Raw genomic sequence first — 72,089 nt, 5'->3', positions numbered from 1 at the left:
ATGTAGAATTAGCACATATATATGGGATCTAGAAAATGGTACTGATGAGCCTGTTGGCAGGGCAGGAATAGTGACGCAGACAGACAATGAATGTGTGGACACAGCCGGGGAAGGAGAAGTGGGGGGAATTGGGAGATTAGCATTGACACACACTACCTGTGTCAAACAGCTAGAGGGAGGGTGCAGTACAGTAGAGGGTCCGCTCGGGGATGACCCAGAGGGGTAGGATGAGCAGGGGGTGGGAGAGAGGCTCCAGAGGGCAGGGATACATGTATACCTAGAGCTGATTCAGGTTGGTGTACAGCAGAAAGCTAACACAACACTGCATGTCAACTATACTCCAATAAATAGTGAGTCCGAATTGCAGATAAAATCAGTTTGCTATCACTGATAGCAAATAAAGAGTTTCTTTCTTCCTGTGGTCAGTATTTCCCACGTTGATGCTGCTGCATTCAGGCAGTTCACAGCTGAGAAGATAATGAGTTGCCTGCATTGTCATCAGCCTTGTTTTAGATAAGTGACTCAAATGACGTATGTATACAGAGCTAGGGTCAGCGTGTGTTTATATTGTTGTCTGTCATAAACAGAGCATCCCAGGAGACTCGTGATCGTGACAAAGAAACAATAACTTCTGATCCAAAACAGAGATTACATGTACCCCGAACCAGGGCCTTTCCCAGTGTGCGGTGTATGGCGGTGTATGTGCGGTGTATGGCGCCCTAAGGCCAGGCAACTGGGTGATTGCTGTCACTGCCTTGGGCTCTCAGCTCTATCCAGAGGAGACTTCTCTTTCTCCGTGATTTTATCATAGTCACTATTCCGGAAACTACCAAGCCTTATCATCCACACACAACTAAGCAATTACTGATTCCACCTGCTCCCCTCCAAGTCTGAGAATGACTATTTAATACACAACAGAGTTGAAACGGTCATTAAAGCTGAACCAACAGTAAACACTGACATGAGAGGTGACTTCAGGATCTGCTAGACATGGTCACTCAGCTACGGCTGGGCTTCGTTATCACCAACTTTTATAAGCACGTGGAGGGACATGACTCAAGCTGTCGTCACTGGAGCTCAATGGGGAAGGTAGGGCAAAGACCATCATCTACAGGGTCAGTTCATAGGGGATTCACATGTTCACCAGCCCTTTAGAGTGAAATTACAGAGTCAAAATCCTACAGAGAAAATCCGCAGCTCTGAGGTAGAAACAGATCTTTTAGTTCTGCTTGCAGAATTACCTGGTGAAATCACGGCTCAAAATTATAGAGCTAGGAATGGAATGGAAACCCGGAAAGTAAGGCTTCAGAGTGTCTGCAGCTAACTTCTATTTTACTTCAAAATAACAAATGTATATTGTATGTTCCTCACGTGAAACATACAATGCCTATTTGAATTTCTGGTGGTTAAGATGGTAAAGAATCTGCCTGCATTGCAGGAGGTGTGGGTTCGATCTCTGGGTTGGGAACTTCCCCTGGAGAAGGGAATGGCTACCCACTCCAGTATTCTGGCCTGGAGAATTCCGTGGACAGAGGAGCCTGGTGGGCTGTAGTCCATGGGATTGAAAAGAGTCAGACATGACTGAGCGACTGACACTTTCACACATTCTGTGTCAGATCCTACGAGGCAGGCACTGATGACAGAGCAAGAAGCAAGGTTGTAACCCAGGTATGCAGGTATTCAGTTATTTCTAACCCACTGCAATTCTGATGGCTCTCTGGGGAAAAAGAAGAGGATGCTGACAAAAATGCAGCCCTAAGTCCTGACATAGGTCAGAAGAAGCAAATTTCCAGGTGTGTCTTTGAGGATAAGTTGGAGTTTCCTGGCAGGCTGGGAGGAGGGAGATGCAGAGGCATCAGTCAGCGTGAACACATGTGACATAAATAATCGTGGAAGATACACATTCTCCCAGAATTCAGACTCTACCACACACTCTTCCTGGTTCCCGATCCAGTCACTCTGTCGGGTACTGTACGAAGTGCTTTAGTGTTACAGACCCAGTTAATGCTCCCAGAAGTACTATGAGCTAAGTATTACAGGTTCACTTTATGGCTAAGAAGCAAAGGAGCAAAATTTGCCTTGTCACTGGTCATGACTAGCTGTTGACAGTGCACTGTTCTGAGCTCTTTCTGCTGCTCTGCTGAGTCTTTATTCTTTGCATGAGGCCCTGTTTGTGTCCTCATCCGTCTTCACCAGGCACTGACCCCAGGGTTTGTGCAGCTCAAGGTGAGATGAATGCTTCTCTGTCATTCTGCTCTGGGGCCACAATCCTTGGACGTTCACATACTCCAGCCAACTCCTGTTTTCAAATAAGAAGCGGGAGCATCCATTGAACAGGAATACAAAAGTACTCCCTAGCCTGTGAAGCAGTTTTAAAAATTGTACATGGAATGATTATTCTGAATATACGCATGGCTATCCTAAAAGGGGGGGCTTTCCTGGTGGCTCAGTTGATAAAGAACCCACCTGCACTGCAGCAGAACCAGGTTTGATCCCTGGGTCGGGAAGATCCCCTGGAGGAGGGTATGGTAACCCACTCCCGTATTCTGGCCTGGGAAATCCCAGGGACAGAGGAGGCTTGTGGGCTCCAGTCCATGGAGTTGCAAAGAGTGGGACACAACTTGGTGACTTATCCACTGCCACATCCTAAAAGGCTATTTCTTTTTTTTTTTCTTTTTTTCTTTTTAGTTGGCATTTTTCTATATATCTTTTATTGTTCTTTTGCTTCTTAATATAAGCATAACATTAATAGTGGACAGTTTCTTGTACAAGGGAAACCACTCCTCTATTTGAGGCTGAATTCTGTTGTAAATGTCATTGGTGTGTATCTCAGTGTATTTGACTCATTTCTGGAGGTGTGTAAAGCTCAAGCTTCAGGAATCAGATGTTAAAAAAATGTATATGCCAGTAAAATTGAAGCTCTGGGAAAAAATGCAGGAAAAAAAGTGTCAGTCCATTTGAGTGACGTTCTACAAGCGGTGTAAATCCAGTTGAATAAACCCCTGCATGTTTTGGAGAGAAATGAGATTCCTACACCTACGAGGTGGTTCTGCAGATGAAATGGAGTTTGCCCGGTTCACTGTGACCTTGGGAAGTCACCAGGCAGAACTGAAACTTCCTTCTCCCACCCAATCCATTAAGATTTCTGTTCTAATTCCTTTATCAAAGCTTCCTTTCCCATGGTGCAGATACAGTGCAAAAAGCTTTGAAGATAGACTTTGTTTAATCTGTATTTCCTGTTACCCTTGAGATTAGGGGCTGTGCTAAGGTACAGCAGAGAAGGGGAATCAGGTTCACAATTATTCTAATGGGCCTCAGAGACAGGTTTAATCTTTACTTCAATCAAGTTAATCATGAAAATCATACTAAAGTTCTTTTCATTCTTTTTTTTTTTTTTCCCCTTGAGGAAAAGAGTAAGAAATAATGTCCCACAGCACTGGAAAACATACAAAAGTCCTCTTGGGATAACAAACATATTTCATTCTCACTTGGGCAACTGCTGAGATCACTTCCTGGTAGTTGGGCTTATAGGTTATTGAAACCACTGGGATTTTGTTAAAAATAGCCATCCAATAAATCTGGCCCTTCTTTTAATTAGAATCCTGGTAATAACTTTTTTGTGGGTTGTTTTCTCCCTTTCAGGACAACTTAAAAAATAATCCCTCATAATGCATGAGTGGAAATTAAAAAAAAAAAAACCAAACCCTGACATATTGATTTCTGTGGATTGCTGGGAGAAGGTTCTAAGTAATTTAAGGGCTAAGTCAAGACAATGCACTGTTTCCTTTGAGAGGATTTAAACTTTTCTAAGGGGCTTCTCTGGTGGCTCAAGAGGTAAAGAATCTGGCTGTGAGTATAGGAGACATGGGTTCGAATCCTGGGTCAGGAAAATCCCCTGGAGAAGAAATGACAACCCCCCCAGTATTCTTGCCTGGGAAGCCCATGGACAGAGGAGCCTAGTGGGCTGCAAAGATGTGACTGAGTGACTAAGCACACACATGCTCTTATTCACCAAACCTTATTGGAATGATCATTAATCATATCTATCAGGTAATCCTATTCAGTAGTTCACTGTTGATTTGCAAATGGCCCCATACAGAGAGGGCAGAGAGAGGCCCAGGGGAGAGGCAGCCACTCCAGATCAGTAGATGGCATGTTTAAGAAGGAAAGAACCTTCCATACAAGGTTTGTCTTGGTTGCTGCAAGACAGGGAGATCTCCACACCTACCCCCAAATCGTAGAAGTTTATATAGAGGCCTTGACTGGGTCCAGTCATGTATATCAGGGGTCCCCAAACTCTGGGATCTAATACCTGATGATCTGAGTTGGATCTGATCTAATAATATGAGAAATAAGATGCACAGTAAACGTAATGCCCTTGAATCACCCAGAAACCATCCCCTTCCACCTGAGGGGGGGTAAACTGTCTTCCATGAAAGCAGTCCCTGGTGCCAAAAAAGCTGGGGACCACTGGTGTATACCATCCAGATGGTCTCAACAACCCCTACTATTCCAAGGTTGTGTCCTTAGAACAGCTTCCACTATAGGAACAGTGGGCAGAATGGACATTCCAAGGATGGGGGTGTGGTGAGGAGCCTCTGAATGCCTGGGTCCAGCCCACAGGTCAGTCACTAGTGAGGCCGTCTTGATGACTTTATCTGATCGTCCTTCCTCCTTTGTTGCTGCTGTTTGGTCTCTCAGTTCAGGTCCGTTGCTCAGTCATGTCTGACTCTTTGCGATCCCGTGGACTGCAGCACACCAGGCTCCCCTGTCCTCCACGATCTCCCAGAGTTTGCTGTAATTCATGTCCATCGAGTCAGTGATGCCATCCAGCCATCTCATCCTCTGTCGTCCCCTTCTCCTCCTGCTCTCAATCTTTCCCAGCATCGGGGTGTTTTCCAGCAAGTCTGATCTTTGCATCAGGTGGCCAAAGTGTTGGTGCTTCAGCTTAAGCTCTTCCAGTGAGTATGCAGGGTTGATTTCCTTTAGGATTGACTAGTTTGATCTCCTTGCAGTCCAAGGGACTCTCAAGAGTCCTCTCCAGCACCACAGTTTGAAAGCTTACAGAAATTGATGGGGTTTCACTTTCCTGCCTGGTGGAGGCTGGTGGACCCCATCGCTTGCTTGGCCCAGTGAAGGGAAGTGACCTGACTCAGTTCTGGGTCGAAACTTCAGGAGCCTCTCATCACTGGCAGTGATGACAAAAGGCCAGGTCAAGGTGATGCCTCTGTCAGCCCAAGGGTCGCCTGGACAGACCGCATTGAGTAAAGTCGTCCTGCCTGGTGCATGTCATGTGGCCTAAATATACACTTTGGTTGTTAAGACACGAAGACGTGGAGGATGCTTGTAACCACAGCCCAGTCTCTCCTGAGACAGTCGGGCTGCTGCCAAATATATCGTAAGCTGTCAGCATCCTGCCAGTAGAGCATCCCCAGCGGGGGAGGCAGCCTTCGTCTGCAACACTGGGCGGCACTGATGGTGCAAATACTCCCGCTGGGACTGGTTTCAAGCTGCTGACATGATCACCCCGAACGTAGATTTGGGACAAGAGGGACAAATCCAGATCTGACAAGCCAGGAGGAGGCCGACTCCAGGGTACCACTGCCTCAGGATGCAGTCACCAGGGAAAGAGAGGACTTAGAATTCCCTTGAGCTTGCAGCCTGGAGAAGCAAGCCCTAAATGGGATAATAGAGAAGATTGTGGAGGTGCCCTATCCTGTCCAAAACACGGTGACTAAAATTAGGATCTCTTCTGTCATTAAGTACAAATCTTGCTTAACCTGGCACCCACCAAGAGGAAGATGCTGAGACTGCTGCCGTATGACCTACTGACAACAACATCAATTCGAGACCCTAAGGTTCACTCCTGGGATAAGCGCCAAACCCAGTTTTAGCTAGTTGCACTAGAAATAGACAGTGTCCAGATGCATACTGAAGCGCTCATGTTTTCATGACACCAAATTCTCTTTTGGATTCAGTTAACCTCCCCTAGACACACTTTTCCAAATAACATGTTGAAATCACAGTATTAGGACAGACAGAGAATACGTCAGCACTTACACACATACGATGACTGTATTGTCCTCTGCAGTGGAGACTGGAGAGATAAACACGTATTCATTTTATTTCATTTCTCTGGACGCACTAGGAGACTGCACTTTCCAACCTCTCTCGCACTAAGTCCGAGGTGAGGAAAGAAGAGGTGCACACCGTGGCTGGATGTGGCCACACTCCACTTGCTCTCTGTTTGCTGGTCGCCCGGCTGAAGGTGGGAGGTCCAGGAAAGGACTGCAAGGAGACCCTGGAAAGGAATGTCAGCCGCAGAAGAGAAGAGCCTGGACTCTTGGGTCATTGGTGCAAAGCCCAGTAGCTAAGTTCTAGTTGGACTTTCCATTGAGTTATTTTGTATTACTGTTGTAGTTAGTATTTATTACCCAGAGTGATATGTCTCTTATCTGGGAATCTTATTTGGCTGGAACTAAAAAGTTAGCATGTCATTTTGGAATTTTATATGGATGAAGAACCTAGAGCACAGACAATTACATTCAAACAAGTTGGGTAAGTCCTGACACCATTAAATTATTTAAGGAGAAACAGAGGTAACTCAGAAAGGGTTAAGAATGTAACCTGGCTTTACTCAGAGAATTCATCATTACTGTGGGTAGAAATAAATAATTGCTTCATGCATTTTCCAAGTCAAAGAGTTGAGTTCTTTCACCCTCTTCATTAACTTTTAAAAGGTAGCTGTGGAGCTTTAGAAGATGAAGTTAATTTTAGAAATATTTATTTTGTCAATGGTTAGAAGAACATGATGGCCTGTTGTTGAGACCAGCAAATGTTGAGATTAATCAAAATGCTCCAGTTTCTAAATGAAGTTACTGCTTAAAGACTCTTGATCAGTTCCTTGCAGGCTCACAAGAAAAAGCAATTACTTGCTAAATCTTTGTAATAGAAAGGATTCTTGTGCATCAAATAAGTAAGAGCCAATGGTAGACAGTGTTTTACCACCCAGATGGCCCTTCAAGGAAGGACCTGCTGACCAGCCATAGACAATGTGGTCAGCCAAGTCCTCCAGCCATGGGTCCCTGCAGCACCAGCTGAAGACAGCTGCCTCGCCCGTGGCTGGGCAATGCCTGAATGCCACCCATCCAATGACCCACAGTGGCTGAAGTGACCCAGAGCTCCCAGGGGGCTTGACTGAGGTTGTGCCCAGCCACATCCCACCTGTCTTCTCCCTCTGCCAAGTCTGCCTTCTGCCTCTTTGAAAGAGGTGGACCCCTAACAGACATCATTCACCCCAAATTCCATCTTGGCATTACCTTCTGGAGAACCCAACCTTTGACACAGACTATGAGGAACTAGAGAACTGACCAGAAAATGTATACTTAAAAATCCGAAGGAGAGGGTGGGAGAAATTAGGAGAGGAGCATTGATATAAATGTGTGTCTGTGCCTTCAGGTGCTAAGCCGTGTCCGACTCTTTGTGACCCCAAGCAGCCAAGCCTCCCTGTCCTCCACTATCTTCCGGGGTTTGCTTGGATTCATGTCCAATGAGCCAGTGATGCTATCTAACCATCTCCTTCTGTGCCGCTGTCTTCTCACTTTGCCTTCAATCTTTCCCAGCAACAGGGTCTTTCCCAATGAGTTGGCTACCGTACGTGACATAGACAGCAAGTGGGAGGCTGCTGTGGAACACTGGGAGCTCAGTGATGCTCTGTGATACTCGGTGATGCTCTGTGATGCTCTTTGATGCTCTGTGATGCTCAGTGATGCTCTGTGATGACCTCGGCGGTGGGATGGGGGACGGGAGGGGCCTCCAAGAGACGGGCTGTGTGTGTACGTATAGTTGATTCATGCTGCTGTCCAGCAGAAGTTAACAAGACACTGTAAAGCCATTACACTCAATACAAAAATAAAAGGATAAGCAACAAGGAAACAAAATTGAAATTTAAACATAACTCTGGCTCCACAGAGGAGACAGACCAGTCTCAGGCCTCCATTGCTTACTCTGGTCAACAGAGGATGAGAGGGCTGGATGGCATCAAGAACTCAATGGGCATGAGTCTGAGCAAACTCCTGGAGAGAGTGGAGGACAGAGGAGCCTGGTGAGCTGCAGTCTGTGGGGTTGCAAAGAGTTGGGCATGAATTAACAACTGAACAACTGGAAAACACGCTGGAGATTCTTAGTCCTGTTTCAATATTTGAATGACTTTTTCCTGATACACTTCACAAACCAAGGTATTGGAACATGTTTTGAAGAGGTTTCTAGCAAAGGATACTATTTTCTCCTCCTGTTGCAATGGAGGGAAGGACAGTAGTTGACTGATTGACTGATTCAGCCCCAGGCCAGAGTCTATAGCTATAAACGGTATATTGGCATCTCATTTCTTTTTAACTAAAAAGACTTGAGCTCATAGATGTTGATGAGAGTCATTTTCACTTAGATCTATGCTTTGGTTTAATTCTTTCTCCTTGTAATGATTGTACATAAAAATATAAGGCAGAAGAGATCTATATATCTTTAAGTATTTGTCTTTACCATGATTTTAAGCCTTTACTTGTATAATGTCATATGATGGTTGCTCTTGGAATTATGGCCACTGAAGCCCGACTTGGTTGGTTGTTCAAATAATCTTGTTTATCCCAGTTTGTTACTACTATGGATTTCTGGAGATTATAGCTGAGACCATTCTTCTACAGAGCTGAGAAATTTATCATAACTTATGAAATGGAGAAAACTGTGAACTATCCCCTTTGCAAAAATAGTCTCTGAATTGTCAGTCATCAGCTCAGCTCAGTCACTCAGTCGTGTCCGAGTCTTTGTGACCCCATGGACTGCAGGATGCCAGGCTTCCGTGTCCATGACCAACTCCCAGAGCTTGCTCAAACTCATGTGCGTAGAGTCAGTGAGCCAACCATCTCATCCTCTGTTGTCCCCTTCTCCTCCCACCTTCAATCTTTCCCAGCATCAGGGTCTTTTCTAATGAGTCAGATCTTTGCATCAGGTGGCCAAAATATTGGAGCTCTAGTATCAGTCCTTCCAATGAATATTCAGGACTGATCTCCTTTAGGATGGACTGGTTGGAACTCCTTGCAGTCCTAGGGACTCTCAAGAGTCTGCTCCAACACCACAGTTCAAAAGCATCAATTCTTTTGTGCTCAGCTTTCTTTGTAATCCAACTCTCACATACATACATGACTACTGGAAAAACCATAGCTTTGACTCAATGGAACTTTGTTGGCAAAATAATGTCTCTGCTTTTTAATATGCTGTCTAGGTTGGTAATAACTTGTCTTCCAAGGAGTGTCTTTTAATTTCATGGCTGCAGTCACCATCTGCAGTGATTTTGGAGCCCAAAAAAATAAAGTCTGTCACTGTTTCCATTGTTTCCCCATCTATTTGCCAGGAAGTAATGGGACTGGATGCCATGATCTTAGTTTTTTGAATGCTGAGTTTGTAAGCCAACTTTTTCTCCCTCCTCTTTCACTTTCATCAAGAGGCTCTTCAGTTCCTCTTCACTTTCTGCCATAAGGGTGGTGTCTGTGTACCTGAGGTTACTGATATTTGTCCTGGCAATCTTGATTCCAGCTGCTTCATCCAGCCCGGCATTTCACATGATATACTAATAGAGACCAGCATTAATGACCTAGTTCTTCAGATTATAAAGATTAATTAATATTTAGTGTATTTTAGTTAACCATGTATATTGTTTAGTGTATATTTTATGTTAGTTATAATGTATATTTATGGAAACCCACTCTAGTACTCTTGCCTGGAAAATCCCATGGATGGAGGAGCCTTGTAGGCTGCAGTCCACGGGGTTGTGAAGAGTCAGACACGACTGAGGGACTTCACTTTCACTTTTCACTTTCATGCACTGGAGAAGGAAATGGCAACCCACTCCAGTGTTCTTGCCTGGAGAATCCCAGGGACGGGGGAGCCTGGTGGGCTGCCGTCTATGGGGTCGCACAGAGTCGGACACGACTGAAGTGACTTAGCAGCAGCAGCATGGTCACTTCCTATGATAAATATCTTACGTGAGTTATTTCCATGAAGCAGCCCTTTATGATGGGCATTCTATGGCCATCTGATTTCACTGATGAGGAAACTGAAATCCAGAGAGATGCAGTAATGCCTCAAAGTCATGCAGTTAACACCACAGAACCAGGATTCATACCAAGCAGCCTCTTATTCATTAGATTGTATATCTAATACATAAGGTCCTGGTTGCTAAGGGTCCTCAAGTAAGAGTAAATACCAATTAAAAAGACAGCTCACTATATTATTAGCTGAACAAAAGAAATGCTTGGTAACTATTTTCATGCTAAGAAATCGATACACAGATTCAGTTCAGTCACTTAGTTGTGTCCAACTCTTTGCGACCCCATGAACCACAGCACACCAGGCCTCCCTGTCCATCACCAACTCCCAGAGTTTACCCAAACCCATGTCCTTTGAGTCAGTGATGCCATCCAACCATCTCATCTTCTGTCGTCCCCTTCTCCTCCTGCCCCCAATCCCTCCCAGCATCAGGGTCTTTTCAAATGAGCCAGCCCTTCACATCAGGTGGCCAAAGTATTGGAGTTTCAGCTTCAACATCACTCCTTCAAATGAACACCCAGGGCTGATCTCCTTTAGGATGGACTGGTTGGATCTCCTTGCAGTCCAAGGGACTCTCAAGAATCTTCTCCAACACCACATTCAAAAGCATCAGTTCTTCAGTGTTAAGCTTTCTTTATAGTCCAACTCTCACATCCATACATGACCACTGGAAAAATCATAGCCTTGACTAGATGGACCTTTGTTGACAAAATAATATCACTGCTTTTTAATAATATCTAGGTTGGTCATAACTTTCTTTCCAAGGAGTAAGGGTCTTTTAATTTCATGGCTGCAATCACCATCTGCAGTGATTTTGGAGCTCCCCAAAATAGTCAGCCACTAGAATTATCAAATTACCTAGTGTTGCCTTGGGAGGCTGGGAGATGGTAAAATAGGATTTAATTTGGATGGGGAGGAAAGAAAAGAGGGCAGGATGGATCTAGAATATAAACATCTCTCTGGAAAAGGGAGCTTGAATAGGTTTGATTATGGAACTTGAATAGGAACCACACTGAACGGGTTTCTTGGAGCCAGGAGAGAAAAATCATAAAAGATAATGAATATCTCGTGATGGAGGTGTGGGATTCATTCAAGGCACAGAAGGGAAAAGCACTCTGCCTAGAAATGATTTTCATCCTGGCTGCTGTTTTCCAACCCGGTTTCCATTTCTTTCTGTAGCACTGAAGCACAGTAACAATAAGATGCGTCACCTCGGGTTTAAATATATTTGAAATTCTGAATCTACAAAGTAATGTTATTTTAAAACAACAAAATCTAAAAGTATTTACTTTCCCTACATGCCTACTAGAACTTGGGCATGCAAGTGACTTTTACTAGTTAGGTAATGGGAGGTTATTTACATAAAGTTTGAATGGAGTTTGAGTCTACATTAGAGTGTCGTTTCTAAACAAATTCAAGATGCAAGTCCTATGGAGTTTGGTGTTTTCTTGTTCAGTATACAGTCCTTTACAAGTCCTTTCTGTAATTCTTTGAGTTTCAACACTAGATGAATCACATATTACTGAGATAGTGTTAACTTTTCAGCACACTAGATCCTGGGAAACTGAAAGTATGCCTTTTTCATTTGTTGTCAAAGAGAACCAAATCTCAAGACTATCAGATGGGTTTCTATATCTCAGATCATCACTTATCTAAGGTATTCAGTTCCGCTTTCCTCACAACATTTTTATGATTGAGCAAGTGCTTTAGTAACTAGCTTTGCAGAGGGGGGTGCTTTTCGTAGGGGGCGATTACACTGTTGATGTAAATTACTTTGAAGTTTGGCAGCTCTCTCTAGAGACAGGGACTCTTCCTGTTGTTGTTTTGCCAAAACTTGCCTGACTCTCTGATCTTTGTATTATAAAAACAAAATGCCTGTGCTGAATCCTGACACGTCATAAGCTTGACAGTGTTAGATTACCTTTCAAAAGCTGCAAACGTTTCAGCCTGTCTTCTTTAGAAAAAAGAAATCTGTTCTAATTTCTTAACTGCTGAAAAAGAGCAGAGCTCACATCAAGTGTGACTCATGATAACGAATCTGATGGCTTTCTTCCTCCTCTCCCTGTCCCTTGAACATTGATCAAGTACCCAGTCACTTTCTGACTAGAGAGACATTGTACAAAATTCTTGAGCAGGAGGGAAGGAATGTTTGGCTCAATTTTCATGATAATTCAGCCAATCAATCCAAGAATGGAGTGGGGGAAGGGTATGCATAATCACTAAGTGTAATGATATTTCAAGGTGTATTCTGGTCATCTCCCATCAACTAATTGCTAAACAACCAGTTAGCTCTGAGGTGGGTGTAAAGCCCGTCTAAACTGTGGTTTCATTTACCACAGTTCCTGCTTTAAACTCAAGTCTCCAGGATAGGAATACACACATGTGGCAACGAGTCAAACCAACTTCTCTCCCTCCCCTCCAGATTCTGTCCAGAAACACTAACAGCTGTTCAGATGGACAGCTGCTCTTCTCTGAATCATGGGAACTGGTACGATGGTTTGGGAATAACATTGTGTGTATGCCTCCCACAGCTCTGGGATGGGTAATTCTGACAGGTAACCAAAGCTACTTAAGAGGTCTGCCTCTCCTGCACAGAGGAATCTGTGTTTTAACTGACCTTTGATCAGGAAGCTTGGTATGGTAGATAAATATGCTCCTTCCATTTTAATGTCAACTTATCCACACCTTCATTCTGATGTATACTTAATACAATTCCTATATTAAAAATGTAGCCAAGACTTAGTATTTACAGTATGACAGTTACTGGGCTGGACTCTGTTGTTGTTGTTCAGTTGCTAAGTTGTGTCTGACTCTTTGCAACTCCCTGGCCTGCAGTTCAAACTCTATTGATAAATGCATAAATGACAGGGATGGACTGACTCATAGATGAGTCAGCTGCATCCTCAGCTTGAAGAATGTCCATGGATGTCCCTTCCAAAACCTACTGGATCTATCCAAGGGGCCGTGAACAAGGAGAGGACTTTGCCTGTGGTGTGGAGGGCAGCGTTTATCAGTGTCTAGGGGCATTTTGGACCTTTTGTCACAGCTGGGGCAGGGGTTGGTACCATGGACGTCTAGCAGGTCCAGGCCATGGATATGGCTAAACACCCTGCAATGCACAGGCCTGTCCTCCCTAATATGGAATGATCTGGCCCCAAATGTCAGTAACAATGCGCTTGAGGAAACATGTCATAAAACTTCATAAACAGTAGGGGTGGTGTAGAAAAGAACATCTGGCATTTCTCTAAATAAAGTTCTTTTGAGATAAGGAAATAGTGATTGTTGACGGACAAAGGAGTTGACAAATGTGCAGAGAAGCCCTGACTTTCTCAGGTGTCTCAGTGTCAAAGAATCTGCCTGTGCCAGTGCAGGAGACACGGGTTTGATCCCTGGTCCAGGAAGATCCCCTGGAGGAGGAAAGGGCAACCCACGTCAGTATTCTTGCCTGGGAAATGCAATGGATGGAGGAGCCTGGAGGGCTATAGTCCACAGGGCGACAACTTAGCAGCTGAACAACAACACCTTGATCATCAGTTCAGTCAGTTCAGTCACTCAGTCATGTCCAACTCTTTGTGACCCCATGAATTGCAGCACGCCTGGCTTCCCTGTCCATCACCAACTCCCGGAGTTTACTCAAACTCATGTCCATCGAGTCAGTGATGCCATCTAACCATCTCATTCTCTGTCGTCCCCTTCTCCTCCTGCCTTCAGTCTTTCCCAGCATCAGGGTCTTTTCCGATGAGTCAGCTCTTCGCATCAGGTGGCCAAAGTATTGGAGTTTCAGCTTCAGCATCAGTCCTTCCAATGAACACCCAGGACTGATCTCCTTTAGGATGGACTGCTTGGATCTCCTTGCAGTCCAAGGGACTCTCAAGAGTCTTCTCCAACACCACAGTTCAAAAGCATCAATTCTTCAGCCTCAGCTTTCTTCACAGTCCAGCTCTCACATCCATACATGACCACTGGAAAAAGTATAGCTTTGACTAGACAGACCTTTGTTGGCAAAGGAACGTCTCTGCTTTTTAATATGCTGCCTAGGTTGGTCATAACTTTTCTTCCAAGAAGTAAGCGTCTTTTAAATTCATGGGTGCAATCACCATCTGCAGTGATTTTGGAGCCCAGAAAAATAAAGTCAGTCACTGTTTCCTCATCTATTTGCCCTGCAGTGATGGGACTGGATGCCATGATCTTAGTTTTCTGAATGTTGAGCTTTAAGCCAAGTTTTTCACTCTCCTCTTTCACTTTCATCAAGAGGCTCTTTAGTTCATCTTCACTTTCTGCCATAAGGGTGGTATCATCTGCGTATCTGAGATTATTGATATTTCTCTTGGCAATCTTGATTCTAGCTTGTGTTTCCTCCAGCTCAGCGTTTCTCATGATGTACTCTGCATATAAGTTAAATAATCAGGGTGACAATATACAGCCTGACGTATTCCTTTTCCTATTTGGAACCAGTCTATTGTTCCATGTCCAGTTCTAACTGTTGCTTCCTGACCTGCATATAAGTTTCTCAAGAGGCAGGTCAGGTGGTCTGGTATTCCCATCACTTTCAGAATTTTCCACAGTTTATTGTGATCCACATAGTCAAAGCCTTGATTATAGCTGGCAAGATTCTCGGTATTTTCGCCATTTACATGCATTAACCCCTGGTCCCATCACTATTTCTCCATCAGCCCATTCACCTTACTCTCCTTCTCAAACAGCTTAGCTTGCAGATCTCAAAACTCTTTCAACTTTCTCCCCAGGCAAAACCTTCCTACATCTCCCCTGCAAATTCTAACCCTGGTGAAACTTATTTATGCCTATTCTGGGCCTGGACCCAAGAAGTCATACACGGCTGGAAAAACAAAGATCCAGGCTACCTGTTTCCACTTTAAATATATGATTTAAAAAAAAATTCTCAAGGGAGCTTTTAGCACAACTGTAATGCAGTTCTCTGTTTTGGCAGCTCGGAATTAGGTAAGAGTTGAAAAGGATACTCAAAATCTCAGAAGGAGGCAGAATAAAATAATGGTAGCCAGATGGGCTTCTGGAGTCGAATATCTCTGAGTCTACACCTGTCTCTGACTTTTACTAATTGAGTGACCTGGAGCAAGATATCTCCTCTTCTTGTTGTTTTGTTGCCTTATCAAGAAAATGGTAACAAAATAAGAATTTATACCATTTTTTTGGAGGTGTGAGGAATAAATGATATAAAACATATCAAGCACTTAGCATACTCAGATTTGGCCTCTAAGTCAGGAAGATTCCACAGAGTAGGAAATGGCAGCCCACGCCAGTATTCTTGGCTGAGAAATGCCGTGGACAGAGGAGCCTGGTGGGCTACAGTCCATGGGGTCACAGAGAGTCAGCACATAGACTCAATCAATCAAATAAGCACTTGGTAAATACAAGCTATCATTGTCAGTTATGTCATCGAACTTGGAACCTGTACTTTGGGACTTCCCTGGGGGTCCAGTGGCTAAAATTCTGTGCTTCCCCTGCAGTGGGCATGGTTTTGACCCCGTCAGGGAAGTTCCATATGCTCTGCTGTGTGGCCAGAAAAAAAGGCAAGAATCCCCATCTTAATTTCTTACCAGGGCAGATTCATTTTTGGAACTTTAATGCATTCACTAATTAACATTCTTCCTTATTTCTCATTTTCCAATATTGATTCCTGTAGATAGTGTCTGAGTGTTTATTGGTATTGTCCCAGCACAAATCTCATTGGCTAAACAGAAGGATTCAGGTGCTTGAATGTTCTATTGTTTGGAATCAGTTTTACAAGTTGGGTTTTGTAGAGTCAGTGTCTCAGCATGTCTATGAATGCTTTTCCTGGAATAGTTAAATATTTCTCAAGCTCAACAATGCCTCCCCCACCATCTCCTAACCGAGCAAAATGACAACAATTTAGAGGAAGCAGTGATGTGCAATAGGTCTTTCTTTACGTGGCAGTAAATTCTGGTTTCCTTAACAACCAGTAAGTGCTCCATTCATGAAATGTAGTCACATCTTTAAGGAAAGAGATGACAACAGGTGCAAACTATTTCCAGAATTCAGTTCATCATGCACATAATCAGATGATTTAAGTCAGTTCACAGTGACGTATGAAAAAGGGGCAGGGGAGGATTAGGGACCACTAAGAGTGGACAGAAGTCTGGCAAGAATATTTTAAAAAACTGATCAGTTAATTTCCCATTTCATACTTATTAGCATTTACCTTCAGAATGGGAGAAAATAATAGCAAATGAAGAAACAAACAAAGGATTAATCTCAAAAATATACAAGCAACTCCTGCAGCTCAATTCCAGAAAAATAAATGACCCAGTCAAAAAATGGGCCAAAGGTCTAAACAGACATTTCTCCAAAGAAGACATACAGATGGCTAACAAACACATGAAAAGATGCTCAACATCACTCATTATTAGAGAAATGCAAATCAAAACCTCAATGAGGTCCCATTACATGCCAGTCAGGATGGCTGCTATCCAAAAGTCTACAAGCAATAAATGCTGGAGAGGGTGTGGAGAAAAGGGAACCCTCTTACACTGTTGGTGGGAATGCAAACTAGTACAGCCACTATGGGGAACAGTGTGGAGATTCCTTAAAAAACTGGAAATAGAACTGCCATATGACCCAGCAAACCCACTGCTGGGCATACACACCGAGGAAACCAGAATTGAATAAGACACGTGCACCCCAATGTTCATCGCAGCACTGTTTATAATAGCCAGGACATGGAAGCAACCTAGATGTCCATCAGCAGACGAATGGATAAGGAAGCTATGGTACATATACACCATGGAATATTACTCAGCCATTAAAAAGAATTCATTTGAATCAGTTCTAATGAGATGGATGAAACTGGAGCCCATTATACAGAGTGAAGTAAGCCAGAAAGATAAACACCGATACAGTATACTAACGCATATATATGGAATTTTAAAAGATGGTAACGATAACCCTATATGTAAAACAGAAAAAGAGACACAGATGTACAGAACAGACTTTTGGACTCTATGGGAGAAGGCAAGGGTGGGATGTTCAGAGAGAATAGCATTGAAACAAGTATACTATCAAGGGTGAAACAGATCACCAGCCCAGGCTGGATGCATGAGACAAATGCTCGGGCCTGGTGCACTGGGAAGACCCAGAGGGATGGGATGGAGAGAGAGGCAGGAGGGGGGATCGGGATGGGGAACACATGTAAATCCATGGCTGATTCTTGTCAATGTATGGCAAAAAACCACTACAATATTGTAAAGTAATTAGCCTCCAACTAATAAAAATAAATGGAAAAAAATAATAAAAAAATGGTCAGGACCTGACATTTATACACTGCTTTATTGAAAATGGATCTCCAACAAGGTCGTACCTCATAGAACAGGGAACTCTGCCCAGTACATTGTGGCAGCCTGGATTGGTGGGCGTTTGGGGGAGAGTGGACACATGTCCATATGACTGAGTCCCCTGCCGTCCACCTGAAGCTGTCACAACACTGGTAACTGGCTGTACTCCAGTAAGCATGTGAGCAGTAAGTTAAAAAAGAATAAATGTAAAAAGTGATCAGGAGAAAAAGAACACGGAAGGGCACTGCGCAGGTAAAATTACGAAGGGTCACCACTGGGGAATTCCCATTACTGATGGCAAGAGAAAGATGAGGAGGTAATGATTAGTGATAATGGCCATGGATTTACTAATGGCTTTTCTCCCATCTGTCCTCAATGCCAGGGAGCCACAATCATCTAATTATACTAAATTTAATGCCTTGATTAAAAGCCCTTGTTTATTCCTTTGTACTTTCAGAGAGCAAACATTTCACTTGGGCAAAGGTTATTATATAACAGAGACACCGTGGCTTGCTTTGTTAAGCAATAGGTTTTCTCGATAGAACTTGGGGAGTGGAGGAGGGGAAACAGCTGACAATTTTAATGAGGTTTAGAACATGACCATATCGTAATCTATAGCTACAACATGAAAAATCCCTGTAACTTATAAATGCTTTCTCTGTCACAAGACGAAAGAGAAATTGATATACCCAGGAAGATATAAAGAGGATAGCAAGAGAAAAATAAATTAAGGAACTCCTGTATTCAGGGGAAAGCATTGTTAAATTGACTGTAGAATAAAAAAATTAAAAGGGGTTTCAGAAAACAACTTTTACATTGGTAAAATCATTTTTGTGATAGAAATGCATTTCTTACTTAGTGTTCTACATCATTTTTTTATATTTTTCAAATGTCCTAAATACATTAAATCAATACAAAACTATGTAAAAAAAAATAACCAAATCAAAAAATGGGCAGAAAAGCTAAATAGACATTTCTCCAAAGAAGACATACAGATGGCCAAACAGCACATGAAAAGATACTCAACATCACTAATTAACAGAGAAATGCAAATCACATCTATAATGAGTTATCACCTCACACGGGCCAGAATGACTATCATCAAAAAATCTACAAACAGTACATGCTAGAGAGGGTGTGGAGAAAAGGGAATCCTCCTACACTGTTTGTGGGAATGTAAATGTAAATGTTCTACTAGGGCGAACGATATGGAGGTTCCTTAAATACCTAAAAATCGAACTCCCATATGACTCAGCAATCCCACTCCTTGGCATGTGCCCGGAGGAAACCATGATTCAAAAGGAGACTTGCACCCCAGTGTTCATTTTAGCACTGTTTACAGTAGCCAGGACATGGAAGTAACCTAAATATGCATTGAAATATGAATGGATAAAGAAGACGTGCTGGCATATATACACAATGGAATATTACTCAGCCATAAGAAAGAACAGAATAATGTAATCTGCAACCACATGGATAGAGCTAGAGACTGTCATCCTGAGTGAAGTCAGTCAGACACGGAAAGACAGATATCGTATGATATCATTTATACATGGAATCTTAAAAAAGGGTGTAAAAATGAATTTATTCATAAAACAGAAGCAGAGTCATGGATATAGAAAACTTGTGATTACCAGAGGGTAAGTGGGTGGGAGGAGGTATAAATTAGAGATGGGAACTGACACGTAGGCACTGCTATGTATAAGAGAGGTAAGTAATAAGGACCTACTGTAGGGCACAGGGAACCCTGCTCAGTACACGGATCATGGCCTTCATGGGAAAAGAGTCTAAAAGAAATAGTGGATGTGTGTATATGTGTAGCTGATTCACCTTGCTGTACCCCTGAAACTGACTCCACACTGTAAATCAACTGTCTCCTCTGTTCAGTCGCTCAGTCATGTCTGACTCTTGGCAATCCATCCCATGGCTGCAGCGAGCCAGGCTTCCCTGTCCGTCACCAGCGCCTGGAGTCTGCTCAAACTCATGTCCATTGAGTTGGTGATGCCATCCGACCATCTCATTCTCTGTCATCCCCTTCTCCTGAATCAACTCCAGTCCAATACAAATTAAAAAACAAAACTAGCAAGTAGCAGGACCACTGACATCTTTCCAAGCATGTTCTTATGTCATTGGATGGTTGCAAGGATAACAAGTTAATATATGAAGGTGATTTGAACACTTGTATTATAAACTACCAGTGAACCAGTGAAGTTGCTCAGTCGTGTCTGATTCTTTGCGGCCCCATGGACTGTAGCCTACCAGGCTCCTCCATCCATGGAATTTTCCAGGCAAGAGTACTGGAGTGGGTAGCCATTTCCTTCTCCAGGGGATCTTCCCGACCCAGGGATTGAACCTAGGTCTCCCACATTACAGGCAGACGCTTTACCATCTGAGCCACCAGGGAAGCCCAATATATACTAAGTGCTCGATAAGTTATTTTTTTAACAGGTTGCTCTCTGATCTTCATGATCATCATCATTCACTGTGAACAATAAATATATCCTAACTTGTCAGATAAACCAAACAATTACCATCTTTTAAAAGATTGTAAATGTATTTTCCCTTATGATGACAGTTTTTAAAATTAAAGAGGTATAAGGAGGTTCTGGTCTGCCAGACAATAAAAGGTATTAACAGAACTTGTGTGAGTGATAAGATAAACAAGCAGGAAAAAACAGATTATCCTGCAGAGAGCTACTATCCACAACAGAAATTCTTACTATTTTGAGCAATACTTTGAAGGAATGTAAGGTATTTAGAGATATACCACCAATTTCTTTTCCAGGGAAGTTTCTTGTTTTTAACTGTAGTATAGAGTAGTTGCAGACAATTGCACAAAATCACAAATAAGTTTGATGAAATTTTATAAGATAAGACCATGAAACCATGACTCATATTAAAATATAGAACATACTGGTGCCTCAGAAATTTTCTAAGGACCACTCTGTAATTACTTCTGCACAAAGATAATCACTGTTTTACTTTGTAGCTCACATATTAATTTTACCTTAAAAAAAAATCTTAGACAAATGGGATCTTCTGAGTCAGACAACTTTTCTCAACATTGATCTTTATCATTTTTCATTTCCACTGTTATATAATTTATATTGTGTATGTACCTAAATTGATTATCCATTATCACTGATGGATTACTTCCAGGTTTTCAACGTTATATTTCCAGTTTGGAGCGTTATGTATTTATTTTGGTGCTGTTAAGGTATTGTTGTTCAGTTGCTAAGTTGTGTCCAACTCTTTGCCAACCCACGGCCTGCAGCATGCCAGGTTTCCCTGTCCTTCACTATCTCCCTTCATTATCTCCACTATCCTATAAGGTCCTTCATAATCTCCAATGGACATAAGTTTGTGCAAACTTATGAGTCGGTGATGCCATTCAGCCATCTAATCCTCTAATTGCCCTCTTCTCCTTTTGCCTTCAATTTTTCCCAGCGTCAGAGTCTTTTCCCATGAGTCAGCTCTTCCCGTCAGGTGGCCAAAGTATTAGAGCTTAGCTTCAGCATCAGTCCTTCCAATAGATATTTAGGGTTGCTTTCCTTTAGGATGGACTGGTTTGATCCCTTGCTGTCCAGGGGGCTCTCCAGCACCACAATTTAAAGCATCGGTTCTCCGGCTCTCACCCTTCCTTATGGTCCAACTCTCACATCCATACAGGGGTACTGGAGAAATAATAGCCTTGACTATATGGACCTTTGTCGGCAACGTGATATCTCTGCTTTTAAATATGCTGTCTAGGATTGCCATAGCCTTTCTTCCGAGGAGCAAGCTTCTTTTAATTTCATGGCTGCACTGCAGTCACCATTCACAGTGATTTTGGAGCCCAAGAAGATAAAATCTGTCACTATTCAATATATAGTTGCCATGTTTTGCTTTTCTTTTAGTGATCAAATACTTCTTTGTTTTCCTCCTCTCTTAGCTTGTTAATTGTACGTAATTCTACCACTCTGCTAATTTTCAGAGTACAACCTGCGTCTGTAACGAAGAATTAGTGCTTCTCACTTTTTGGACAATGCAAGGACGTCAGGATCCTGTTCATTATTTCTCTTCTTTTTTGTTCAGTGTTATTCCATCACATGTTTTTAAGTATATCTTGACTCCCACATGCCATTATTGAAGTCAATATTTATTTACACTTATCCATACAATTACTCTCCTTTAGTGCTTTATTTCTTAAGCTTAGTGCTTCCAACTTGGATTCTATTCTTGCCAAGAACCCCTATTCATCTTGTTTTGAGTTTGTTAAATTTTTTTTTTTAATCGAAGTGTAGTTGATGTATAATAATATGAGTTATAGGTGTACGGTGTAATTAATTCATGGTTTTTAAAGGTTTTACTCCATCTATAGCTGTTATAAAATATTCCCTATGTTGTACAATATATCCTGGTAGCTTATTTTATACATAATTGTTTGTACATCTTAATCTCCTACCCCTAGTTGCCCCTCCCCCATTTTCCTCTTGTCCACTGGTAACCACTAATTGGTTCTCTGTGTCTATGAGTCTGTGTTCTTTTTTGTTATGTTCACTGGTTTGTTGTGTTTTTTAGTATCCACGTATAAGTGATACCATATAGCGTTTGTCTTTTTGTCTGATTTATTTCACTTAGCATAATACCCTCTGGTCCATCCCTGCTGTTGCAAATGACAAAAGTTCATTCTTTTTAAAAGGCTAAGTAGTGTTCCACTGTATGTAGATGGACCTCTTCGTTATCCATTCATCTGCTGATAGATACCTAGGTTGCTTCCATATCTTGACAATTAAAAATAATGCTGCTAAACTATTGAATATATGGATTAATGTATTTAATCATTTTAGGGAAATTATCAGCCAGTATTTCTTCAAATGCCATTTCTGACTCATTCTCTTTCATCTATTATTCTTGGAATATATTCTTGTACTTTTCCACCTTTTATCTCTTATGTCCTTTTCTGTATTTTCTCTTTCTGAGTTTGTCTGATATTTTACTTATCTTAAAATTGAATCATTCTCTTCCCTTCTATCTAATTTATCACAGTCTATTGGGTTCAATTACATTTTTTTCAGTTCAGGGACTTCTGTTTGATTTTTAAAGTAAGTTCCAGCTAATTTTGAAATTGTCTAGCCTGATATCTAGCTTTCTAGATATCATTTTAAGATATTTAAAATGATATTCCTGTTTGGAAACACCGATGACTGTATCATCTATTTTCTGTAACCTTTTTATAATCCTGTTTTATGGCATGGCTCTTGGATTTTATTTTTTTTATTGGATATCAGCTATTGTGTATGAACAATTACTGAAGCTTTGGAAGACATTTTCCTTCTATAGAAAATATTTACTTCTCTTATGTCTGCCTAAGTTTTTAGAGGTTATGAGAGTTGTCTATTTCCAGAGAGTCTGTTCTCCCGATGTGTAGACCTTAACGGGCTCACACTGAAAGCCTGGCTTAAACCCAGATTATTATTTCACACGGTGATATGACCACCAATGTCGGTGCTATGTAGCCTGAAACTAATGTTTTAAGCTTGGTTTTTCAGGCTCTCCACCTGCCGTATGTGGTGTAAGCAAAAATGCCAAAAAGGAACATCAGTGGAGAACGTTAGCTTTAGGTGGCCGTGTCCCTTTTTCCTGGAGTCTGGGCCCCTCACGTCTGTGATGCCTTGGTAGCCCTGACCTTTGGCTCCTGTTATAAGACTTCTGAGAGTTCTGAGCCTCGCCTGCTCAAGGATGCGCCTCGGATGGAAACGTCCCAGAGAACGTCTGACTCACCTCCGTGTGTGAACCCCAAGTTCTCTCTGCACTGCCTGCCTCCGGAACACTTCCCAGGCTTTGTTTGTATCGTTCAACGTTGTGCGGCTTTCGTGGTTGCTCTAGATTCTGGTCAGTGAGGAGGAGTGATCTTGCTGTATCAGTGTGTACTTACTCTCAGGGCGATGCATCTGACATCTGTCAGGCCACAGGAAAAGCACATGTTTACTAAAAGAATTGTGAATCCTAAGCAACTAATGTGAATAATAGTTTAACTCAGCGGGCATAGTGCCCTAGGGAAGCTGTGTGAGGTGTGGTGTTAAAGACCCTACAGAATGTCACTGTTCTAGCAGCAGCTGCCGTAAATATGGCCAACTGTCGACTGCAGCCTTTCAGTGCCTTTAATTGCGCCAAGATAAATTCAACTCTTCAAGAAAGCACCAGAAAATAAGCGAGTATGCAAGAACGAGTGTCTGTTTTAAATCAGCGTCACAGGGTAAGAGTGTATAGGAATAAAGGAAACGTCAGATAACAGGAAAGGATTATTTTATACAGCATTCTAGGACAATTCATTTAGTGTTGGGAGAGGCTTAAAAATATGTGGAAATATACTCTATACCAAGATAAAGTTGAAATAAAGAATAAGATATCTAAACTTAGTCATAGACTTTTTAAGATAATTATTTATACAATTACTGCGGCAAAGATTACTTTCTGCACTTAAAGGATTTTGTTTTGTTGTTTAGTCACTAAGTCATGTCTGACTCTTTTGGAACCCCGTGGACTGGAGCCCACCAGGCTCCTCTGTTCATGGAATTCTCTGGGTAAGAATACTGGAGTGCGTTGCCATTTCCTTCTCCAAGGGCTATTCCTACCCCAAGCATCAATCCCATGCCTCCTTCATTGGCAGGCAGATTCTTTACCACTGAGCCGCCAGGGAAGCTCAGAAGAAAGGATGGATCACCTGAGGTTGTAAACAAGTGGGACCTTGTTTTTCTGGCCTTGTACAGGGCAAAGAGAAATATTTTACAATATGCATAGAATTCATACAAGCTAATAATAGAAACATTCAGTGGATAATAAGATAGCACTGTAGACAGATCTAGTTTTACATAGATATGATCATTCCATAATTTGTTGATTGCCGTCAAAATCAACACATCTTCACTGTTGTTAATTTAAGCTGATTAGTGGCCAATCTAAGGCTTCCAAAATTCCAGTTTTCTCGCAAAAGCTCAAATTTTATCACTGGCAGCAAATACTGTCAGTTTAGTTCCTTGAACTGACAGTCTCACTTTTTTCACTTTCAAGAAAATTTCTGCCAAATACCAAAGTCTGAATAACCATAGTTGTCTGTCAGTTGTTCTTTCAAGTAAAAATAGTGTTTCTTACAAAAAAAAAAAAAAAAAGGAGCTAGTTCAGCTCGTCACTCAAAGAATTGCATAAGCCAAAGACAACCACTGTAGTTTAGTAGGCAGGTGAGGTATTTCAGAAATGTTTCCAATTCCATTACACACAATAATTAAAAATATATATACTGAGCAGTGGGAATTTAATGAATTAAGTATATTGCTTATACTCAAGGATGGCCCTAAGTGAAACTGTTTGTTTTCTTTTTTAAACATTGGGAGTCTAGTTGTTTTACACTGCTGGGTCAGCCTCTGGGGTACAGCAAAACGAATCAGCTATGTGAACACGCATATCCCCTCTTTTCTGAATTTCCTTCCCAGCAAGGCCACCACAGAGCGCTGAGCAGGGCTCCCCGCCGTACAGACTGTTTTCAGTGGTTATCTGTTTTATGTGTACTATCCAGTGTATGGATGTCAGTCCCAAGCCCCCGTTCATCCCACCTGCCCTGTTCTCCCTTGGTATCCATACATTTGTTCTTTATGTCTGTGTCTCTGTTATTGCTTTGAAGAAAGATCCTCCATACCATTTTTCTAGATTCCACATAAACACATTAATACGTCTTTCTCTTTCTGACATACTTCACCCTCTTAGTCTCTAGATCCATCCACTTCTCTGCAAATGACACAATTTCATTCCTTTTGGTGGCCGAGTAATACTCCATCGAAACGGGCTTTTCCCCCTTTAACTGCATGTGCCTGCGTGGTCATGAAATTGCAGTGACTCCAGACACAGTTCAGTGCCCCTGCCTCACCTCTTGCACCAGCAGTTTCACCCCTCATTGTTTTTCCACCATCAGGGAAAGACAAATAACATTTTGGTATTATTACAAAAATATTTTGATTTCTTGGACTTCACAAAATGGCCTTGGGGATGCCCAGGGGTGGGCAAATCAAACTTTGAAAACTACTAAAATAATTCATTGAGTTCTCTAATAATAACATCCCTGTTTAATGGATGAGGACAGGATCATGGAGGAGGGTTAATACATGCCCCATGTCACAACAGAACGCCCTAGTGTTAAGAATATGGTGCCGGGCACCCCAGAATATCAAAGAGTCGCTCTCACATTCAGTGTCCATCTCTCTCTTTCCCTCTCTCTCACACACAGAGACACACATGGACGTAACCCAAGGAAACTCTGGGAGATGTTGGGTGTCTCTATTACCTTGACCATAGTGATGGTATCCTAGGTGGGACCATGGTAATGAATCTGGCTGCCAATTAGGAGACCCAGGAGATGCAGGATTGAGCCCTGGGTCGGGAAGATCCCCATCCCCCAGTAGGAAATGGCAACCCACTCCATTCTTGCCTAGAAAGTCCCTTGGGCATGGGAGCCTGGTGGGCTACAGTCCCTGGGGCTGCAGAGTCAGACACAACTGAGTGACTGGGCACAGCACAAGTGATGGTATCACAGGATTTTTGCACGTGTCCAAAACTCATCATTAGGTATCAAGTGTGTCTCCAAGTATAAAGAAAGAACAAGGCTTTAAGCCAGGAAGCCTGGCACCACTGCCTGTTAACTACTATACTATATGACCACGCATAACTCAGCTAGTAAGGAGTCCGCCTGCAGTGCAGGAGACCCCAGTTTGATTCCTGGGTCAGGAAGATCCCCTGGAGAAGGGATAGGCTACTCACTCCTGTATTCTTGGGCTTCCCTGGTGGCTCAGAAGGTAAAGAATCCACCCGCAATGCGCGAGACCTGGGTTCGATCCCTGGGTTGGGAAGATCCCCTGGAGAAGAGAAAGGCTACCCACTCCAGTGTTCTGGCCTGGGGGATTCCACGGACTGTATAGTCCATGGGGTCGCAAAGAGTTGGACAGGACTGAGCAACTTTCGCTTTCATGACCACTCAGAGCTGGAGGTTTTAAGACTGAGTCAAGGAACCGAGTTTTGGGTCCAGCACGTGGCCACAACTCTCAGAGATGATGTCGACGGTGACTAGAGGACTTGGCATGGAAGGAAAATAGGAGCTAAATGTGGGGACAATGGAGGAAGATGAATATGTGTCTTGGGGCCTGGCTTTTCCCAATCATCAAATGTTTGAAGAAATTATGGATTCACAAGAAGAAATCTGATTGAACTGGGTCCAGGGAACAATTATTCACAAGTGGGAATAGGACTGGGGGCTGAACTTTTCTTCCCAGGAGATCAGAGGGGCAATAAAAAATAACTGAACTGGAGAGAACTGTACAGGAGATTTTCTTTGGAGACGGTTGTCTCAGGTATTGTTTAAAGCAGAAAGAGTTGTGAGAAAGGTCCTGGGCAAGGGATCTGCACATTATTAGAACAGGATGTAAATTACAGTAATACCATATTTGTGTATTATGTAACACTGTATACATAAGAATGTATATTGTATATTATAGTAACACTAGGCACATCATACAGGAATAGTGGGTATGTGTTGGAATTTTCCCTTTACTGGACATACTTCTTCTGAAGAGAGCTGACCAACAATCTACAGGTAGCCTCTCCCCTCTAACATTTGATGGAAGATTTTTGGTTTAAGAGTAAATAAGCAGAAAATAGCCTCAAGGAAGAGAATTTACATAAGACTTTCGGTATCTTGAAACCTGTGCTTATTCGGACTAAACAGCTGGTAAACCAGTTCTCTTAATTATATACAAACTAGCTCATAATTATACACCAACCTAATCCCTGGTAATCTTAGAAGATGTTTTTGCTTATGGAAGGTATACTACACTAAGGTACTGCCTTTTTTTTTTTTTTAAGAAAAAAAAAATGACAAAAAGTTTGGAAAGTCTCAGTGATCTCCTTGTTCCCTCATTTACTTTTCCACAAGCTCTGTCTAAACTCAGAGTTATCAATTTACCATTTAACGATATGGTCACTTAAATGTATCCCAGTCCTAACGAACAGTCCTTCATTTCAAGCTTGCATAGTTTCCGACAACGTTTTTTCCATGCCCTGATGTTTCCAATATTGAGATTTTTGCGCCATTTGGACTCCAGCTAAGTGTTATAGGACTACCTCCACTATGGTTGGGATTCTTTTCCCCCAGATTTATTTCTTTTTAATTCTATTTCCATTGTCTAATGGCAGCTCAAAACCTAGAGTGAGTTCTGTTTATTAACTTGTAAGATTTTAAGTTTTCCATTGGGCTTTTAATATCTGCCGTAATTTTCCATTATGGAAATAAAAATATCAGCCATGTCTTTAGTGAGCTTTCTTCAAAACTTAATTCGTGCCAGCATCCGCCCTTTATCCTTCTCAGTGGCCCATGGATGTGTCCTGTATCCCTGTGTACCTGTTTTCCTCCCATCATGCCTTGATCGCAGCCTCTTCATTTTGCTTCTCTCTCTAATCAAATCCTCCTTTTCTCCTTCACTCTTGGAACCATTTCACCAGCAACATTGGTAACAATTTGGAGACTTCACATTTTAAGGGTACGCTGTGCTCTTCATTTTTATTTCCCACATTAAAAAAAAACTTTTTATTGAAAATATAGTTGATTTGCAATGTTGTATTAATTTCTGCTATACAGAAAAGTGATTCATATATATATTTATATATATTTTTTCCCATTAAGGTTTATCACAGGCTATTGAATGTAGTTCCCTTTGTTGTATAGTAGGACCTTGTTATTTATTTCACACATTTTAAAACTTGCCTTTAGGCTCTGCCCCATGTGGTCACCTGTTGGAGTGTCTATCCATCCCTCGTCCCTTTCTCTTCCATCCTTGTCCCTACAGGGCCCGGGTCCCTATTAGTCATAATGCACTACTTCTTATTCTCTCTAGCCATGGCTGCCTGGGTTGTAGTCAATCCTTGGTCAAGACCAGGCCAATCAGATACTCTCCTTGAAAAATCTGGAGACACGTATATATGATATTGGGCTCATCTGAGGACTCAGACAGTAAAGACTCCACCTGCAGTGCAAGAGACACAGGTTGGATCCCTGGGCTGGAGAGAGCCCTTGAAGAAGGAAATGGCCACCCATTCCAGTATTCTTGACTGGAGAATTCCATGGACAGAGGAGACTGGTGGGCTCTCGTATTGATAATAACCTGCCTAGAAAAAAGTCCTTGCTTTTTAAACTTTGCCACAAATAATTTTCCCCAGAATGGAAATTATAATAATTATTATGATTTTGTTTCATATGTCTATTAAGTAAAAAATGGTGTGCACATTTCAATTTTTAAAATCCACCTTACAGTCACTTTGTAGCTTATGTTAGCTGGTATTAATTACTTCCGTGGTTCACCTTATCTATGCTAAAAGTAATGGCTAAAATGCGTTTTTAGACAGCATCTGTCCCTTTTAAAAAAAGTTTAAAGTAAAGATACTGAATGATGAATGAATTGAAATAGTTTGAGCCTGTAGCTGAGAAAAGAATGATGAAAAAGCAAATTGTGCATAGGAAGGGATGGTAATGGTAATAAATTAGTGTAAACAGATATAGAAAAATGGAGTTGATGCCAAAAATATGGATGGGAGTGAAACCATTATTTTCAATGGTCTAGAGCCAAAATACCATATAAAACAGACTCCCAGATTGGCAGATTTATGAGACAGTCATAAAAACTAGTGATCATAAAGTTGTTAGAGGGAAAAAAAATCTAAACACCATCTACTTTGATTAAATTCAGGGTTGAACTGAACTAAATCTCAGAGGAGAAGAGGAATTTTGCGGTCTAGTAAATGTCTCCATATTATTCACAGGCTGTACCAGCCTTTCTGAGAAAGACAGCCAGAGGAGACTTCATCTTATCACCCACTTCCTTAACATGGTAGTAACTAAGAGCTGATACTTAGGAAGTGTGAATTTCAGGCCAGGCTCTCTAGCATCAGTTCTCTGTGTGTATCACCACCTTGCACTGGGCCCCTATCATCCCTGGCTTAAATTACTTAGATTTCAAGATGTTCCCTGCTTCTGGTCTATTATCAACAAAATAATCAGAGGAATTACTGAAAACCATAAATAAATCATGCCTTTGCTAGAACCTCGTGATTGCTTTCTACTTCACTTAGAGTAAAACTGAAGTCTTCTCCCTGGAAAGGGGAGCAAAATACATGAGTCCAAAATGTGCCACTTGGGCATGTGGATTCTTCTGAGCTGAGGGCAAGCAAGGCCCAGCAGACTTGAGAAGAACTTTCTCCCTAACTACAAGAGAATTTAGACTTGGAGCCTGGCTCAGAGGACTGATACCAAAGATAACGTTTACCTGAATGACCTCTCTACATGGCAGGGCAAACATCTAACCACCAAACACCTGCTGTTATTGCCCTGAGAATTACCCTCCTCCTCTTTGAAGTCCCAGGCCCCACTGCATTCCTTGTATAAGTCTTATGATCCAGTTTGTCCTTGGGTCTCATATTTTTATGAGGTTCCACGCATAAAGAATTTGTTTTTCTCTTGTTAACCTGTTTTATGTCAATTATCAGACCAACCAAAGAACCTAGATGGATAGAAGGATAAGATTTCCTACCTAACAATGGCCTTGGAGGTCTTTAGGACCTGCTTGATTGGATCTTCCGTGGCTCTCTCTCTTGGCTCCAAACACCTTGGCTTCTATGCTGTTCCTCAAACAATGGGAGCTTATTGTTAACTTAAATCCTTAGTTGTCTTCACCTGGAACACACTTCCTCCAGACACCTTTACTATTAACTCTCTGGCCTTCAATTGCTTTCGCTCAGATGTCACCTTTTCAAAGAGGACCACAGCTATTAAAAACTAATAGGCTAAATAGTTACGTGACTGAGCAAGTGTTACCCCAAAACTGAGTTTGCCAAACCAACGGACACAACCAAGCTAAAGATCGGGAGAGGAAAGGATTTATTATCACTCATGGCAAGTAAAGAGAACGCCATGGATCTTTCCCGAAGGTATATTTCCCAGAACAGCAAAATTAGGGAGCTTTTCAGCGAAAAGCACATGTATGTTCATGAAGGGCTTGAGCGGAGGAAAATTCAGGCTAGAATTGGGGCAAAGGTGGACAGAGTCCAATTTCTAGTTGACTGAAATCTTGAGGGTCAACATCATTCTGTCCTCCCCCTGGCTGGGGGCCTTAGTTCCGGCAGAACTCAAAGGTACATTATTTCCTGATTCTGTTCAGGAGGAACTAAGACTGTGCTTTATCACTGAACTATTGTCTGACTGCCCTTTCTCGGTTCCTGCATCCCTTGGTTCCCTTACAATCATGGATCACTGAGACTGTTCACGAGCAAACACAGTGGTCAAGGTTAGGTCACAAAGTGGCTTAGGCCAAGATGGGTTCTCATGTCAAGGAATCCATGCCTGTGTCTCTTTCTCTAGGGGCCCCCTGTCCTATCTGCTTACACAAGATTTCTCATGTGTGAGGTTCAGAAAGCCTTGCTCTGACAAGGAGTGTTTGCAGCAATTAAGGGTTTGTTTGTAGGGTGCCAAGCAAGGGGAAAGGGTGGCTCATGCTTATAAAACCTGAACTACCCATGGCTTTTTAGGCAAGAGTGTTTGAAGACAGTGTCATGGAAGAGCATCACAGGATGCCTGCTCAGCTCCTGGACCTTCTTCTGACTGGCTGGTGGTAAGATGACACAATGCTTCAGTAATCTCCATCACCACCCTTCTGCGTCCAATCCAACCAGTCTGGGCTCTATGAGCTCATAGTCAGCTTACAGTCACCATCCTCCACCAGGTGGGGGTGGGTCTCAGGTGTTTTTAAAATTTATTTTTAATTGGAGGATAATTGCTTTGCAATATTGTGTTGGTTTCTGTCATACATCAGCATGAATCAGCCATAGGTATACACATGTCCCCTCCCTCTAGAACCTCCCCCCTCCCCACCTCCCACCCCTCTAGATTGTCACAGCACCAGATTTCAGCTTCCTGGGTCACAGAGCAAGCTCCCTCTGACTATCTATGTTACACGTGGTAACATACCTGTTTAATGCTACTGTCTGTCTGTCCCACCCTCCCCTTCTGCCACTGTGTCTACAAGTCTGTTTTCTGCTTCTGCATCTCCACTGCTGCCCTGCAAACAGGTTCATCAAGACTATCTTTCTAGACTCCATATGTATGTGCTAAGATACAGTATTTGTTTTTCTAGCTTACTTCACTCTGTATAATAGGCTCTAGGTTCATCCACCTCATTAGAACGGACTCAATTGTGATTCGTTTTTATAGCTGAGTAATATTCCATTGGATATATGCACCACAACTTCTTTATCCATTCATCTCTTGGTGGAATCACTAGAGCTAACCAATGAATATAGTAAAGTTACAGGATATAACATTAATATACAGAAATCCCTTGTACTCTTATACACTAACAATGAAAAATCGGAAAGAGAATTAAAGAGACAATCACATTCACCACTGCAACAGAAAGAATAAAATACCTAGGAATTTATTTACCTAAAGGGGGTCTTAGCTTTTGCAGAATTACTCAAAACTATGCCATTATTACCTCCATCCCTTTGGGAGGAACAAGGGGTCCTGTAGTTCTCTTGTCCTGATCTTTAAAAGCTTGACTCCTGCTCTTTGGAACTCAGGGAAGGCCTAGGAGACTGAAACCTTTTTTCTACAAACGAGAAATAGGGGACGCAGAGTGTCTTTTGTTCCCAGGAAGGTCCCCGAGGGAGGGTCCTGCTTGGTTTCAGTTACTTTTCTTTAGGAGGTTACTTTGGTAGGTTCTAGTAATATTATGCAAAAGCCCAGTAATATTATTCAAAAAGGCAAAATGGTTGTCTGAGGAGGTCTTACAAATAGCTGAGAAAAGAAGAGAAGAAAAAGGCAAAGGAGAAAAGGAAAGATATACCCATTTGAATGCAGAGTTCCAAAGAAGAACAAGGAGAGATAAGAAAGCCTTCCTCAGTGATCAGTGCAAAGAAATAGAGGGAAAGAATAGAATGGGAAAGACTAGAGATCTCTTCAAGAAAATCAAGAGATACCAAGGGAACATTTCATGCAAAGATGGTCACAATAAAGGACAGAAACAGTATGGACCCAACAGAAGCAGAAGATATTAAGAAGAGGTGGCAAGAATACACAGAAGAACTGTACAAAAAAGATCTTCAAGATCCAGATAACCATGAGGGTGTGATCCCTCACCTAGAGCCAGACAGCCTGGAATTTGAAGTCAAGTGGGCCTTTGGAAGTATCACTATGAACAAAGCTAGTGGAGGTGATAGAATTCCAGTTGAGCTATTTCAAATGCTAAAAGATGATGCTGTGAAAGTGCTGCACTCAATATGCTAGCAAATCTGGAAAACTCAGCAGTGGCCACAGGACTGAAAATGTCAGTTTTCATTCCAATCCCTAAGAAAGGCAATGCCAAAGAATGCTCAGACTACTGCACAATCGTACTCATCTCACACACTAGCAAAGTAATGCTCAAAATTCTCCAAGCAAGGCTTGAAAAAGTACATGAACCATGAACTTCCAGATGTTCAAGCTGGACTTAGAAAAGGCAGAGGAATCAGAGATCAAATTGGCAACATCCATTGGATCATTGAAAAAGCATTAGATTTCCAGAAAAACATCTGCTTCTGCTTTATCCCACTACACCAAAATCTTTGGTAGTGTGGATTACAACAAACTGTGGAAAATTCTTAAAGAGATGGGAATACCAGACCACCTGACCTGCCTCTTGAGAAATTTGTATGCAGGTCAAGAAGCAACAGTTAGAATTGGACATATAACAACAGACTTGTTCCAAATTGGGAAAGGAGTACATCAAGGCTGTATATTGTCGCCTTGCTTATTTAACTTATATGCAGAGCAAGCATATCAAGTGAAATGCCGGGCTGGATGAAGCACAAGCTGGTATCCAAATTGCCAGAAGAAATATCAATAACCTCAGATATGCAGATGACACCACCCTTGTGGCGGAAAGCAAAGAAGAACTAAAGAGCCTCTTGATGAAAGTTGATGAGGAGAGTGAAAAAGTTGGCTTAAAACTCAACATTCAGAAAACTAAGATCATGGCATCTGGTCCCATCACTTCATGGCAAATAGATGGGAAACAATGGAAACAGTGAGAGACTTTATTTTTTGGGGCTCCAAAATCACTGCAGATGGTGACTGCAGCCATGAAATTAAAAGACACTTGCTCCTTGGAAGAAAAGCTATGATCAACCTAGACAGCATATTAAAAAGCAGAGACAGACCTTACTTTGCCAACAAAGGTCTGTCTAGTCAAAGCTATGGTATTTCCAGTAGTCATGTATGGATGTGAGAGTTGGACCATAAAGAAAGCTGAGTGCCAAATAATTGATGCTTTTGAACTGTGGTGTTGGAGAAGACTCTTGAGAGTCCCTTGGACTGCAAGGAGATCCAACCAGTCCATCCTAAAGGAGATCAGTCCTGGGTGTTCACTGGAAGGACTGATGCTGAAGCTGAAACTCCAATACTTTGGCCACCTGATGCAAAGAAATGACTCACTAGAAAAGACCCTGATGCTGGGAAAGATTGAATGCAGGAGGAGAAGGGGATCACAGAGGATAAGATGGTTGGATGGCATCACTGACTTGATGGACATGAGTTTGAGTAAGCTCTGGGAGTTGGTGATGGACAGGAAAGCCTGGCTTGCTGCAGTTCACTGGGTCGCAAAGAGTCAGACACGACTGAGTGACTGAACTGAACTGAACTGAGTAATATTATATCACATATGGTTTAGAACTTGTAGTTAGGGTTCCTGACTTCTCAATGATTTTCAAGTAAAGGCAATGTAAAATTCACCTCCATGACAAACTGTTTTTATAAAGTAGTTTTTCCAAGAAGAATTTGGATGCATTGAAGGAAATTTTTCTACCCAGGAGATAGCTGGATTACTTAATTAATTTTTTTCCGCAAACAGATTGTAAAATTTCTGAAGCTAGGATACAGTCTTTTATTGGCATTTTTGCTTTGAAAATCTTAATACCATGATGAAAATTCCTTGTAGAAGATGATAATGCGTCTTCCACTTCTGTCTCCCTCTGAGAATTCCAATTCCTTTCTTCCACTAAAGCTCCTAACTGGGCTCCCTGTGCACTCTGTCCCAGCTGCAAGGGGAAGCTGCCTGAAGCATCTCATTACCGAGGCAGAGGGCTGGCCATAAGCATCTTCTACAGCCTGCCTTTCTGCCAGGAAAGGGCTTTGCTCCTTTGTCTAGCTAATGGTGTTCCAGGCTCCGAATTGTCCTACATCAGAGCTCTCCAAATACTTTAGTGTCCTCATCAGAAAAACAAAAGCAACCACAATTTCAGGCTCACAGCTCCATCACATGCTCCAGAACGAGGAAACCGGCCTGCCTTGGCAGGCTACCCCAGGGAAACGAGGAAGCATCACAGAGTTTGCGTCACCCCGGGGGAGTCTCTACCTGATCCCAGGACCTGACTCCCCTCCCCACTTTTCCTTTCTCTTTCTTTTCTTGGTACTTAAAGCTTCTGTGGCCCGCTAAAAGGCCAGCAAGGGGCTTCCCAGTGGCTCAGTAGTACAGAATCCACCTGTCAAGCAGGAGACATGGGTTTGATCCCCGGGTTGGAAAAATCCTCTGGAGAAGGAAATAGCTACCCACTCTAGTGTTCTTGTCTGGAGAATCCCAAGCATAGAGGAGCCTGGTGGGCAGTCCATAGGGTCACAGTCAGACATGACTGAGCGTCAACAAAGTCAGTGATGGTCAATGGATTTCCATAGATTGCTGCCACAAATAACAAGCTCTACTAAATCAAAATAATTTTGATATTATTGGTAATATTTCCAATCAAATATTTTGATTATATTAATATTAATATCATATAAATTACATTACATTGTATTAATATATTTATGATAAATATTTAATATATTTAATACATTATATAATTATATTAATATTGTGTTGATATTATATTGATATTAATTAATATTTGGAGATATTAATATTTCCAAATCAAAATAATTTTCAGAAAAAATCCAGGAGCAGCTTCTGCATACCCCCTGCTAGACAGACTCGCAAGAGATTTGAATTTTGCTAGAATGGTTTAGAGAAAGAAAAGTAAGTTTGTGTTAGTCAGTCATATCTGACTCTTTGTGACCCCATGAACTTTAGCCTTTCAGGCTCCTCTATCCATGGAATTCTCCAGGCAAGAATACTGGAGTAGGCTGTCAGTTCCTTCTCCAAGGGATCTTCCTGATCCAGGGATTGAATCCAGGTCTCCTGCATCGCAGGCAGAGCCTTTACCATCTGAGCCACCAAGGTCAGAGGAAGAGGTTTAGTCCAATTCCGTTTATTAAATATAGTGTTAAGCAGTCCAAGTTCTTACCCTGGGAGCACACTTGTTCGTTGTAAATACTTTGATGCACTTGTTTCTTGGTGTCTACAGGGCTTTGGGAATTTGCGGTGTCATGGCTGCCAACCTCTGCAGATAACTCAAACTGCTTTTATAATATGGCACATTTTGCATAAAACCTTTGCATATAAACTACACACAGCCTCCCACATGCTTTAATTCACCTCTCGATTACTTATTGAACCTAATAAACCAGACCACCTGACCTGCCTCTTGAGACACCTGTATGAGGGTCAGGAAGCAACAGTTAGAACTGGACATGGAACAACAGACTAGTTCCGAATTGGGAAAGGTGTACGTCAAGGCTGTATATTGTCACTTTGCTTATTTAACTTATATGCCGAGTATATCATGTGGAATGATGGGCTGGATGAAGCACAAGCTGGAATCAGAATTGCTGGGAGAAGTATCAACAACCTCAGATATGTAGATGACACCACCTTTATGACAGAAAGTGAAGAAGAACTAAAGAGCCTCTTGATGAATGTGAAAGAGGAGAGTGAAAAAGTTGGCTTAAAGCTCAACATTCAGAAAAATAAGATCATGGTACTCGGTCCCATAACTTCATGGCAAATAGATGAGGAAACAGAGGCTGACTTTATTTTTTGCGGCTCCAAAATCACTGCAGATGGTGATTGCAGCCATGAAATGAAGACCCTTGCTCCTTGGAAGGAAAGTTATGGCCAACCTAGACAGCATATTAAAAAGCAGAGACATTACTTTGCCAACAAAGGTCCATCTAGTCAAGGCTATGGATTTTCCAGTGGTCATGTATGAATGTGAGAGTTGGACTGTGAAGAAAGCTGAGCACTGAAGAATTGATGCTTTTGAACTCTGGTGTTGGAGAAGACTCTTGAGAGTCCCTTGGACTGCAAGGAGATCCAACCAGTCCATCCTAAAGGAAATCAGTCCTGGGTGTTCATTGGAAGGACTGATGCTGAAGCTGAAACTCCAATACTTTGGCCACCTGATGCGAAGAGCTGACTCATTGGAAAAGACCCTGATGCTGGGAGGGATTTGGGGGCAGGAGGAGAAGGGGACGACAGAGGATGAGATGGGCGAATGGCATCACCGACTCAAAGGACATGAGTTTGAGTAAACTCTGGGAGTTGGTGATGGACAGGGAGGCCTGGCATGCTGCAGTTCATGGGGTCACAAAGAGTCGGGCACAACTGAGCGACTGAACTGAATTGAATATTGTCAGTGCTACATAAATAACTGGTGTTATGCAGAAAATTCAAGTTTTGCTTTTTGAAACTTTCTCGAATTAAGACTTTTTTCTACTTGCAGCTGGGTTGAAACTTCAAATGTAGAACTCGTGGATATGGACCTCTGACTGTAGATATACTGTTACTATTATTGAACATCCAGTTGTGTGCTAGGAGTTCGAATAACTCTTATTTCACCCTTTCAACAATCCTATACAGGCAGACCTCATTTCCTTATACATTATTGCACTTTGCAGATATTGCCTCCTTTTTCTTTCTTTTTTTCTTTTTTTTTTTTTTAACAAATTGAGGGTTTGTGGCAACCCCACGTTGAGCAAGTCTGTCAGTTCTGTTTCTCCAACAGTAGTTGCTCACTTCTGGTCTCTGTGTCACACTTTTGATGTTTCTTTCTATGTTTCCAACTTCCATTATCATGGTGATCTGCGATCAGTAATGCTTGTTTCTATGATGACTCTCTGAATGCTCAGATAATGGTTAGCATTTTTAGAAATAGAGTATTTTTAAATGACAGTACATAAATTATCTTTAAAGACATAATGCTACTGCACACTGAATTCACTACAGTGTAGTACAAACATAAATTTTATATGCACTCGGAAACCGAAAAACTCATGTGACTTGCTTTATTGCAATATTTGCTTTATTGTGTGTGTTAAGTCACTTGAGTTGTGTCCTACTCTTTGCAAACCCATGGACTGTAACCTGCCAGGCTCCTCTGTCCATTGGATTCTCCAGGCAAGAATACTGGAGTAGGTTGTCATTTACTCCTCCAGGGGAATCTTCCTGACCCAGGAATTGAACCCACATCTCACAACCCAGGGACCAAACCCACATCTCCCCACATCTCACAACCCATTGGCAGGCAGGCTCATGACCAATAGCACCACCTGGGAAGCCCTGCTTCACTGTGGGCATCTGGCACTGAACCCACAATATCTCTGAGGAACGCCTGTAATGTAGGCGCAATTTTTTTTTTTTTTTTTTTTTCCAATTTTACAGCTGGGAGAATTGAGGCTCACATCACTATCCAGAGCTGGTCCACGGTCATTCCACATGAGGGAGACGGGACCCAGTGCTGCAGCCACATTTCTGTACATGACAGATCTGGTCCACCAATGTATTCTTGTTTGGTTCAGAAATAAAAATATTTCTGTTTCAACACTTTGAGTCAGAATATGCATTCTTCATTTGGATGCCCTCACGGTCACTTCCTACTGTGCTGCCTTTCATCATTCTTGTTTTACTTATCCTGCCTGTCTTTTCAACAAATATTTATGGAGGACCTCTTGTGTGGAGGGCCTACTGTAAGGATGGAGGTTAGAGTTTTTAACACAATAGAAAAATATGTACGTTTTTAAGGAGTTTGCAAAACTTTGCTGCAGTGCATTCATTATTTCACAGTAGTGATATAGGCCGGCAAATATTTAACAAATAAAGACAACACTAAATATGTTACCTTTCCAATTTAAAATTAGAGCCTGGTATATCTGAGTTTCTCAGCAGCTCCTCTGAAACTAAAAGCACAGTTGGCAGCCTGAGGTCTAATTTGGGATGCATCAGATAATTTCTGTCCTTAAATAGCTTCTGGACTTACTTGTGCAGCTCTGAAAATCACCACCTCAAAAACACGTCTTTGGGTTAATGCAGTGTCTCTCTGCTGATGCCATGCTAAAATGAACGTTTGTGAAAAATGTTCACATTGATATAGTAACCATGTTTTCTATGCAGAGTTAAGAGATATGGATAGATACAGGCCAAGGGTTTAACAGGTGCACAGTAACTACGATCAGTTTATGACCATGGGGTTTTGTTTGCAAAATGCATGTTAATGGCAGAATGAGATGAGAAGATCACAGGCTGAAGCTGGGGAAGCAGAGCAGTTGAGAACATGTGCCGGGGTTATCACGTGGTACCCAGGACCAGCTGCAGAAGGGAGGATTGGAGCCGGTTTGCTTGCTGTTTCTTTCTTCTTTTACAGGAATAAGACTGGTGGTGACTAAAGTTTGGGATCTAAGTGGTACTTAAATGAACATCACCCATTGACTGTGGAATGGATTTTGCAGATTCCTTTTGTTGTGGTCACATGGTTTTCATTGGGAAAATGACAAGGGTGGATGTTGAGGAAGAAATTGGGTAGATAGGCTGGGTGGCTTCCTTTGGTGGCCAAGATTCATTTCTTCTACGGGGCATACCTTGCTCTGAACCTCTGGGGCCTTTATCTACAAGTCTCCTTCGTCCTCTAATGTCCAGTTGGGTTCAGCCTATGGGGTCATCAGCTGGTACTGAGGGTGGAAGAGAATGAGGACAGTGCTTCCTTTGGCTGGCCCCCTGCTGAGCTGAAGCTGGAGTAGCTGGCTTTCTCTTCCAAAGGTCACAGCTCTTGCCAGTTAGCTTTACCCCACATTTCCCTCTGATTTTCTTGACCGACTCCCTCATCTTGGGACGGTAACAATCTCATAGTCCCAGGGTACTTCAGCGTCCCTGAAGGTTTCCCTTAACCTCATATATTTTCAGAAATATCCCCTCTCTTTCTTTTAACTTTCATTCATTTCGTGTTTTCAGACTTGTCTCTGAATGATTTATACACTATTAATAAAATCAGCTATTCCTGACACTTGTTCAGTTGCCCAGTCGTGTCCGATTCTTTGCAACCCCACGGACTGCAGCAGGCCAGCCTCCTCTCTTCTCCACCATCTCCCAGAGTGTGCTCAATTTGATGTCCATGGAGTCAGTGATGCGATAAAACCATCTCATCCTCTTACTGCCTTCTCCTCCTGTCTTAATCTTTCCCAGCATCAGAGTCTTTTCCAATAAGTAGGCTCTTCGCATCAGGTGGCCAAAGTATTGGAGCTTCAGCATGAGTCCTTCTGCTGAGTATTCAGGGTTGACTTCCTTTAGGATGGACTGGTTTGATTCCTTACACTGGCATACTTCTGATATTAGCTAATACTGATGGAGTAAACGCAGTTTGAGGTTTATGCATTATCTTTCCCGAACATTGCTACTTATGCGTTGCCTCATTTCACTCTGGGGACAGCTGATGAAACACATTTTGTTTAGTTTTACCACTTTCCATCTGAACGAACAGAAGCAAATTAAATAATCTACCCAACGGGAACCAGATTGCTAGGTGCAAAGGGAGAAATCCAAGTTTTATTTCCAATCCACAATGATTGGTAGAAGACCTCATAGTTGGGGGGAGGTAATAACTCTGAAGACAAGACAGAAAATTAAGGGACCAAGGCCAGCAAGTGGTGACCAGAAGGACCAAGAGTCTAAATTTATAAGACAAATGAAGAGTACTCAACACCCTGCCTGGATAGGAAAATCCATAAATGCATTAGGATGAAAAACTAAAGTGGACTCAAGTGCCAAGTGGTTCTGGAGCAAAGCCAGCTCAGAGCTGAGACACAATTGTTTGCAAAGTGCACAAGTTCCAAAAAGAAATCTGAGTTATTCCAGGATTAAAATCTTGTCTGAGTGGTGTCTTCACATTCTTGCTCTCTTTAAAAATGTTCTTTTAAATTTTCTGCTTCTCCCGAAACATAATCTCTCTACCTAACGAGACTAACAGAAAATTTAAAAGGAAATAGCAATATTTCCAGATTCAATTCAGATTTAAATCATCTTTTATTTCTCTTATTTTTAGTGATCTAACGTAAAACAGATTTTACCCAATTTTCCATCAAAAAAGGAAATATTCCAATGAACTATCCATGCCTTTGAATAAGACATGATACAACCAGAATTGCCAAACAAATGAAACTTTCTGTTTCACAAAATTAAGAAACAATTCTGCCTCCTTGTCTTGAAAGTTATTTACAGTTATTTACAAAGGATTTTACCTCCTTTTCAGTATGATAAATATTATTTGTATAAAAAAGATAAGTAGTTTGAATTCTCATTGTTATAAGCAAGGCAATAGATTTAAATTCTCTAAAACACAGAAATAAGCTCTAAAAATACATGCCAAATATCATTGGAGATTTTTGTTTTGTTGTGTGCAGATTTAAATGATCATTGAAACCCAGGATTTCATGTATGCAAACTTGTTTACATTAGTTAATAAATGCAATAACAAACCATAACTTTATAGTTTTATATTAAATTTAATTTGTATGTTACCTCATATAAGGTGAGAAATGCTTTCATGTATATTCTTTTTCTCTTTTGTGAAGGTGAAAAAGTGAAAGTCACTTATTTGTGTCCCAGGCCAGTAGCCTTTCCCGGCTCCAGGGGATCTTCCCAACCCAGGTCTCCAGCACTGCAGGTGATTCTTTACCAGCTGAGCCACGAGGGAAGCCCAAGAATATAGGAGTGGGTAGCCTATCCCTTCTCCAGTGGATCTTCCCAATCCAGGAATCAAACCAGAGTCTACTGCATTGCAGGAGGATTCTTTACTAACTGAGCTATCACAGAAGCCCTCTCTTTTGTAAAGGCTGACAAATAAGCAAGCACATGAGAACTTTGTTTCTCTCTAGGTTCTTGTACAATTTTCCCCGACTCCCCCCTGCCCTCCAGGTTTGTTTTTTTCTCTTCTTGTTTTCTCTCCATGTGATGGTGGTGGTGGTGATTTAGTCGCTTAGTCAGATCTAAGTCTTGTGACCCCATGGACCGTAGCCCGCCAGGCTCCTCTGTCCATGGGATTCTCCAGGCAAGAATACTGGAGTGGGTTGCCATTTCCTTCTCCAGGGGATCTCCCCGACCTACATGGTAATTCTAGCTAAATGGGCATCCTCTCCTGTGTCAATTCCAAATTCTCTGCCTAGAGAAATGGACAGACTCAGTTTGGATTGAGAAGTTGCACACGGTCTTCTCAGTTATGGGAAACTCACAGCATGAAGAACCAGCAGGGAAGGGCCGCCTCTTATGAAAAAGGGACAGAACAGAAAAAGGAGTTCTGGCGAGACGTGGGAAGACACACAGATCTTCATAACAGCCTAGTCGTTAACGGTTTCTGAACTCAACCATCAACTGTTACTTTAAGTGTTCTGCTTTAAATACGTTTTATTGCCGGTCATTTAAAATTGCTTTTGAAAATAAGTGGACCATAAACCTTTTAAAAGCAAAGGTTAAATGGGATCACCTTAGATTTGGAGCTGAAATATTTAAGGAACTAGACCTTAAGTGGGGGATAGTTGGGAAGGTGAATGTATTTCGATGGCTGATTAATATCAATTATAGTGATTTATTGTAGTTTATATAAATGCTCTATTACCTCACATTTAAGACGGTTTTCTTTTCTCACTGCACTGCTTAACACTGAAGTAACACATTTTGTATAACACTTTCTCTGTAGCTTTTGATATTTTTTTTGTCTTGATCATAAGTGTACATGCTGGATCAACACTATCAATGCCTTTAGTGAAAACTTCCAAAAATATTTCCATTAAGTTTTCAGCTACCATGCACGAGTGTCTGTTTCCCTATACCAAATGGCATATGGGTATTATGGCTTTTTCCCAAAGGCTGTGAAATAATAAATTAAAATGTCAGATTTTAATTTGCACATCTATTTTTAACAGGTCATAACTGGATCATGGCTTACTAATTTTATTCCTGAATCTGCAAATTTTATAACTTTACATGTGTGTTTTGGATAAGTCACGAGGGGTTGGGTCATGCAGTGATAATGCACTAACCTCAAAATAGCAGTGTCTTCACTTGTCAGTGTTAATTTTTCTCAGTTATAGAAAACCATTTTGGATCCAACTGATGTCTTGGGCACTTTCATTCAAGCGGGCTATGGAGCAGGCTGCTTCCAGCTTGCAGGTCTAAGCTTTGGAAGCCGTGAGTCCCGGGGCTGCAGTCAGGGGAAGAGATCGTCCCCATGGGCTTTACTGCCTCGGTCTGGAAGGAACTGGCTGCTGGCACCCTTACAGCCCATTGGGCAGGATTTGATGAGCAGCTCCACCCAGATGCAGAGCAGAGGGAGGGGCCGGGTGTCTCTGAACACCAGAACCCCTGACAAACACGGTCTGTTCTCCATCCTCTCCTGAAGGGCAACTGCGGATGCACAGCCTCATGGAAACACAAGCCACTGACCCTCATTTGCTGCAGATTTTAAGTGTGTTGTGTTGCCTCTTTAATTTATATTCTCCTCTGAGTTTGCCAAGATAGCTTTCTGTCGCAAGGACTGAAACTGCTTAGGGCAGGTCAGTAAGTGTCATTATATTATTTGTAAGGAAAATACACATCAAAAAAAAAAAGCAGGTCAAAGTTTCAGAGAGGGTTTCTTTAAAGTACTGCCTGGGTTAAGTCCTAAAGGAGGTGGAGGATCTAACCAGGAAGGGTGGATGGAGGGATCAGGCAGGAAAGGAGAAAAGTGCATTTAAAACAGGAGGGCAAGATCAACCTTTTTACAAGAGGGTATACAACTTGGAAATGAGCAGCTCAAGGGTTTCATTGTTCTGGTTGGTTCTGGAAGGTGCTTTGCTTTCATTACAGCTGAAATATTCCCTGGAGATCATTTGGATTCTGTCTTCACAGAAAAAAAAGAGCACCCACACAAGTGAATTAAAATCTGAGCTAAATTCAGCTTTGTTCAAATGTGCCTCCACACCGTGTCTCCTCTGCTCCTCAACCTCCACCCCACGCACACCCCCAGGAAGAAAGAAAGACAATATGAACTTATTCGTGCTTAAAAGTAAAATGAGCTATGCAATCCGTGTGCTTCCTTGATATCTTTACTGACTACTAAGAATAATGATTGCATTGAAGCATGAATGCCGATTAAAACTCCTCAATAGCCATTTCTCTACCATACAAAGGATTTGATGCAAACATTATTTTTGTATCCTATAAATTAGCTTTGCTAAGATACTTCCCTGAGCTTTTCTTCCATTCCTTTTTTTTTCTAGTTCCTTGCAACAAACATGAAATTTAACGTGTCATCTTCCTGCAAGATTTATGATACAGTTCAAAGTCACATGCCATTTTTTAAAGGAAAATAGCAATTTCAGATGAAATAACTCCATGCATTTAGCCTGAGCTATTTCATTGCAGATTTTTGACCTAGAACATTTTTGATTAATTTGAATTTAGATTGAACACTTTGTTTCTGAAATTGCTTCCTTGTACTTTTTAATGTCATCTTTCTCTTGATTTCCATCACCTCTGTGGATTCATTAGCTACCGATTCTTTTTTAATTTCATTTGTTTCATTTATTTCCTTTATTATAGTAGGTTCTTATTACATATCTATTTTGTACATAATATCAATAGTGTATATCTTCCAATTCCTCACATCCCCTGTTTCCACTTTGGCATTCATTTGCTACTGATTATATAGAGTAACCAAGGATCAAAAGTCTCTCCCTTGCTTCCAAATGCAGCTCATCACTGACTCAGTTTTGCTAAAGGAATGATTAAGTAGGAAAAAAGGAAGAAAAGCTCAACAAGGTAGTGACTCACACCAGTTAGTACCAACTTTTACCCGGCAGTGAGCTGATTAAAGTCAGACTTGTTATCTCCTAGTAGGAGGTGTAGGCAGAAAGACGGCAATGGCCCTAATAAGATAGAATGTATTAAGTAGCTGAGTCTTATGGAATCTGTTCTTCTAAAATATGCTCTCTGCATTCACAATATTAAAGGGAAAGTGCCCAGTGATATTCTAACTGAAGAAAATAAAAGTTAAATCTCAAATGCCTAAAAAGACTAAAGAGGAAAAATCTGGGGCTATTCCTTTTTCAGAAAAAGGGAACATTTAGCCTATGAAGTGAGTCATGGGTGATTATGGCTGATTTTGTTATAAATTAATATTAGGCCACTCATTGTCATGAAAGTAGTGGTCCTAGGCTGAATATTTAATAAATGAAAAACCAGCAGAAGGACAAGTAAACCTTCAGCGAATTGGGTAAAGTGGTTCTAGAAAGACAGGTTACAGACTTGCAGTTCACATAGATTAGGTCAAGGAAGCTCGTTAAGATCTAGGATCCTAGTCGGAAGAGTAAGAAAATGGAAGTTTGTAAACTTGCCAAATTCCTAAGTGTTTTCAGCCCTTTAGTGGCAGAGGGGAAGAGAGTTTTGTTCACAAACATATGGCCAAAGGTGATAAGATCTAATTATATGTTTGCAGCTGTTTCGAATCTGTAAATATCTGAAGTTGGTCAACATTATCGACGCATGACAAAAGCAGTATAAATAAAGGAAATCAGCTAAAAATTGAAACAACAACAACAATTCCTTTTGAAGGGAGGAAATTGGGGGCTGAGCTTTCTACATGTGACTTAAACAGGATAAAGACGGGAACAACATTGCTCTATGTGCATAAAAAGTTTATGCCTGACTGACAGTTCTGGGACCAATTTTTGTCTACTGGCAAGTCTGACAAAAATCTCACCAGTTTCGATACAGTTTTAGCACATACATTTTATCTGTGCTACTAAAGGACTCCTTTGACCATTTGGATAATTTATATGAATCCATTAGTTATAGTATAATTCAAGGCATTACTCTAAGAATGTAAGTGACATCGATCTACTTGTGGGAGACAGGGTGGCTCCCCATCTTTGTGGCTCTACAAAGATGTGTGCATCCCAAAAGAGAGACTTTGCATATGTGATTAACACTAATAACCTTTAGACAAAGAGATTATCAGGTTTATCCACGTGAGCCCAGTTTCATCCCAAGAGTCTTCAAGATGGAGAACCTTCTCATAGAGACATGATGATGGAAGAAGGGTCAGGGAGGGGTCACGGAAAGGGCTAGACTTGATTGGACTTGACCATGTTGATGGTTTTGACAGTGGAGGGAGGGTCCCTATGTGAAGGACTGCAGTCATTTGTAGAATCTGGGAGTGGTCCTCAGTTGACAGCCATCAAGAAAACGGGATCCAATTTGTCCCTCCCCCCCCCGCACCTACCCTGCCCCAAGGGATACTCTGTGATAGATTATATGGAGTGTTGACTAAAAACGTATGTGCAACCTGAAAGTGGAGAGTTAGGATTTATCCTAATATTCCCATAGGAATATTATGTCTACTGGACTCGAGCCTGGTAGACAGAGTCTCAGGCTACCCTGGGAGAGCTGACTCTGAGAAGGCAGGGAGGAGCCAGGCTATATGCAAGCCTGCAGCAAGGGGCAGGAAATCTGAATACTGAGATTCTGTTGATAAGAGAAAACTAAACCTCTCACATGAAGAGATTTAGTGGTCTTCTAGGTAAGGGAAGATGCAAGCATCCAGGCTTGCTGGAATCATTTCTTCCCTACCCATCTAGCTATCTGGGGCCGGTCCCGCTTTCTTTATTGTTCACGTGCTAACCCCTTGTTTACCATAAGAGACGGTGAAGGTGGCGGATGGCTGCCTCTCGCCTCCCCCCAGCTCCTCTGCACCTACTGGGGAGGAAGTAGCTGATGATTTCCAAATAGCTGGCTGTGTTTCACCTGGGCTCAGAACTTTGTATTTGGAAAAGGCTCTTTCACTGGTAGAGCATAGAGCAGAGCACATTTCATTTAACAGAGGAAAGGATCTTAAAAAAAGGGTATGTATGCACATGAATCCCATGGGAAGAGGAGCCTGGCAGGCTCCAGTCCATGGGGTTGCTACAGTCCAAGAGTCAGACACGACTTAACGACTAAACCACCACCGCATGCACATGTATGGTTGATTCACTTGGCTGTACAGCGGAAACCGACACATTGTAGATCAATAATACTCCAAAAAATTAAACAAAGAAAATGGAATGTTCGTCCTAAAAGCAGAAGAAACAGATGAAGTCTATGATCTGCCATTAGCAAATAGGAGAGGATTAGCACATGCAAATTGGCTAAATAGACGGTATATACACACATGTATGTGTATACATATATATATGATATACATATATATGCACATGCATGCATATGTGTGCATGTTTTAGGGAGGGAGAAGGAAAAAACGAGTGTTATTAACATACATTGTTTTTGGTTGTGCCACATGGCATCTTTCCTGACCAGGAATTGAACCTATGCCCCCTGCATTGGGAGCATGGAGTCTTAACCACTTGACCACTAGGGAAGTCCTCCAGAGCATATTTTTAAACCTTTATATATATATATATAAAAGATATATCATGTCCATAAGATTTTATCAGTTGAACACATTACAGGCCCAAAGAAATGTCAATACCTTCTATTAAATGTGCAACCCATATTCTCTAAAGGTAAAACACCTAGAAATGAATAAACTGGTTACAACTTTGCCCCCAATTTTTAGAAGTGAGAAAGTACTTGTAAATAGCTCTCAGATCACTGAGAGAATTAAAGCTCCAGTTGTGGTGTATTTAGTGATTAGCAGCAGTTAGACCACCGTGGGCTTCAGCCAAGGTTCAGACTCTCAGCATTATTAAGTCACTTCCATGACTATGATTAATCACAAAGTGAACAAATCAATAGGCGTTTGTCTGTAAACATGTAAACACCAGGAAGAAAATAATAAGGTGAGCAGTGTAGAAAAAAATCCATAAATATAAAACCAGAAATTCATGGTTTAGGTAATATAAAAAGTGGACTTGGTAAGAAAATCCTTCCCCCCCCCTTTTAGTACAAAAATATTATAAAATTTTAAGAACAAGGACGATGGTGAAATGCACAAAAAGCATGAGGAACAATAAGTAACTTCACTGGAAAATGTGGTTGCACAGGGTTAATGCCCAGAAAAACGTGTTATATAAATTACACAACTGTCTCATTAAAAATATGAAATGATATTAAACACAGAAAATAAAACAACAGGGGAAAAAAGCAACAGAAGGAAGAGCAGCAGATACCAGGTCTATTTTCCTCTGAAGGAACTAGCCTCAGTTGAACTGATAATGAAGTTGTATTAAGACCAGGGACTGTATGGCTTCTATATTATTTAAAAATTCTGTGCTTTGGAAATTAGACAATATTCAAGTCCTGACCTGTCAAAGACAGAGGTCTTCACGGATATGTTGACATTTGAAAGATGGCTAAAATCCCTTTCAACTAATTTTTTACCTCTGTCCACTAGTTTTTTCCCCTCCCAGATGCCACCACCACCCATGCCCAGATGAAACAGAAGGTGACACAGCAGAACTCAGATACGTGAAGGAAACCAACTCAGGAAAGAAAGCAGGATTTTTACCCTTGACTCTGAAAAGTCACATCTTGTCTTTTAGTATTGAGTCAACATTCATTCACTGAATAACTGCTTAAGTGTCTATAATGAACAGATCCTATTTTCAGTGCTAGAGATGGGTAACCTCCAAAGAGAACTAATTGGAAGAGTCTTTCCATTGCACATAATTCTTCCAATAAAGGGTGGATTCTCTGTTTTCTTTTGTTGTTGTTGTTGTTAATATTTATTTGGCCATGCTGGGTCTTAATTGCAGCACACACGGTCTTTCATTGCTGCACGTGGGATCTAGTTCTCTGACAAGGGATTGAACCTGGGCTCCCTACTTTGGGCATGCAGAGTCTTAGCCACTGGACCACCAGGGAAGTCCCAATTCTCTATTCTCAAACAGTTTCTGCAGAACCCTTATGTGCTGTGATTTAGGACCTGGGGTTGTAGACTCAAAAACTGAATGATAATGGTCAAGGTCACACTAATGACAGTAGAAAGTATGTAATAATAACAAGAATCGCAATCTCCTGTTAGTACATGCAGATGAGGTCACTGGGGGAGTTTAGCATGGCAGAAGGAGATGTGAGTTGAGCTTAAAAGAAGGAGCTAGGGATGCTGAAGTCCTCAGAGGGCGCCAGGGGTCTGTTCGGTCCCTATGCCACATCCGGTTGTTTGGGATCCCATGCACTGTAGCATGCCAGACTCCTCTCCCCTTCACTGTCTCCCAGTATTTGTTCAGATTCACGTGCATCGAGTCAGTGATGCCATCCAACCATCTCATCCTCTGCCACCCCTTCCCCTCCTGCCTTCAGTCTTTCCCAGCGTCAGGGTCCTTTCCAATAGCTCAACAGTAAAGGGTCAGAGGAGGGAGTGAGAATCAGAACGTGAGTCCAGAGGAGCAAAGTGAGGCTCCTGAACGAAGCTGTGGATGCAGCCTCCCTGTAGGAACAGGCCAGGCAGAGAGCGACGGACCCCACTCCCCTCCTGCTCTTCCATTCAGCAGCATCAAACCCTCCAGAAGCCAGACGGTAGTGGGCAGCCCACCTGGGTCCGCCTCCCAGGGAGTACAGAAAGTTGGACAAAGAGGTGGAGAATAGATCTACAGGAACAGTCTGTCCAAAACAGAATTATTGGAATTTTTTCCCCAAAATGTGGAACCAGCTACTACCAGTATATTAAAATACTATAGAATCTTTCTACTTCAGCCAAAACTAAATTAGCATAAACTAAGTTTTATAACATAGTTAATATTGAATTATTTCTTTAAAGACTGTTATGCCCTCCATTGCTTGGCCAAGGGATATAAAGACTGGCTTATATATTTCTAAGTATTGGTCCTTACACATAAGCTCTAGAGTGGCTCAGTGGTAAAGAATCTGCCTGCCAATGCAGGAGACACAGGTTTGATCCCTGTCCAGGGAGATCCCCTGGAGAAGGAAGCTACTCCAGTATTTTAGTCTGGGAAATCACATGGACAGAGGAGTCTGGTCAGCTATGGTCCAGGGAGTCCTAAAAAGATAAGGACCCAACTTAACGACTAAATAACAACTAATGTCTTTGATACTAAACTCATTTCTGACATTTGCAAGGTCTGGGGCAAAAGTGAAATGTGAGACCTGCATTTGATATGTCAAATGTTAAAGTTTCATATCAAGGTAACAAACTGTTAAATATAATCTGTCCTATTCTTGGCAAATATATCTTCATAATTATAAAATTGAAAGGTATGTTTAAGGGTTTAGTTTTTATATGATTGAAAGTTGGCAAAATACCAAAAATGAGTATATTCACTTATTACTGTGCCTGCCTGGGGTTCTCATATGCTGCTAACTTTCAAATGAGTAATGAAATAAAGATACACACAATTCATAACCGATTATACATTTTAGTAACATTTACTTTTATTGTCTTCATTCTAGTAGAATCAGTTATTATATAATCATTATTTTCACCTAATCGGTATTCTGTTGACTGATATGCTTTGAAGTTTCAAAAATAAATATAGATGTAGTGAAAGTATATAAAATTATATATATATAACTAACAACCATTTTAGTAATGATAACTTTATAGAATCAAAACATATTTTAAATAAAGTTAATTTTCTTAAAATTACCAAGTAATTTTTCTTCTAAAATATCCAAAATTATCTATTAAAATTAAAAAGACTATGACTGGCAAATACCACTATTTAAATCAGAATAGTTCCAACAAAGATGAAATTTAAGTTTATATTTCAAAAATTTAATCATGTTAAATTTGTTTTATAATGCTAATTAGGAATTTAGCATTCAATGTCTGTTTGATAAGGTAAATAATCTGTCTAATTGTATAACTGCATATGAGATGTAGATATTTAGAGGTTCAAAGGTATTATTAACTCTTAGAATTATTCAGCTGTTATGACATTGTGACTTATTTCTAGGATCATGAATTGGTAAACATGAAAAACAAGAAAATGAAGTCTAATCGCTTGTGAGAAATAGATGCTTTATATATTTCAATTTTTTTAAAATTACAGGTTATAAATACAAACACTTTGGTTTTAGTAAGCCTCCAACACTTTAAAAAAATTGGTAATTTCCTGAACTTGAAGTAAAACTATAGTCTTTCATCTTTTCTATCAACTACAGATAAGAACACAGACTAATTACTTCTTTTAAAAAAATACAAGATATTCCATTAAACAACAATTTTATGTATACATATAATAATCAGATCCTTAGCTATGGGGAGGAATTTGCTTAATCTGGAATCCCACATTTGAGAAGTTAAAAATATATGTATGTTTGGTTTAGAAGGTCATTTAGGGATTTGAGGTTGACCCAAATTTCCTATTAAAACTGTCCCCTTTCTCTGCTTCTACTCCTTCTTTTATGAGAAAAATTAAGCTAAAGGAAAACAGAACCAAACTGATGTAAATTGCAACCTATAAATCTCTCTCTTTTTGTTAGCGGTGGCACAAGCCATAAATTACACTCACGAATGGAGACAGCTGGAACAAAAGCTCAGAGCAGTTTTATTGCACAGAGTTCATGACCAGGAGCTGCTCACAGCCCTGGATTATGTAATGGATGTGGGGCAGAGAAGAGAGAGGAGAGAAAGAAGTCTTCCTGCGGGTTCCTCCCTGACAATCAGCTATCCTAACTCCCAGGCATTTAACAGGTAGAGGACACTGCTGCTAGTGACAGGGACGCCTGATGTGAAAACAGCTGGTCGGGTTCCAGAATGAGCCACGTGGTACCTGACACTAACCAACCAGGCTTCTTAGCAGCAGCTGGGCGTATGTGTGATTCCAACAGACGCTGACATTCAGAGCGAACCACGTTTGAATTTAAGAATTGCCATTCTGCTAATTGTGGTAGGTTTTCTGTTTGTGGTAGGGTTTGTATGGTTTCTTTTCCATGTCAGTCCTTCACAAGTGGTATTTGCTGTAAGTTTTGAAAACTGGAAATCTACTGGCCAAATTTGTCCAGTATTCCAATTTTGTTTGGTTGTTATTCAATTAAAAAAAAAAAACGAATTTAAATTCCTTTAGCTAGTGCTGCAGTCCTTATTTTATGATAACATTCTTATTGGTTATTTCTAGTATTTGCTTTTCTTAATTGATGAGTTTTTTTCCTCTATTTTATTTTTATGAAATATCTATGATTCTCTTTCATGTTTTGAATGGTAATATTTTAATCCCCTTTAAAGGTTAATTGATTTACTGTTTAAAAATTTTATTGAAATATATTTGATTTAAAATGTGTCAGTTTCAGGTGCATGGCAAAGTGATTGCAGCGATTTTATATATATATATATATATACACACACAGACATATGTGTATATATATATATACATACACACACACACACACACATATATATATATATATATACACACATACACACACACAAAATTTTCAGTTTTATTTCCCTTATATTTTATTCTAAAATATTGAGTAAACTTCCCTGTGCTATACAATTGGTCCTTGTTGGTCCTCCAGGGTAATCTACATATGTTAACTGCAAACTCCTAATTTATCCCCTCCCCTTTCCCTTTGATAACCATAAGTTCTTCTGTGTCTGTGAGTCTATTTCTGTTTTGTGCATAAGTTCACTTGTGTCATATTTTAGATTCCATACGTAAGTGGTATCATATGATTCTTGTCTTTCTCTGGCTTACTTCACTTAGTATGATAACCTCCACATTCATTTCTATGGTGGAGTAATTATCCATTATATATATGTACCACATCTTTAGGGTTTCCCTGGTGGCTCAGATGGTAAAGCATCTGTCTGCAATGCAGGAGACACGGGTTCGATCCCTGGGTTGGGAACATCCCCTGGAGAAGGAAATGGCAGCCCACTCCAGTAGCCTTGCCTGGGAAATCCCACGGACGGGGGAGGCTGGTGGGCTATAGTCCGTGGGGTTGCAAAGAGTTGGACATGACTGAGCGACTTTCACTTTTCATCACATCTTTACCCATTCCTCTGTCAATGGACAGGTTGTTTCCATGTCTTGGTTTACTACATATTTATTCCTAGGTATTCTTTGTTTCCTTAATTTCTTTTCCTGGTTTTTCTTTGTTGGTGTATAGGAATGTAAATAGTGCTTAAATGAACACTGGGATGCATGTATCTTTTCCAATTATAGTTTTCTCTGGGTATATGCCCAGGAGTTGGATTGCTGGTTCATAGGGTAACTCAGTTTCTGTTTAAAAAAAAAAAAAATCCTTTTTACCTGTTGTGCATTGTGGGTGAAATTATCTGGGCCATCCTTTAATTCTCTGACTTTTCTCTTTGAAAATATCTGTTTCAGAGTATAGCATCCAATGAATCTTTTGTTTAATGACTACAGTTTTTATTTTCATAATTTTAAATTGGTTATTTTTATAGAGCCCTCTTCTTGTTCCATTTATGCCCTATTTTTCTAATGTTCATGGTTATTATTTTACTTCATATCTACAATAATGTGTATTGATAGGACTCATTGGATCCCGGGTGTATACTGAAGGTTGAACTGTGTCACTACTGTGAAAGTAGACTTATTATAGGCTGTGCGGATAAACCAGGACAGACCTGGGCCCAGAAGACTGACTCTGAGGCAGTTCCAGCTTTGCTCCTAAAGATACTGCACTCTACATATTCTAAGTCTTTCGTGGAACATGTTTAGGTTGCGCTTATACTACAGGCTTTGAAGGTCCCAACAACTTTCGCCCTGAAGCTCACTTCCTGCTCCTTGTATTGGGTTTAATCAACATTTTTGGCCAACCCAATACATGTTAACTCATCAAATATTTGCAGATCACATCTCTTCTACTTCACCTTTTCTTGAAGTCCTTGCTAGTTTTTTACATTTTTCTCTGTGTGGTAATTTCTGGTCCAACTGGTCTCCTTTAGAACCATTTTAGTATATATATTGTTGATTCCAGAAAGATTATACATGAATCCCCCCCTCAAAAAAAAATTGATCTTGGCAAATATGAGGCATTATCATAAATACTATATTTGTAAAATGTGATAGAACATACACCATGTTAATAAAATATTCCAGGTGTGGTTTAATTGATAATAGTGTTGGATGTTGATTAAAAGGAGATTTAGTGCTAATGGTAAAGAATCCTCTGCCAATGCAGGAAACTTAGAGAGATGCAGGTTCCATCCCTGGTTTGAGAAGATCCCCTGGAGAAGGACATGGCAACCCACTCCAGTATTCTTGCCTGGAGAATTCCACGGACCGAGGAGCCTGCTGGGCTACAGTCCACAGGGTCGCAAAGAGTTGGACACACTGAGCGACTGAGCACACACACATATGTACTGTATTTGTAAGATGCAATGGAACATGCATCGTATTAGTGAAGTGTTCCAGGTGTGGTTTAATTGATAAAAGTGTTGGATGTTAATTAGAAGGTGTCTCAGCACAGGCGAAACTTAGCACCTGTGACCTTGGGCTTCATGATAGGTCATGAGCAGGTAGGTCATCATGAGCAGAACTGATGACACTGCTAATCAGAAATTTCAGCACCCTCAGCATTTCACTCTACAGATGAACAAACCTGAAGTCCAAACCAGTTCACTAGTGACAAGGCCAGAATCAAAAGGAATGCCTACTGAATTTGAATCATTGTTTAATTCAAAAGAGCAAACTACATGTAATACTATATATTCCAACATAATGTCTGTTTTTCATAGATTTCCAAGCACATTATGACAAAACGTGCTATTTGATGTGGGGCTTTCTAAAGTTTTGTATCTTTTCCATGTCACCCACAATATGATTTAGATTTTCTTCTGTTAACAAATTGTGTTTGAAATCAGTATCTTCATTCCATGTCTAATATTCACCCTGGAGTTGTTTTTAGATATCAGAAATGATCGATGGAGTAGAAACTGGAGATGGCTTGACAGTCTAACTTATAAATTTGTGTTGGTGTTAACTGTTCATCATCCATAAATCTTAAATGGTAAAGGTCTTGAAGTAGGCTGTCAAAAATAGAGTTGACATAAAAAGTGTTTTATCACTATACCATGTTTGTGACGTGTAAAATATGTCAAGATAACATTAAAAAATATTAACAAATCAGCAAATACATTTTAAATATAATGGAACCGATTCATTATGGAAATCCAAATTAATATCACCATGTGATTCCACTGCACATACCTTCCAGAATGTCTAAAATGAAAAAAAAAAAGAGAAGTTTAGATAAAATTCCCCTGTGGAAGAATGGAAATAGGACTAGAAAGAGAAAAAGACTTATCGTATTTCTGGGCAGTGAAACACCAGTTTATATATTTCTTGAGTAGATAACAATGCTGACCAAAGACCGTCGGAGTTTAGATTCTGTAGATGAAACAGTGGCATTTACAATGCACTAAAAATACAGTCTATACCCCTGCTAAAACTTTGGATGAACATTTACGCATATCAACAAGTCTACTTAGGAATATGGTTGAGAATTCATGGCTCTTTGTGTGTGTGCTCAGTCGTGTCTGACTCTCTGCAACCCCGACGGACTGTAGCCCACCAGCTCACTGTAGCTCCTCTGTCCATGGGGTTTTCCAGGCAAGCATACAGGAGGGAGTGGTCGTGTCCTACTCCTCATGGTTCTTTAAAAATTACTTAAATTGATAGTTGAGCAAATAGTGTCAGTGGAGCTTAGAGTCCGAGCAATGTAGCCTGTGAAACCCTGGCTCACTGAAATGCTGGCCTCCTCCTTAATCATGCCCTCATCAACAACCCCAGTCTATGAGCTGTCTGTCTGCACCATGCGGGCAGCTGCTCTTGAATTCCGGAAGAGGCCTCCTTGGTTTTTTTTATTGGCAATAACTCAAAGCTTATTAAAACCCAGATGGAGAGGAACCTGTAGCATACTTAAGCCCATATGCCCAATTGGGCACTGCACTGTTTAATTGCTTGCATTTAAACCATAATTCCTTTCTCTTGTTCTACGCTGATTTTCTCCAAAGCATTTATATAATCTTTAAGTGGATGCCTCCCCATATTATATTAAAAAAAAACTGGTTCTGGTATTCATCTGTACAGCACTTAGGTTAAAATGTATGTATGATATTTTTACTATTTTTCTATTGGTGTCAAATGAACACTGAACCATGAAGAGGCAATTGGGTGAGTCATTTATGACTCTTTCTATGTAGCTCTATTAAATTAAAAATGTCTGGTCTTTAATCCAATAATATTTCCCTAAACAAATTAAGGCTATTATGTACACATGGCATGCCGTCTCGGTAGTTCGGATAAATTATTGTGGCTGTTTTTCAGTCGCTAAGTTGTATCTGACTCTTTGAGACCCCATGGACTGCAGCACGCCAGGATTCCCTGTCCTTCATGATCTCCCAGAGTTTGCTCAAAGTCACATCGATTGAGTCAGAGATGCCATCCGATCATCTCATCCTCTGTCACCCCTTCTCCTGCCCTCAATCTTCAGCATCAGGGTCTTTTCCAATGAGTTGTTTCTCCAGATCAGGTGGCCAAAGTATTGGAGTTTCAGCTTCAGCATCAGTTCTTCCAGTGAGTATTCAGGGTTGACTTCCTTTAGGATGGACTGGTTGGATCTCCTTGCAGTCCAAGGGATAAAGTTCGGATAATTTATGGGGACAGAACCTTAACAGGGATTCTGTCATGGCAAATACTGTGTCCATTAACTGATACCAACACCATAGCTCACATTAAGTTCGTCAAGCCAGTCGTGATGGCTGCAGTTTGAAAAGCAGGAAATGGAACTAATTATAAATAAAAACAACTCATCCTGTCCCAAAGACCAGAAACTGAGCCCTCATAAATCGATACACAGTCATCGGCCTTCCTGCCCTCATCTGTGGCCCACGGGGTTAGTCCCAAGTTTCTTAAAAACAACTTCCTCTTTAAAATTTCCCCCATAAGTGGACTTTCCTTTCTATTAATACCTATTGCATCGAAAGGGTCTGAGCACTCTTCGCAGTTAATCCTGGGCTGTGTTGAGTTAGCTATTGCTTTCTGATTTCATCTTATTGCCCACCGCTGGAAGCTTCTGTCCTTCTGCAGCTCACACAGTGCCTGTGTGTTCTGAGCATCACAGACTGTATGGAGGTGCTGCACTGAATGCATTTTCAAAGCACGGGATCTGTTCCTGAAATAGCTCGTACGATGTGGTAATGTGTTTGTCCATTCACTACTTGGCAATGCTCATATGCTGGCATATTTTTTGAAAACAGACTCTGTGTGTATATGTGTGTGTGTGTGTGTGTTTGCAAATGTGTTTTTCACTGTTGTATCACTAGGACTTAACCCCAGAGCTAGAACTATGATGTGTGTGTGTGTGTGTGTGTGTGTGTGTGTGTTTGCAAATGTGTTTTTCACTATTGTATCACTAGGACTTAACCTCAGAGCTAGAACTATGAGCCACAGTGATTTCTCAGACACTTACTGAGTGGAAGAATATAGGTAGCAATATCTCTCCTGGAAATACTCTCCCTGACACACTGGGAAATCATGTTTTATCCATGATCTGGGCACCCTTTGGTCCCATCCCATTGAAATCATCACAGGGTACGATTCTTACCAACCCTGTTTTATGAATATGGAAACAGCAGGGTAGGTTGATTCGGATATTCACCCAAGTCTACGAAGCTGGCTGGCAGTTCTGGCCAGTTTTAACTGAGGCTGCCTTTCTCCCTCTGCCTCTAAGCCACCTTCCTGATGCCGAAGCTGTGGTCTTTGTTTCTCTAGGAACACAGCCCTTGTTTTTTCCTTGGAGCAGGCATTGTTTCTAGACCCATTTCACCATATTCAGGACGCCTGTTTTCTGTGTATCTTTGAGCCCATGAAGCATACTTGAAGCAAAAGCTTTCTCTCACCGCCATAGTCTGTTTGGCTAGAGAAACCTGCGCAGGTGGGTCCCTGAACTGAGGCAGCAGCTCCCATTCGACAGCCTTTTGAGATCTCGGTGTTCGGTATGTGCATTATAAAACACCGGCCGTCCTCACCTTTCTGAACATTCTGCACCTTGAAAGCGTGTCTCCCTGCTAGTCTTTCTCCATGGTGTTTTTTTATATTCTTTTCTATTTAGTCATGAGCCAAACCGGGTAGTTTTCTTCTTTTAAATCAATTTTTTTTTTCTCTCTTGGGGAGCTCTCAAGAAGTAGAGAGTGGCCCAAAATATTCAACATGAATGCCTCTTGTTAAAAAACAAAAACTGTTTGTTTTTTTACAATGTGTATTTGTATTTATAGAGATACACATTGGTTAAGATGCCCAAGTCCAAATGCCAAAGGGAAGCAGGGTGGTTAGCTGCAAGGTGATGCTAGGTTCAAGGTTTTTCTTTTAATACTAGAAAAATGAGAATAAGAGCAAATGAAAGTGACTTGGTGGGCAGAGAAAGGCTGGTCACACAACTGAGAGAAGAGAAAACTGGTAAAGTTCCTAAAAATATGAGGGGCTTCCCTCATGGCTCAGGGGTGAAGAATCCCCTGCAGATGCAGGAGATGTAAGAGACACAGGTTCCAGCCCTGAGTCAGGAAGGTCCCCTGGAGGAGAAAATTGCAACTCACTCCAGGATCCTTGCCTGGAGAATCCCATGGACAGAGGAACCTGGCGGGCTACAGTCCATGGGGTCACACAGAGTCGGACACAGCTTAGGGACCAAACAGCAAGAGAAGTGAGAGTGGAGGGTGCCAGAGAAAAGCGAATTCAGCTCTTCTCCTCCTCAGAGTGGAGAAGGGGGCGAGGGAGCCCCGGGGCCAATTCACGTGTGTGTGGACTCATGTAGCAGGTGGAGGAGAGACGGGAGCTTTGCCACTTTAGGGCTTCTGCTCTGTCTGTAGAGCAGCAAGGGAGATGGTCCACCCAGGAGAGAGGGCAGGGCTGGCAGAAGTGGGAGGTATCCCAAAGCTTAACAAAACATCCGCTTCAGCCCCAAAGAGTGAGTTAGCCTGAGAAACCCAACTGGAATTGATCATGAAAATATTGGAACACTGCAGGCTGCATGCAGAGCATGTGGACTGTTATGTAACTTGTACTCACTATTGGGTTGAGTTTTAATTAACTTTATCACCAGTTTTCAATGAATTATCTATCGGTTCTTCATCTTTTTATGCTGTCTTATGTTTATTTGATAGCAGAAACTGGGGATCTATTAGGAGATCATTCTGGAATATTAAATTCTGTGGGTCAGTAGAACTGATTTTCTTAGAAAAAAGGCAGCATACCCAGAGGGGATCATGCCGGTGGCTAAAGCCATCAGTCAAGGGCAGAAAGAAAGTATTCTTTGCTTTTGCAAAAAATCTTTCCCTTCTTTCTATCTCAAAGTTCATTTCAGTTGAAGAGAATCAGCCCTGTATAGCTGAGAACCGATTCATTAGTTTGTGTATCTCTGGTTTTAACTTGAGGAGCCACATCTATACCTAATTAGTGGCTGTTACTCAGCTCCTAGGCAAGTGTCAGCTCAGTTCTGAGAAGCAGGACTTTTTGTTTTAGTTTTAAATCTGAAAGTCAGTATTAGTTTATTATCAGAAGTCCCTTAGTGAATTACATTGGCAGGTGAGAAGATATGGTTTAATATTATTTATTTGATTATTTCATAGCATATGTGCAAATTATAAGGCAGTTTCTGGTTGCTAAATTCTTATTTCAGTCATAATTACCTCAAACTGAATTATATACAGTGACTTTTCAGTCAGAAATCATAGCATAACTCGCCAAGATTATCTTTGATGCAAAACACTTCTTATATGTAAACTCTGTTTTATGGAATAATAAAATCCAAGTGTTTTAACAGGTTTAGGGGGGAACAGTCAATCTCCTGGTTGCCCCTATTAATTCCTACTTCTCTGGCCCCCTGGGAAATTGATAACTACCTGGAAAAAAGTTGTTAAAGACAATACAGAGAAACACCCAGTGGACAGGGGCGGGAGGGTCCTGCCTTTCTGCCACTTGCCTTGACCATCTGAGAATCGAGCCCAGTGGACCAGGAGCTAGAAATACTATAACTTCAGTCTGCAAGCTCCCCGGGCAGGGTCTTCCTTCCCACCCACAACTTGTACAATGAGGATGTCACCCTGAGCTGTGCTTTCTAAGAGTTCAGGGTGCTTTCCTTTTAAGGGGAAGTTGGGGAGGGAATGAGATGGAGGTGGGGCAGAGACGAAAAACCCCAACACGTCATCTAACAGGTGAAGCCTAAAAATTTCACTGGAAAAAGTTATGGAAGAGGTAACAGCTGCAGGCCTGTTTGGAGGGACTCAGCCGAGTAGTTTCCATTTGGTGTTTGTTTCATCTGCAGAAGAAACTTTTTTTTTTTTTTTTTAAATAAGGCTTGAGCTGAAAGCTCACTTTTTTTAGGAGATGTTAAGACCCAGGATACCAAGGGCTTTGCGAACTGCCAACATAGCCAGCCCCTTACTCACTCACCTCCCACAGCCCATCATCATGTTGCTCAGTGGAAAAATAACAGCCAGAGACTTAAATGGCTCCAGTGCAAGGTGAAAATCTTCAAGTCACACACGCCCTCGCTCCTCCTCCATGAGAAGCATCAGCCCGAGATGCATCGGACTGGGTGGGAAAGGTGCCAAAGCTCACCTTTGCAGGCAACACACAGAGCCACATCTACAGTAGATGTTCCGTCAGCTTCTGTGCTTCAGAATAAATAAATAAAAAACAACCGACAAACCTTCTGTCTCATATAACTAGGAAGAAAGAGCCAAGCCATTTTGCAAGAGGAAGACAGTATGCTGGGGCTTTGGGATAGTGTTGCTTTTAATATAAAAAGCGACGGAGCCGCACGTTGGATGGTCTCTTCAAAAAGAGAAAGTCACTGAAGACAACCTGTCTTCAAAATTCCACATCTAGAAACCACTCCAAGCTTGATGCAGTAGGGGGTTGATCAGCAGCATGAAACCAAGACCGGCCACAAAATAACAGGAACATACATAAAGAATTCAAGTCTAAGAAAAATTTGCTACCCTATAGTTTTCAGAATCAATGAAAGGCAAAATAGATCTCATTAACTTAGGTACCATAGAGAAATGTAGATATCTTTCTTTTTTTTAAAGAGACGTGAACTAGCTGTTATGATCATTTTCAATCAACTTTAAAATTTCTCACTGACTATCTGAGGAAACACAATGATAAATGCCTTACTGGGCCTTTGTTAGACACACATAATATTTATTGCTAAAACCATGGGGAGATATACCAGTAAAAGGGTAAGTTTCATCAGAAATAATGCCATCAGATATAATATGATATCTACTTTGACTTAGAATATCCAAAATCATTATTTCTTCTTAAAAAACTGAATAAGAATTGACTTACAATCATCTTAAACAAGATTCTCAACAAGATTCTCTACCCTAGGGATATCAGAAATTCCATGGTCACATTTTTCCCCTACCACTAATATATTTATACTTGGCACAGCTCAAACTTAGGGTCGTCAAGCCAAGACGCTCCATCGCTTTAATCAGCAAAACAAGATAAACTCACTCCTCTGGACTGCTTCTAAATGTATGATATGTCTTCTTTGCTTTGCTAGGATCATAACTCTGGGTTTAAATGAGTAAGACTCGGAAGAAAAATGAATGACCAGTAGTTCTTCCTTTGTTCAGTACTGGGTTTCCCTGGTGGCTCAGATGGTAAAGAATCTGTTTGCAATGCAGGAGACGCAGGTGCAATCCCTGGGTCAGGAAGATCCCCTGGAGGAGGGAATGGCAACCCGCTCCAGTATTCTTGCCTGGAGAATCCCATGGACAGAGGAGCCTGGTGGGCTACAGTCCATGGGGTCACAAGAGTCGGACATGAATGAGCAACTAACTATTTCACTTTCAAGGGTCAATAGCAGGTTTATTGGATGGTAATGGTAAATATCAGATGGAAAACAATTTTTCAGAACTCCTGGGGAAAATATTTGTTTGGAATCATGTTTTGATAAGTTGTCTAGAGCTGTGAGCAAGACTGCAAGTGCATACTAAAACAAAGCAAAAAAAAAATCAGAGAAATATTCAAAGGGGAGCAGTGATCCTCTGTCTGTGCGGCCGCCCTATTCCACACACAGAGCCTGGCTTCTCAGACCTCACAGTGCCCAGGTGTCAGCAAGCACTTAGCAGGAGGCTTCCTGTGTGCTGTTTTGGATCTGTCAGGAATTCTCTGTTCCTTATTAATTCCTGAATATTCAGGAATTAAGAGGAGAGGCACGCCTTTCCCAGGGCTGAGGAATCCAGGCATGTCCTTCGTTAGTTTATCAATCCAGTGATAAGCACCCTCTTCCTTCTTATGAACCATGCGGTAAAAGTGATTGTTTACAACTCTCTTTAATATGGATCGCCTTATGTTTTGTAAGTCTAGAATGTTAATCTTTATCTTTGCTGAGAATAACTACCTTGTAAGACAGTATATATGCCCACACCATGTTGATTAAAACACCTTTGCTCCATCAGAGCTTGGGTCCCCGTGTCTGTCTGTCTGTCTTTCTCTCTCTCTCTCTCTCTCTCTCTCTCTATATATATATATATATATATATATATATTTCTGGCTGATTCCCTGGAGTGTGAAAGCCGGCTGCGTAACCCATGGAATATTAGCCTCTTTCCTTCTTTCACTTCCATATTGTCGACTCTGGACGACCAGGTTCCGGTCCAATAAAGGACCAACACACAGGCAACACGTGGGCGTCGGTCACAGCGCACATGTGCATTCTGATTCAGTACGGCTGCCCCTGACCCCGGAACCTTAGTTTCTAAAAAGGTCCCGGTGATGCTGAGGGTCACCAGATAGTCACTTTGCAGAAAGCATTGATTTCACTGTCTCTGTGCAGTTTAGGATAGACGTTGAAAGGGAGTTGCTGCCCTGTGTAACAGAGAACCTGTTCTGTGTACCAGAAAAGACTGAGTCAGAAAGACTTGGGTGATGCCCATCGTAGCAGAATGATTGCCAAGGCACAGAGGTCACTAACATCGTTGATGCTATGTATTAAATATTTTCTCCTGCGGCTTTTTTCCAATCAGGGTTACATACAGTGTTGCTCTGAATGCAATGGAAAATCCTCCTTGGCTTTACAGTCAGGCTGGGTTGGGAAGATCCCCTGGAGAAGGGAAAGGCTACCCGCTCCAGTATTCTGGCCTGGAGAATCCCAGTGACCATAGTCCATGGCGTCGCAAAGAGTTGGACACAACTGAGCAACTTCCGCTTCACTTTCTAACTCTTACCTACAGAGCCCAGCAGCTATATTCTGCCACTCTAGAGCTGACATGTTACTTTATTTAAACTTGAAAGAGGAGAAAGCCAATCTTTCCTCCCTTCTCTCCTCCTTTCCCACCCTTCATGTCTCTCTCCCTCCCTCCTGATCATATAAGAGGAAAGTGCTCTAAGAATTCCTGAGAACTGCTTTTAAATGTCTGCTTCCTATCCATACATATTATCACATTTTGACTTTCTGCCTCCTGTTTACCATCACACCTTCAAATTATTAGCACACCTTCGCACTGAGTTAACTCATACTTTCAGCAAGTTACAAGACTCGTAAAGTGAAATAAAAGTGATCATTAAGGAAGTACAGTGTATCTTCTAGGTGACTATCTTTAAAAAAAAGATTGTACCTACCACTCAGAGGAGTAAAGGGAACATTGCCAAGAGCTGTGAAGCTCCCAAACACCCTTCTCTGAAAGGGGGCTGCTATCCTGAGTTTCATGTGCATCCGTCTGTCGTTTTTCTTTGTGCCTTGAAAATAAATCTGCATGGCCCTAAAAGAGGGGTTTTGCATATTTGAATTATATATAAATGACACTCTATTAAATATTTTCTCCTGCAGCCTTTTTCTGATCAGTGTTACATTTGTGAAACTTGCGGATGTTGCCTTGTATTGCGGGAGCCCATTTCCCACCACTGAATAACAAGGTATTGTGTGACTATAGCAGTCATACGGTGATTGGTTCGCTTACTGTCGGAGGACCTAAGGCTTGTTTCTGGGTTGTTCTGCTTTTGCTGTTACAATTTTTTTCCCTTAAATCTATGAGTTCTACAACCTTATCCTCTCTCTGCTTTCCGTGTTATATCTACTCCCACCTGCCTTTAGTTTGAGTTCTCTTTTTTGGCTATGTCAGAGAATCACCTGGAGGATGTTTTAAAAATCCATATGTCCACTGGATATGGCATATGGACCACTTGTGTCAGCGTCTCTGGGGGTGGGACTCAGGCCTTCGGTTTTCCAGGTGCAATGATGTGCCGACAAGGTTGCATAACATTGTATTAATTCCACAGCACTTGGATGGAAAAGCTGCTGCAGTCACTACAATTCCCCAACAACCTGTTCTCGAATCAGGAGCTAAAATGCCCTACCACAAACAGAGAAAACTGTCCTCACTAGCTGGGTTTCCTTCCCCCAGTTCCATGGTTTGCATGACCATCTATTTGCTTACGTCAGATGTTCCCAGGGGTGACATATCAGCCTTACAAACCTCTAAGCAGTGGCCTCTTCAAGAAGCCTTGTTGATTCATGGTAAGCCCTGGGTAACTGCAAGACAGTGCTCTTATTTACTCAGGGCCCAAAGGTTAAAATCCAAAATTCAACCCAATCCTTTAAAAATCTGCTTTGGAGAAAAAAAAAAAAATCCCAGCATTTTGCTCTGAAGTCAAGAATGATTAAACCAGAGTCATGTGATCTGCCCCAAGCCTTTGCACACCACCCCCATACCATCCTTTTCCAGGAAATACATTCTTCTGGACACCAGCCATTTCTTAAAGCAGAACCCTTGGCGGAGGATGAGTCAATAGGGCAAATGGTGACTCAGGCTCCAAGGAAAACAGAGAATGAGTTGATTTAATGCCTTGAAGTAGCTTGTTACCCAATTATGCAAAATGTAGCTTGATATCCAAGAAAACCATTATCTGGCATGATCCAGGGGTTGGAGCTAAGCTCCTCATTACCCCAGTGGGACAGCATTAAGTAAAGAGCTGTTGTTCATTCTTTAGAGAGTTGGTGATAACAGCACAGAGGTAATCTGGAGTGGTAAGAAACCAGGGTGTTCTAACAGCAGCCCACAGCACCAAAGTCAGCTGCCTATGCCCCCTCTCCAGGGGCGTGGGTGTTTCACTGATGCTTCTTGACAATCATGCCATGTATTTTCCGAGAAGGCTGAGAATTGTTGGTACTGAGAATTCTTCTTCTCTTTTCTAGCTGTCCAAACTCTTTTTGACTTCCATGCCACTCTTTTTAAGATCAACTTTTATACTCTCTTATTTCCTCCAAGAATAAAAATTCTTGGAAAAAGAACCTGCTGAAAAATGTTATTAAGACCTAATTGATAACCACATAGCTCTATTATGGTTCTGTGAAGTTAACAGAATATTTAGGCTGTAATGAATCTCACATGCAGCTGAGGAGCTTCTTCAGGCATCATATATTATGCAGTTGATTATTATTTAATGCTAATGAAACCATAATTTGACTTCTTAGCCAAGTGACTGTTTTTTTTGCCCATTAAACTCTCTCAGATATGGAGGTTTGCAGAGACCAGGTAAAGGGTAGTAAAATTTTCGAGTCTCTGCAATCAGAATGGAGTGTTGCCTTTGCTACTTTCTCTGTGGGGCTGTTTGTATCATTAGAGACTTAGCTAAACCTGTAAATGAATATCCCTGACACCTGCCACCCCAGTCTTAGCTAGTGATGGAAGTCGTGGCACAGAACTATTTATCTCAACTGGCCATTTAACTTGAAAAGACTGGCTACTGATACCAACGCATGGTAAAACCTTTAGAAAGAAAGGAGAGTGCTTTGTGGACACTTTGTTTTGTCTGCGACAGTTTTAAGTTATTAATTTTTAAAATCAGTACTTTTTAATGGAAACGACCAAAAATCTGTCATAGAATTTAAGATCCATTAAAAAAAAAAAAGTTTAATGAGGAAAAAAGCCCAAAGAAACTTAAATAAGCCTAGTTTAAAGGCACACTTCAAGGCACAGATGCATCTATTCTTGGGCAGCAGAGTTTTAAACCATTTATTGATGCTCCAAAATATTAATCCTTAGTGACTATACACTGACTGAGAAGAAAAATAAGAAATAAGAAGAAAAATAAAAATAACCTAGAAGGGGTAAGGCTGAGGGGTTTTGTTAACCTACTTGTTTTTCCATGATGAAAGTTAGATAGATTATGAACATTATGGTGTTATAAGAAACACTGGTGGGTATCACAGTTTTTCTTCTTTCTTATACAGCTGAATGCCTCAGAAGTTTCAACAAAGATTCAGCATAATTGCCCATGTGTTTCCTATACTTGGGTGAAGGATAATAAGAAAAAGCCTTGTATGAGATGCATAATATTAATATAATTGAGTTACCCACTAGATAGTACACAGAGTTATGTATGCTGTAGTATCTTAGGGTCATTTATCCACATAGGAGGTAAATAATTGAAATATATATAGAGAGATATATTTATACATATACATAAAATGTGGTAGAAAGAAAACATTTGAATAAAGGAAGAGGGACAATCTCCATTCACTATTTTTTCTTTATTTTTCTTTCTTTCTTTTTTTAAATATACCACCTTATTAATTTTCACTTTAAGTATTTTCTGGTTTAAACTGTTGGTAGAGAACCATAAGACTATCCTAGATCCGTGGAAATTTATTTATATGTATTAAGACTAAAGAAAGGCCGCCTCACATTTTTATCTGGAGGCTTTAGGATTTAAGCTTCTCCCCCTGCACATAATCTCTATGTAAAATGAGCAAGTCACAGGTGTGTTCAGGCTTTTTCCATTCAGAGTTTCAGACATCCGCCTCCCTGCTGCTGATCAGCAGGAGCTGTGTGAACACAAATTACCCAGGCAGCAAGCACCGGCTTCCGTCACTTCACTAATACCTTACTTACTACACGCTGGCTATGTGGCCCAAATTCTGTTGTGAAAATGAATAATAAGTCAGGGTATTATTACAGATTCAACTTCCTATTTTGAGATTAGCTATTGTTAAATGGTGCATTTACTGATGTAGTTGAATAGCAGAGATGTAAATTATAGCAAGTCAGATTGCTGTCTCAGGTGAATAGGAGAACACACATGAAGTGCTAAGGTTGCAGGTTCAATCCCCATATTTGCCTCAGATTTTGCTCTCTCACCCCTGCTGGGTGCCTCTCAGATGCAGCTCTTTCTTTCCCTTAGGGGGTGTAAGTGAATGTAGATGAAGCAGCAGACACACAGAGACATACATACACACTCCCCTTAAATTCACAGAGACATACATACACACTCCCCTTAAGTTAGGTATATTATCTGATGGCTGATCAGAGTTACAATCCGTCTATTAGTATGTGTGGTGCACCATTGCTTTGATTTAATCACCACACTCCCTTAAAAATAGAATTCAGTCGATCCTTTTAATTTGCCATCCTTGAATATTTAACACACCTTATGGAAACCTGGACGTATTCTTTAAAAACAAAATAAAATGGAAAACGGAGACTGATTCCAGCAAAATATGTCAATGCTGGCACCAGCACGTGTGCCTGTGTTCCCCTGAGGTTTTTGCTAATATCATGATCCAGAGTGAGGCTGCTTCCTTCTTTTCTTCCTTTTCTCTTACTCTCTCATTTTCTCTTCTCTCCACGATGTTAAACAAAACTAGAATGAACTCTGGCCAACCTAGTACTTACTACTGGTAGTTATTAACAGTAGCAACACTTTATATACTATGCTTCAGGCATTGTTCTGAGGCTGTTCATATATTGTGAGGACAGAGTCTCGTAACACCATCTGTAAGTAGGTAGTACTATAATCTCAACAGATTGGAAGGATAGGTCCCGGCAAAGTAACATTCTTGGTATTTGATTGCTAGCTGGTGTCAGAGCTTGAATTTGAACCCATGCCATCTGATTTTGTCTGGAACCCTTGCTCCTAATCCTTACATTTTTCCTGGATAAACAGATTAAGCAGAAGTACAGAATTAAAGTATACTTCTAATTAATTTAACAGCTGGAATAAAACTCCTGCTTGAATTGCTGACACAGGTATGTTTTAAATTTTGTGTGTTTTTATACTGTTATTGCAAAAACATGCAGTCATTTCTAACTTTACTACATTAAATAGAGAGAGTAACTGCTGAAAGTGTCATCTGCTAGGCATACTTTGCTGGGCTTATCTGCTCAGTCATGTCCAACTCTGCGACCCGCCAGGCTCCCCTCTGTCCATGGGATTCTCCAGGCAATATCACTGGGGTGGGCTGCCATGCTGTCCTCCAGGGGAGCTTCCCCACCCAGGGATGGCTCAAACAGTAAAGGCATACTTTGATAATGTTAATACAATGTTCCTTCTGGTATGTCAATAGGTATTATTAACACAGACTTTAAAAGCTAAGAGGTCTTCTTGGTAGAAACCAAATATCCCCCTGCCGTCTGTGTCCTAACTTCCATTGAAAAATGTTCCCCTGGAACTCCCTGGTGTCCTAGTGCTTAAGACTTTGCCTTCCAATGTGGAAGATGTGGGTTCCAGCCCTGCTTGGGGGACTAAGATCCAACATGCCACAGAGCAACCAAGCCCATGTGCCACAACTGAGACCCAACACAGCCCCAAACTAAATAAATAATAAATAAATATATATAAAAAAAGGGAAATGTTCCCTCCACATAGAGTACAAAGGTAAATATTAACCTCACCTTTCTGAATTTTCATAATTTCTTAATTAGCAAGATCCAAATAAGTGAGACTTAATTTGTAATTTTGCTACTAATGCTTTGGGGAAGTCAAAATACATCAGACAAATTACTTATAAAATTCAACAGTATTAGATATCTGGAGAAGCAGATATATATTGAGGTTTAATGTATTCTAGGGAGACTTTTAATATTTGAGTGATTTTTGGTGCCACTATGCATCATTTGTGATATGTGACAAACCTATATGCTTTATATGTGGTGGGCAGGCAGGAATTGTTAAAGGATTCCTTATTGCATCTACGTAATGAAATTTGATGGCCATTTACAGCAACATTCTATTTTTTATCCGTAAGTTAAAAGCATAATATGTAACGAAATGTATTCATTCCTTTTCTGTCCTTTGGAGCATGCATCTTGGAGTTACAAAACCGCTTATTACCAGAGAGGCGTTGGTCTTTGAAGTCCGTATAATTACAGGAGAGGTTTAATGCTCTCAACTTTGGTGGGTTGTATGCATGATAGCAGAAGGTAATTATAATTCTCTTTAATTAGCAGAGTGAAAAAAGGAGTTTGGAGAACATGTTCTGATCTTTGCTTAGGGACCGTTGTCAGGGTTCCAGCATGGTAGCCGAATGTCCCTTGAAATGTGATATACCAAAATGATTAAGCAGCAAGACCAGGGGAAAGTTTTGTACAAAGGCCAGTACCAAACCGATCATGTTCACTCGATGACAATGAAAGCAAATGCACTCTAATAGCACTCGGGAGTTTTTGTCTCAGGCATAATGAAACAGGTGCCCTAGTAATTCATCTCGTTTATACCTGAGTCATGTAATTGAAATCACCCTGCCATCTGTATTCTTTATTGGGGTTTCATTTATTTCATAAAGCTTTGGAGGGAAACAGAGAGAGACTGACCACGTACACAACCGTGCCAACCTCTCTCTCTGCGTAGCCTTGAATTGCCAAAGCACCTCCGTGGGTTCCAAACACACTCCCTGGGCAATATTTCCCCTTGAGTCCAATTAGAGTCCAATCTGTGTATTTACAAACAGGAAGCAACCAGGCTGTGACCTCACAGTCATCACTCGGGGCCCCCTCAATTAGCAGGAGGCACTGGTTATATTTGGGAAAGGACATTGGGGTGATCGGAAGTTCATATGTGACCAAAGGGAAATGGCTTATTTTTTTTTCTACCTTAAAGATGACAGTCATTATTCTGTTTTCATATTATTAACTTGACAAATAGAGATACTTGCCAGAAATTTTAATAACCTGATGTCAATAGTGTTGAGAAATGGGCAGCTAATAGTTGGGGCTTAAAATTCAGTAAATACCTTAAGTAAACTGGATAAGAAACTGGCATGCAATGGCAGAGCCAAGATCCCACTACATAAAGATGGATGTGGACCCAGGTAACAAGTTATAGAAGCATGGCACCTTTTAAAAGGATGAAGAGAGACTTCCCCGGTGGTCCAGTGGCTAAGAATCCACCTTCCAACGCGGGGGATGCAGATTCAGTCCCTGGTCAGGGAACTACGATCCCGTGTGCTGCGAGGTGACTAAGCCCACACACTCCAGCTACTGAACCCACTCTCCACAGCTGGTCCACGTGGCACGAAGGAGGGCTGGGGCAGCCAACAGGAATGAATGAATGGGTGCTGGATTGGATGTATGGACAGATCAGAAAGCAGTGGCCATGTATAAACTAATAGCACTTCATAGTTCTTTGAAAATGTTTATGTGCATAAATGTCTCCATGAACAATAGAAATTCCAAGGTGATTCTAGAGAACAGAAAGCTCTTTCCATAGTTTAACGCAGACTCAGTTCAGTTCAGTTCAGCCACTCAGTCATGTCCAACCCCATGGACTGCAGCACGCCAGGCCTCCCTGTCCATCACCAACTCCCGGAGCTTACTCAAACTCATGTCCGTTGAGTCGGTGATGCCATCCAACCATTTCGTCCTCTGTCATCCCCTTCTGTCCCGCCTTCAATCCTTCCCAGCATCAGGGTCTTTTCAAATGAGTCAGTTCTTGTCTTAATGCAGACTAGTTCTAGTTTAATAGCGCCAACTCCCATTGTTTACCACCTAAAATATTAAAGCAACTCTGATTTAACTGGGAGAAATGTTATCATTACTTTTCAAATTTTTTTTCTTTTAGGCCATAGCATATCTAGATACTTTTTGGAGAATATGTTTTTATTGGGGAAGTATTAACAAGAAAATATACAACTGATGCAAAAGAAAGCCTGAATCGGCACTACTATTAATGATTATTGACTATACTTTAAAATAGCCATTTAAATATCAACAGTATTTATGCTGCCTTACTAATTGTATCCATAATAAGGGACAGCAAGGCTCCTTAGCAGGATATTCTTTCTGTTTCACCCAAAGTAGAACAAATAGTAACAAACCTTTTCCAACTCAAACATTACAAGTTGGCAGTGCTTTGCCTCTCATTTAAAAAACCTAAACACCTCTCTAGGTTGGATTTGGTTACTGAAAGTGACGCTGTAGATACAATGTTCTTCAAAAATATTGCTGAAAATTAGCAAGCATAAACACGTTGTAGATGTCAAACTTGTTCTTTTCCCAGTTGTGCTTGTTGAATTTCCACGATCCCTGAGAAGGTCAGCTCATGAATATCTTGTTAGTGAATTGATTGAATATTCAAAAACAAAATTGCTCTGACTTTTAGCAGCTTTAGGTACATGTGACACAGAAAAGGAATCTTGGATTATTTATCTTTAGTTGCAGGAAATGTCTACTATTGCAAACACATGGGCCAAATCTACATATTTTCTTTATACATTACACATGATTAGTACATAGAGATGCTTAATAGATTTTAAGTTGAAGTTGCTGATGAAGATAAGGTTACCATTTCCCAGTATTTCTCAATGGACATGAGTTTGAGCAAACTCTGGGATATAGTGAAGGACATCTGACATCACTGAGCGACTGAACAGTGACAGTATTTCTATGACTTTTAAACACTACATAACTACTAAGACAATAAGGGTATATTATGTGCCTGAACTACGCTAAATTCTTTGCATGGGTTTTCTCTCTCTCACCATTAATCTTGAAAATGGTCACTACCGTTAACCTTGCTTTAACTTTGAAGAAGCTCAATTTTAGAGAGAAGAAGTAGCAGGCTTGAGGTCACACAGCTAGGAAGATGCAGAACCAGACCTTCACTGAAACATGCCCATCTCATTTTCTGATCACGGTATTGTACTGACTGCTAAATCTGATTGCTCGTCTATGCACTTGATTATTACCTGGCATTCGGTGAGGTTTACAGAATGATCTTTACAAAAGGCCAGAACACTCAGGCAGTACAAAATCAGAGGAAGAGGAGGGAGTTCCGATTGTGGATAGGCTTTAAAAAGATGCAAGGACATCTGATGTTGCATGGAATAGGGGGGCATAGAGGACTGCAAATCAGGAGGAAGGTCAGTGCTTTGGAAATCCAGCCGTGCTACAGATGAATAGACATCCATGTAGCTATAGATGAAACAGCCACTCAAAACTTGGGAGGCTCAGAACAGAGTTTTAATGGTGTTGTTGAATCCAGAGAAAGATGAAGGATTTGGGATAATGAAGATTGTTCCCTGGAGTGACAGGGGAAGGAGAGAGGTCACAAGAACTCGGTTACTACCTTCACAGAGATGAGCTTCTCTCAGCATTTTCCTACGTTATTGAAAGATGGGCGAATAGACACATACTATCTAATCTGCTTAATATCATCTGACCTGTTCCCCTTAGAATTAAGCCAAACTGGATATAAAGGTTATAAGATGATTATTTGAGATA

Source organism: Dama dama, chromosome 5 (genome assembly GCF_033118175.1).
Source record: "Dama dama isolate Ldn47 chromosome 5, ASM3311817v1, whole genome shotgun sequence".
NCBI classification, from domain to species: domain Eukaryota; kingdom Metazoa; phylum Chordata; class Mammalia; order Artiodactyla; family Cervidae; genus Dama; species Dama dama.
The sequence above is the reverse complement of the archived record's forward strand: the minus strand, read 5'-3'. Positions refer to the sequence as shown.